The 72,089-nt window shown below is 39.9% G+C and overlaps 1 long non-coding RNA gene across 1 annotated transcript; it reads right to left on the bottom strand.

The window, feature by feature from the left end:
• Positions 1 to 14,134: 14,134 nt before the first annotated feature.
• Positions 14,135 to 51,496, bottom strand: LOC105485335 (uncharacterized). The gene is made up of 4 exons (XR_989497.3): positions 51,376 to 51,496; positions 37,282 to 37,406; positions 15,247 to 15,337; positions 14,135 to 14,814 (listed from the first exon to the last, which is right to left on the bottom strand). It is a non-coding gene; the product is annotated as an uncharacterized lncRNA (long non-coding RNA).
• Between the last annotated feature and the right edge of the window lie 20,593 nt (positions 51,497 to 72,089).

Below are 72,089 nucleotides of genomic sequence, written 5' to 3'. Positions count from 1 at the left end.
CCCTACTGCCCTTCATTTTTCTGTCTCATTCAGAAAAAAATAGTCTTTTGGGGGTCATGTACTACTTACCTTTTTCTCTTCCTTCTCCAATCACATGAGCTGAGAAAGCTTCCAATTTTTTTCTTTTTTTACTTGTTTTGTTTTCTTTTATTTAGCCTATCTTTCTCTCCGGGCAAAATCTGGTTTTCTCAGCTTCTCTTCCTTTACTGACATCAGTCAATCTCTGCAACTCTTTATCCAATTTCCACTTTGACTATGGCAAACAAATTCCCCTCAGATCCTTTGCCCTCACTGTTGTTTTTTTTTTTTTTTAACGTGGAACATTCCAGAAGCCAGAACTTGTGAGGCCACTCCCTTCTGGTCATGCAAACTTCAACCTCCATATCCCCTCCTCTACAAAACCACCCCAAGACCACACAGCAAACCTTAGCCTTATCCATTCATGCTTCACCATTTCACTCTGTTAATTTATTATCCCTCTGAAACATTCTCCTTTTCCTTACTTCTTTCTTTCTTTGAGCTCTCTGGGTACAGATGTGAACGTCATCAGAGCAAGGACCTTGTCAGTCTTGTTCCCATGGTATACTCAACACCAATGCCTGGCACCAAAGAGTAGACACTCTTCAAATATGTGTTCAATAAATGAATGAATACAGTGCCATTATTTCATGTTTTTCTATTAACTAGAATTATTTTGATTGAAAGTAACAAATTATTTCAACCTAGGTTAGTCAAACAGAATGTTTGTGAAAGGATACAAAAATATCTCTCAGAAATCCAGGAGACTTTGAGACTTCAGAACCATTGGGATAGAATGTGGGATGCAAGCGCTGGCTCTGCCCTTCTCCACCTTTGCCGTGTTTTTGCCTTTTCTCTCTTGTCAGGCTGCCCTACCTCACTTCCCCGGTCCACATGGCAGAAGACACGGTGCTGATACTGTTGAAGTTGTGCCGGTTCCCACTTGAGCCTGGCAGAGAAAGAATGGATTCTCATTCTCACTCCCAGCTCCACAATTTCCAGGGAAGCATTTCATTTCATCCAACTATGTCCGGTTCCCAATCATAGCGGAAGGGTGCAGGGGCAGAGGCTTTACCGTTGTACTATCATGAAAGTTTATTAGTACCCGTTCAGATTTCATAGGATAAAAAGGGCAGTTCTTCAAAAAAAAAAAAAAAAGGAAGACAATTTTCAAGAAAAGAAAGGTGCTGAGTAGACTAAACATTGGTTCTCACTCCAGTTGAGTAGTATTAATTATGGCTGACCATTGGGATACCCGTTGACAAACTAAAGGGCAACATAGTATTTGGTAAGTGCTGTCAACTTTACAGCCAGTCTTCTGGGGTTCAAATCCCAACCCTGCCACCTACAAACTGTGTGGCCTGAATCAAGAATCATTTCCTAGCTGTGCCTCAGTTGGTCCTCTGTGAAATGGGGACAAGACAAGTCCACTATGATGATTCATGCATGAAGAGAAGTTGCAACGGTGCCTGATATACAGTAAGTGTTCAACTTGTGTCAATTGTATTATTTTTACGGACTCTGTGTTTGAATGAGTTAACGTAGTGTTCAAAAGAGCCTAAGAAAAAGTTTTGACATTACAGAGTGCGACGAAACAGTGGTTACAGGCACAAACTAACAAACCATCTGCAAATGTATACTGTCAAAAGAAATGTTAGGCACACTTCAGTTTTTTCAGAAACATTTCCACACATTAGTAGAAATACTGTCATCTTGATATAAAAATGGCAGTCATTTGAATATGTGAGTGTGGGTTTGTAATACGAGAAAGAAAAATAATTTTTTTCTATAAATGGACATGTGATGGGATCAGCTGTCATCAACTTCACTGTTCATTCTCCTCTCCTTACCCCACAGACAATGCTCTAGGTGTATCTCTTCCTCACATCACCCCTTCTCATCGACAGGCTTGGTCATCCTCTGTGGAAACACTGAATCTGTGAGAGCTGCTCCAAGCAGAAGGATTCAGAGATGTATTTCAAGAGTCAGGCTGTGCATGGGAGCTCAGGCCTGTAATCCCAGCACTTTGGGAGGCTGAGGCTGGCAGATCACTTCAGGTCAGGAGTTCAAGACCAGCATGGTCAGCATGGCAAAAACCCATCTCTACTAAAAGTACAAGAATTAGTCGGGTGTGGTGACGCACACCTGTAATCCCAGCTACGGGGGAGGCTGAGGCACAAATTCACTTGAGGCCAAGAGGCAGAGGCTGCAGTGAGCCGAGATGGCACCACTGCACTCCAGCCTGAGCAACAGAGACTCTGTCTCAAAAAAACCACAACATTTTTTTTTTTAAAGCCTGTTTCTCCATGGCTAGGTCTAAATGACAGTGGCCTGGGGAAACAGGAAAAAAAAAAAAAAGAACAAGCATGTGGTCAGAGATGAGGCAGCAGGGTCACCTTGAAGCTGAGCTGAGGCAGTTCCTCCAGAAGGTCCACTGGAATCACGGAGCTACAGAGCCGGCTGTCCTCCTGTTTCCCTCCGGGGGCCCAACTGCCCCAGAGACACAGGGGCAGGGCCGTTTGTAGTAGCATGGTCAGCCCACGGGAACTCCACCTGCAACTCCTCTGTCCACACGCACTTCCTGGCTGAGTACTTGGGTTGACCATCTGTCCACTGGATACTTGCGTGCCTAAGAGCTTTGGCACCTCGGAGAGCAAGGACAGCCTTTCCCCTGAACAAAGTGTCCTTACAAAAGGCCAGGCATGGTGGCTCATGCCTGTAATCTCAGCACTTTGGGAGGCTGAGGCAGGTGGATTAACTGAGGTCAGGAGTTTGAGACCAGCCTGGCCAACATGATGAAACCCCATCTATATTAAAAATACAAAAATTAGCCAGGCACGGTGGCATGTGCCTGTAATCCCAGTTGTTCTGGAGGCTGAGGCAGAAGAATCGCTTGAACCCGGGAGGTGGAGGTTGCAGCGAGCAGAGATTTTACCACTGCACTCCAGCCTGGGGGACAGAGGGAGACTCCGTCTCAAAAAAAAAAAAAAAAAAAAAAGCAATTCATGAGTCTCAAGTGTGCACTAGCTATAGATGAAAGGACATCTACCGTAACCACATTAGCTTGCATTTTCAGAAACAAAGATTTCATGGAGATCACAGTCTGTGAATGAGGGGATGGCTGGAAACACTGTCTAATGCTCAGTGGTTGACAAACACTATCACGTAATTTGTAGCCCCACCAGCTATCTGTACAATCGAGTGCTATTGCAGCTTTACTATCACAAGGAGAAAATTATCCAAAGGTAGCTAAGCAGAAATAACAAAACACTGCTAGTTTTCAGTTGTCATTTCCCCCCTTCCATTCCCTAATTTATCAATCTTTACATTCCTTGTAACTTTCTATTAATGTTTCTTGACTGTTTTTCTACTGGCAAATCTTTCACCTGTTTCTTACAATCAAAACACAGCGGCAGTTCAACACATGTTGAATGGTTAAACACCACAATCTTCTCCACATTCACAAGAAGTTTCTATTTAAAATGTTAGTTTGAATTCCTTTATTCTCAGTTACTTGGACTGCCCTTTTCTCTTCTAGATCTCAAAATCTCTCAAAACCGTTTCTGATAGCAAATATTTTCTGGCCAAAGAGAAAACACATAATTTTTTAAACTTCAATCATTCTTAATTATTATTGTAAATGTAAACATGCCCATATAAATAAACCACATGTGTGGATGCAACATTATTTGGTAAGTTGCTACTTTCTGAAGGAATAGGACTTTCTCATTAGCCTGTAATAATTTAACAAAATAATGTGTGAAATCAGAACGAATACCATTACAAGATATTATTGTCATTTTATTATTTTTAATATATTTAAGATATATTATATTAAGATATATTATAAGATATAAATATATATTATATTTAAGATATATTATATTAATATATTTAAGATATATATTAATATATAAATTATTTAAGATATATTGTCATTTTATTATTTTTAATAATTATTTTTAATTGAAAGTAAGTTCTAGCATTTTACATCAGTTACAAGGCACTACTTTTTTAGTAGTCCGATTTGTGACCAGGAGGACATTCATCTCACTCTTTCAAAGCCATCCAAGACCAAAGATGCTGGAATTAAGGCAAATCAATCCTATTCCATCTTCTGGTCCCTCCTCCTGAAATCGAGGCTGCTGCTGTTGGCTCTTAACTTGAGTTCCCATTTGCCATCTCTGTTATTGGGTTGCTCAGTGCTCAACAACTTGTATTTTGATACATTTTACTTAATCTTGGTATTTTGCTAATAGTCACCCACTGCTTCTCTGAAGCATGTGGCTCCCTTCAGCCCTGCTACGCTTCAACCTCGCTAGGCTTCAACCTCAGCCGCTGCAAAATATTTATTAGAAACGTGCAAAGAACTGCTAAGGAGGGGATTGATCTAAAATTACCTTCAAAGACCCTTTGAAAGCTAAGATTTTTATGACCCTATGACTACACAAGTAGTCAAGATTAAACCCATCCAGTGATAGGCAACAAGAATTAGACTGTGCTCAGTTCCCATTCCACGTGAAGTTGCAGGCACCCAACAGGAATGCGCCCGGAAAAGCATGGTCGAAGTCATTCACCAAAGTACCAGTGGCGTGTGTAACCCATAGGGAAGATCCAGGCATGAAAGTCACATTTGTGGTAACTCTAGAGATTAACTCTGTCATCACTTCTTGTTCAAATATAAATAAAAACAGGAAACATGGTCAGTATTTGATCATCGTCAAATTTGCATTGGAGAGTCCTAGGGAAGACAACGTTTATTTTATGTCTTATTCCAAGTCAGTGTTTCCACATGGTTAGAGATACAGGATTACCTCAGTCTCGAAAACATACAACTGACCAGGAATGACTAAAACATTTTCCAATTTAAATGTTGAACAAACATGTATGAATAACCTCAAAAATAATACTTTAAAAATCAAGGGTGCCTGCTGGTTGGACACATGGAAAAAAATGTTGACATTAACAACACTGCCAAGGACCTGCTACCCAATAGAAAATTTGAATTTACAGTAGCAATGCAGTTAGGGGAGATGGAGCTGTGCCGTTAAAGATACTTTTTCCATGTAGTTGTATTTTAAGATTCTCTAGAGTGCTTGTGCCCACAACTCATGTTTTAAAACATAGCAAGGTTGGCCGGGCGCGGTGGTTCAAGCCTGTAATCCCAGCACTTTGGGAGGCCAAGACGGGCGGATCACGAGGTCAGGAGATCGAGACCATCCTGGCTAACACGGTGAAACCCCGTCTCTACTAAAAATACAAAAAACTAGCCAGGCGCGGTGGCGGCGCCTGTAGTCCCAGCTACTCGGGAGGCTGAGGCAGGAGAATGGCGGGAACCCGGGGGGCGGAGCTTGCAGTGAGCTGAGATCCAGCCACTGAACTCCAGCCCGGGTGACAGAGTGAGACTCTGTCTCAAAAAAAAAAAAAAAAAAAAAAAAGCAAGGTTGTCATGCTACATACCAAAATAGTGAGGCATCTTCCACCCAGGACCTTGGGATAGGTTTTTACTGCATGGTACCATATCTCTTCAACGAACAGAAATTCATTTAATTTTCTCATCAAGTTCCTGAATGTCTACAAAAGCCAGGGTAAGGGGGAGCCTTTATGTTTTCCTATCCTAGGGACGGAAACAGATATTTCTTGCAAATGGAAACCCCAAAAGCAAGCAGGAGTAGCTATTCTTCTATCAGACAAAACAGACTTTAAAGCAACAATGGTTAAAAAAGACAAAGAGGAACATCATATAATGATGAAAGGATTAGTCCAACAGGAAAATATCACAATCCTAAATATATACGCGCCTAACACTGGAGCTCCCAAATTTATAAAATGTTTTCCTATCCTACAAACCTAAGCATAAATTTTATCTAGAGCAAAATTCCACTCTCCTTCACCCCAAAGGTTTAAACAAATATGTGAGGTTTATTCACGAATCTCCAACTGAAAACATAAGGCATAATAACCACTTCCAGGCAGCCAACTGATGAAACTAGTCTATAGTTTATTTGGACTGCTCTTATCCTGCTTAAATAGGATTCAAGATGTCAGCCCCTTCTTGCCTCCTAACCCAGAATGCTGAATAGCAGTTTCAGCCACAGTCACATCAGTTTAGTGTAAAACAACCCAGAGCCTAAGAATTGTACACAATCCAACTACCTCAGCCATTAACTAAAATTGTCTCTCAGATATGCAGAACCATTGACCAAGATAACATATTTTACTCTTTACCAGAGTAACAGCTGCCATAATGAAGACACAGGCTAGTTTGAGACACATGCTTTCGGTAAGGACACAACCTCAGTCAGGGTGGAGCAGAGCTGGGTGGGTGCAATTACCCCACCCACGTAGCCCCGGCTTCCTTACCAAATCACACATGGTGGTTAAAGTGCAGATTCTACTTGTGAAACTAAATATATTTCACATTTGCTGTGATTAACCAGCATATCACATTATTTCAAGTGATTACAGCTACTGGCAAGCAAAGGATTTTATGTTTTGAACATTTTCATCCATTTTTAGGCCACAGAAACAGAATTTTCTAGAAATTATTGTCTTAGAATATATTCTTAAAGAAGCACCTATCTGAAGGAGCCATTTCTACCCAACCGATTTGATTACTGGATTAACTTTTTTACATGTAAGAACATGAAAACAATGTTCATCATGCCTTGAAAAATATAATAAAAAGTAATAAATTCAAAAACACAGAAATATTTTCTAATATCCTTTTTTAATTTAGCAGCCACTCTTGTGTTTTCTCCAAACCAGTTTTGCTTCAGATATTTCAAAGAAAAATAAAATGCCTTCAAATCTTCAGAAAATAACTCAGATGCTTTTATTTAAAATGAGCTTTGCCATCAGGGAACTGTTAGGCTATAGGAAGCTGTCGTCACATGGAAACTCTAATCACCTTGCTACCCACTTCACATGAGTTCATAATAGTCAGATACTTGTGACCTTCCAAAATTAGTTTATTTGGGATTACAGCTTGATTCCCCAAAGATTTGGATATTTATCGAGGAATTACTACTGACTTAAATAAGTTCACAGCAGATACTGAGAGTACTGTGTCTGCTGTGCACACAAATACAAAAAAGCCAACATCCCTATAAATGTGTGATTCATTTTAACCTGATTAGCAATGGTTTTCAAAATGGCTCCATTAATCCTCACACAACCACCCCCGACCTCAACCCAGAATCAACAAAATCTTCAGCTTATTTAAGCTTGAAAGTTGAGAAAATAATCTTACACTTTATTGGAACCCCAAATGCAGCTGTAGGTATCCCTCTGAGACCTTCACAGGGTTAGTAGACACCTCAGTAAAAGAGTTTTATTAGCATTTAATTTATTTAATTTTGGAGGGATTAAATGAAATGTTAGCATAACTGACTACAATCCACATTCCACAATCAACAACCCAATACCATTGCTTCTTCCAAGAAAATGACCGTGTATTTTGAGAATGGCTTTATATAGTCAGCATGTTTTACAGGTTTCTCTGGAAAGGGAAAAAAAAAGATGATGAATAATACAAGGTTTTTCAGCTGACTACTTAAGAAGGAAGCAGTTATACGCCAAACCCTAGTGAGTCATGTCAACCTGTTTGAAGACAAATCTATGCCTTCGATTCTCACTCCTATCTGAAAAATAAATTACTATTCTCTATTTATTACACACGCTTCTGTTCATTGATGGACATGATGGGGGCTAAATTGGAATGCACTGTAGAAAAACTTTCAGATCATAACTGAATATTTAAGCAGCTTTTCCTATTTCACTGACACAGTAAGAAAAGCACTAACCTTTGCCATTATGCCCTTTAGGCTCAATTTTTACCTGAACAAAATCACCCAAACCTACATAGATGGAATCTCACACTCACACAAATAATGTCACTGAAATGCATTTTTCACCGATTTTCTCCTTCTGTGCCTATTTTATGTACCGATGTATAATGGACACAGTATTTCCAGAGATTATTTTCCAGCCAGAAAATTAATTGTGAACCATAAAAGGGCAAAAAAAAAAAAAAAATCACTGCTCCAAACAAAGAAAATTACCTGCTGGTTTCATACAAATCAGGGCTGGCACTGGAAGCACAGGATGCTGGCTTTTCTGTGCAGCATCCATTTAAGCTGGCATCTGATGACAGTGAGCGCGCTGCCAATATCAGCTGCATGCCAACCCTATCACTAGTTGGACTGGCAGCACCGAAATAAAACAAAGACCAGATTACCAGCCTTGAAAATATCAAGAGGGAGGAACTGCTGCTTAAGAGGTATTTAAATAATCTTCCTACGTTGCTTAACAAGATTACCTCTAAAAGCCCCCTGGGAAACCAACTCCTTCCTCCCTGCTGTTTTGTACCCCCCTGGTTAGAAGGCTTTGCATGGAACTCTTCTTAGCGTACCTCTCCACCAAGTGTGGAAGTTAAGCCGCACCTGAGTGGCTTGCCACTGTGAATGAGGTGGTTGTCAGCCGAAACCCACACTGAGAGATTACAGTTCAGTACTCCTCCCTCCAGGCCCAACAGGAGAAACCGAGCTGTCTCTACACATTCAGGGCTGAGTTTGTGTCCTTTCTATTGACTTAACATTTTACTTTCATGAGTATGTACATCTACCCAGCAAACCTAGGAAGCAAGCTGAGGACTCTTTTTCCCACTCATATGTAGGAAAAAAAGGGGTGGGGACTGCAAGGAGCCAGGTTTTCTGGTGAGTTCTCTTCCCGCGTAGCACCCATCACCGCCTCAAAAGCTCACACTGGGCACTTTTGAAGGCTTCTTTCCTTAAAGCTGTGAATGTGATCAATTTATACAATGTCTCAATGGCTAGGATGTGAGATACTCATACATTCAAGTCCCATTCACCACTGGGATGGATGGCACTTACTACTTCAAGCTGCAAATATCAACTAGATGAGCTGCTGGTGGATCCCCCTCCAGGCTGGCAGAGAACTCTTCCCCCTTCACCACCTGCCTCCGGCGAGCAGCAGCGTGAAGTCTAGACCACCTCTCCACATCCTGCTAATTCGATTCAGCAGTTTTAGGCCCGTAATACATACCCTTTTCAATGCCTACCATTCTTCTCAATGACTTCCCAGAAAGAATTTTAGACAAGAGAGAATCTAGGCCATTATGGGAATAGCTGTATTACCTAAAAGTTTCCTCTCCTAAAGAATAACTTAAGTTTCTCAACATGTTCTACAGAACGCTGTAAAGGATTACTTTTAGGATGACGATGCATAGCTATTAAGAGCGAGAATGGAGAAGTTCAGGTCATTTTCTACATATGTAGCCTATAAAATTTAATTTATTAGATTGAACACCTCCCTAAAAAACATAGGACATAGATTTTTTAAGTGCAGAAATAAAGATCAATTCTACTGTAGATTCTACTGTAGAATATTGAATTTCTAAGTTTAATGTTAATCCTAAATAGCTTAGAAACATTGTTTGTCTTCAATTATTGTAATATTCTCATTCAATTAAAAAAATTAGGTGCTGTAATTCAGACTTTTAATTAACTGAATTAGCTTTTGACATTTTCTTGGAAAAAGATGTTCCCAATGTGCCTTTTCCCCTTTATTTGCAGTTAAACATTCCTTAGTACTTTTAAAATACTCTGGTAAGAAATACGCAGTTTATAGCTAGGTGCCAGCTTTGTTCAGACTCTGGGGGAGAGCGGCCGCTAACCTCAGGTTTCGCAGCAAGAGGTGGAAACTTGCACTGAATCTGAATGACTTTGTTATAGTGAAAGATGCAAATACTACAAAATACCTGTGGTGATTCTTGAGACAAACTCTACTGATATTCCTATACCTCTACTGAGGTTTACTGAGGCAGCACAGACCCTGGCCACATCTAAGTATGTCTTGACTCTGCTTTTGTGCCTCACCTGTAGATGTTCAGTTGCCACATTCCTATTGCTCCAAGTTGTCAGAGGAAAGGTTAACTGTGCCGCGGAACAAAGAACTCTTCACATTTGTCTCAAGTTAGATGAATAAGGCCTGTGAACTGAGGATTAACTACAGGAGAAGCACCAGCCTTGCCGCATGTGTTATATGTCTCATATCACACTATTTCTAATAATTGTTAGAGAACAATCAGCTGCCATCAATGGTGTGGAGATCATTGACAATCTCTTCCCACTGCCTCTGTTATTCAAGAGTTTGTTTTCATGGTGGAGATAATGAATCTCATCCTTGCAGCTAATCAAATGTAGGACTTGATATTTTAGCAAAAAAAAAAAAAAATCATAATGTAGCTTTTTTTCTTTTGTAATAAGTATCTAGTCTGGTATTCCTCTAATTAAGAAGTCAGACTTTTAAAATGTTCTCTATTTGTTGCCTAGGTACAAAAGCATCAACACAATTAAGATGGTTAGCGAGGTGAGGCCTTGAAATCAACATCTCCGCCTCCTTGCATAAACCCTTCAATGAGACTCCCCTTCCACTTGGGCAACTTGATGTGGTTCAAGAGCACGGAGAATTGATCTTTTAAGACTCATAAAATATTTGCTTCTTCAAAAAGAATAAAGGAACTAAAACAAGTGATTGTGGTATATGTGTATTTGTGCCTATTTGAAATCAAGTTCTTTGATATGCAATACTGATCCTATCATCAGGGAAAAGAAAAAAAAACATTTAAAAAAACTCTTTAAAAAAAGGTTCCACTTCATTTCATAAAACCTGAAAACTGTAGACATATATCTAGTTATTCATCTTTGAAGTCACCTGCTCCGTCAAACATTCTTAGCTGTATATCTGGGGTTTCAAATGTTTGCTTTTGTAATAAAACAATTCTAACCTTATGAGACTGTCAACTCTACAGAATAAGATCAGCTAACTAAAAGCTTTTGCTTTGGTTTTTCAACAAAGCAATAGAAAAAAATGAAAAGGAAGATGAAGACAAGAATAACATGGTATTCAAACAACTTGAATGAATATGGGAAAAGAAAATTGCACCACTGAAGCCACTGAATAATGGTCTGTGATCTTATCAATTTTCATAAATTAAGCAGGTTGAAACTGGCCAGTGTTTAGCTAGCAAATTTTAGTAACTAAAAAGAGACTGATGAAAAGCAAATACAGTCAACTTGATTTTATCTGTGGGCAGATTTACCAACTTGTGGGTTAGCAGTGCCATCTGATCTTTTACCCACCGTCAGCTTTTGTGTGGTTCTGAAATCCCAGGCCACCTGGGGCTACTAGAAAAGCCTACCTCTGTCCCCATACTGGGCAACACTGGCTATTCATACCAACTGAAAACCACAGGACCAGTCACCTCAGTGAAAAGAATGAAGTCATTTTCCCCAATTCATCGTCAAGGACATGATTCCCTGCGTCCTAACAGATGACGCTCCTCTTTTTAAAAATGCCATCGCTCACACACTTAGTGTCAGGCGCTTTGCCGAGGACGTAGGCATGCGGGGACCTTGTCCTACCGACCTTCACTTTATGGCACTTCACAGACATTGCATTTTTACAAATAGAAGATTTGTGACGTCCTGCGTCCATCACGTCTATTGGTGCCATTTTTCCAAAGGGATGTGCTCGCTTTGTTCTTCTGGGTCACATTTTGGTAATTCTCACAATACTTTGGACTTTTTCATTATTATGATATCTGGCACAGTGATCTGTGATCAGTGTTCTTGGATGTGCCTATTGTAATCATTTTGGAGTACCATGAACCACACCCATATAAGACAGTAAACTTCATTAATAAATGTGTGTGTTCTGACTGCTCCAACAACTGGCTGTTCTTATCTCCTTCTCCCATCTCCTCAGGCCTCCCTGTTCCCTGAGACAAAATAATATTGAAACTAGGAGAATTAATAGCCCTACAATGACCTCTAAGTGTTCAGGTGGAAGAAAGTGTTGTACATCTCTCACTTTAAATCGAAAGCTAGATACAGTTAAGCTTAGTGAGGAAAATATATCAAAAGCCAGGTGGAATGAAAGCCGACCCTCTTGCACCAAACAGTTAGCCAGGTTGCAAATGCAAAGAAAAAGTTCTTGAAGGACATTAAAAGTGTCATGCCAGGGAGCACATGAATGATAAGAAAGTGAAACAGCATGATTGCTGATACGGAGAAAGTTTGAGTGATCTAGAGAAAAGATCATATCATCCAACATTCCCTTAAGCCAAAGCCCAGTCCAGAACAAGGCTCTAACTTTCTTCAATTCTAAGCAGGCTTAGAGAGAAGAAGCAGCTGCAGGAAAAAAGTTTGAAGCAGGCAGAGGTAGGTTAATAGGACCTAAGAAAAGAAGTCAGCCGGGCATGGTGCCTCACACCTATAATCCCAGTGCTTTGGGAGGCCAAGGTGAGTGGCTCACCTGAGGTCAGGAGTTCAAGATCAGCCTGGTCAACACAGTAATACCCCATCTCTACTAAAAATACGAAAAAAAAACCCAAAAAACAACAACAACAAAAAAAACATTAGCTGGATGTGGTGGCAGACGCCTGTAATCCCAGCTACTTGGGAGTCTGAGGCAGGAGAATCACTTGAACCTAGGAGACAGAGGTTGCAGTGAGCCGAGACTGAGCCACTGCACTCCAGCCTGGGCAACAAGAGTGCAACTCCATCTCAAAAAAGAAAAGAGGCCATCTCCACAACATATAACTGCAAGGTAAAGCAGCCAAATGCTGAGGTAGAAGCTACAGCAAGTTATCCAAATCCAGCTAAGATCACTGATGAAGGTGGCCACCCTAAACAACAGATTTTCAATGTAGATGAAATAGCCTAATATTGGAAGAAAATGCCATCTAGCACTGTCATAGCTGGAGAGCAGAAATCAGTGCCTGGCTTCAAAGTTTCAAAGGACAGGCTGACCCTCTTGTTGGGAGCTAACACAGCAGGTGACTTGAAGTTAAAGCCAACACTCACTGAACATTTCAAAAATCTTAGGACCCTTTAGAATTATGCTAAATCTACTCCCCCTGTGCTCTAGAAGTGAAACAACAAAGCCTGGATGACAGCATATCTGTTTACAGTACATTTTACTGAATATTTTAAGCCTACTGTTGAGACATACTGCTACGAAACAGATTTCTTTTAAAATATCACTGCTCATTGACAATGCACCTAGTCACCCAAGAGCTCTGATGGACATGTACATGGAGATTAATGTTGTTTTCATACCTGCTAAGAAAACATCCTTTCTGCAGCCCATAGATTAAGGAATAATTTCACCTTTCAAGTCTTCCTATTTAAGACACATGTTTCATAAGACGTTAGCTGCCATAGATAGTGATTCCTTTGATGGAGCTGGGCAAAGTATATTGAAAGCCTTCTGGAAAGGATTCACCTCTCTAGATGTTCTTAGGAATATTCATGATTTATGGGAGAAGGTAAAAATATCAACATTAACAGGATTTTGAGAGTTTATTCCAACTCATGGATGCCTTTCAGGAGTTCAAGACTGCAGTGGAGCAAGTCACTGCCGATGTGGTACAAATAGCAAGAAAAGTAGAAGCAGAAGTGAAGCCTGAAGATGCAATTAAACTGCTGTAATCTCATGATCAAATATAAATGGATGAGATGTTGCTCCTTATGCATGTGCAAAGAAAGGGATTTCTTGAGATAGAATCTGCTCCTGGTCAAAATACTGTAGACATTGTTGAAATGACAACCAAGAATTTCTATTACACAAGTGTATAATAGTTGATAAAGCAACAGCAGGATTTGAGAGGACTGACTCCAATTTTGAAAGAAGTTCTATGTGCCTAAAATGCTATCAACCAGTATCACACACTAAGATAAATTTTTTTGTGAAATGAAGAGTCAATGTATGCAGCAAACTTTGTTATTTTCTTACTTTAAGAAACTGCCACAGCCACCCCAACCTTCAGCACACACCACATCAATCAGTCAGCAGTCATCACATTGAAGCAAGACCCTCCACCAGCCAAAAGATTATGACTTATTGAAGACTTAGATGATTATTAGCATTGTTTAGCAATATTGTTTAGTTAAGGTATGTACATTGGGTTTTTTAGACATAATGCTATTGCACACTTATTGGACTCCTGTATAGTATAAACAAACTTTTCCACACACTAGGAAACCAAAAAAAAGTTGTGTGACTCATTTTATTGCAATATTCCCTTTATTGCAGTGGTCTTGAACTGAACCCACAATACCTCCAAGATTTGCCTCTATTATCTCATTTAATTCTCACAACAACACTATAAGGAAGAAACTAATATAATTTTCATTTTAGAGTGGGAGAAAGTAATCTCAAGTAAATTAAAGTTACACAAATAATGGATAGAAAAGGTACAGTTTGAATCTGTATTTCCCATACTCCAATAAACATTTATAATTTTGATCTATCCAGGACTTATTTGCCTTTTCTTCTGGTATCCCCACTTTCCGTGGAAAATTATGTCTTCCGCCTTCCACATGATAGAGCCAATGGTCCCAGAGGTATCTTGTAACCCAAGCTGCAAGAGCCGTGTTCTCCTGGGAATTTGAATGCTGAGCAAAGACCATGGGGTAAGGAAGAAGCTGGAGCTTCATCATCCGGTGGTAGCATCAACAGAGCCAAAGAACCCCTGTGGCGAGATTTCCAAGCTGCTCTGGCTGGCTTCCCATGGCCTGGTTGGTCAGTCCTTCCTTTGACTCCAAGAGTCACACAACATCTTTCCACTGGATGCTCTTTCTGGTGTTATTCAGAGCAAAGGATAACTCCTGAAGGCTTTGCTGTAATGCTGCCTCATATTATGCATACGAGGTACCTGGTACCCAGCAATAAGGAAGAAGTGGTCCAGTTCCTCAAGGAATTCAAAATCTAGGAGACACACACATATATGTGTTTAGCCAAAGCTCCCTCAGAAGCATTAAAATATAGTATCATAACGTACATAAGTGAACAACTCAGGAAATTTCAGAGATATTGTAACATACATGAGTGAACAACCCAAGAAATTTCAGAAATAACTCAGCAAATTTCAGAACTATCATAACATACATGAGTGAATAACTCAGGAAATTTCAGAAAGTTGGTGACTCATAGATCCAATCATTTTGTTCTCTGTGATTCTTGAGAATCACAGAGATTCTGGCTATAAGACCTTATCTCTTTGGAGAAGCAACCAAATGTATTCACTGACTTATTTATATTTTCATTCTTCCGATAGTCATGTATTGAGCAACTATTGTATTTAAGTACCCTATAAACTGGCATTGAAAAATAAATTAATAAAGAAACAACTCAACAAACCTGTTAACTGGTCTCAAAGAAAGGCATGTGTGTATCAAATACTTCCAATGGTGTCTTCCATGTCTGGCTTCTTCATCTAAGAAAGCTTGCCCTACAGAGGAGAGAAGGCAGATTCCACAAGTCAGGCACACCTGAGTTTCAGTGCGGCACTGACATCAGCTCTGAGTATTTGGACAAGCAACTTAAAATCTCTGTCTCAGGTTCCACATTTGTAAAGTGGACATCATAATTCTTGCCATAATTCTTGCGGGAAGAATCACTGAGAAAACTATGTAGGTTAGCACAGCTCTTGCTGAGCTGGAAGCAAGGAGTTGGCAGGGCTGCATTGCTTTCTGGAGGGCCTGGGGAAGAATTTGTTTTCCCACCTGTCGTGTTTGCGGATCCTTGCTTCAAGGCCCCTTCCATCCTTAGGGCAGCATGGCCAGTCGCATCTTCCCATCTCCTTATTGTGATTCTTGGCTCCATTGGCGCTACCACCAGATGACTAAGCTCCAGCCTCCTTCTGCTTCTTTCTTCCTACTCCCTCGTTCACTGATAAGGACCTTGCAGTTACATTGGGCCCACTTGAATAATCTAAGATATGCTAGGATAAGATTATCCTCCTGATCAGCCCATTAACATGCTTAATTTCATCTACAGTCTACACGTCCCCTGGCCTTGTAACCTGACATATTTACACATTCCAGGAAGCACAGCCTGAGCATCTTTGGGGAGTATTCTAACTACCCCAGTTACAAAAAGTAGAAGCTATCAATAAGCCAGAGCATACTGCAAGAACAATATTCCCCACCGCAAGATCACCTGTTTATGAGTTATCGATACCTGAGAAGTCTTCTGAGGCATTTGATTGTACGCAGGCCTGTGTACACACACACACACACTCACACACGTGTGGACATTGCACTCTAAGTAAATTATAGACTCCAGAAAGCTACTAGAACCTATTTCCTACGACATTACTTAATTTGCATTTCCATTTCCATTTTGAAAGCCTATTCTTTCTCTGTGCACATATGAAATTAGAATCATACAACTTGTCTTCTCTTTTTTTATTCATCACTTTTGCCTAATCCACTTTCTTGCCTCTTAGATATCTACCAGAACTAGAGTTATCATACTCCACCATTCCCTAAGATACACTGGGAAATCAATGAAGTGACTAATACCTGAAACAAAAATATTTCTTTAAAATGAGCTTGACAGTTTGCCTGTGTACTGATAAGAGGCGCTTAGGAAATTAATTAACAGGACGTTTTCTTAACTCTCGAATTGCAGGTTGCAATAGAAAACAGTGAGTGATCTTCAGAATACTGTGCTTAATAGGAATGTGGTACATGAGAGAGATACATAAGGGAAAGAGAAGCCACCAAAACACCCCTCTTTCATCCTTTTAAGTTACACTTTAAAATCCTGATATTGCTAGGTATAATTCATGCCAGAGCTTTGCAAGGAAAATAAAGCTCCTCCCTGAAAATTATAGCAGGTCTATAATTAATTTGTCCTTGAAATGAAAATTACTTCTCCATATTTAAAGAAAATATAAAGTTCCAAACTTTTTGGTTAAAAATTGCAATCAAGTTCTTACTTCCACAATAAGACTGTATATGGTATGAATGCATCTGCAGGTTAACAAGAAAAGAAAGCCATTAGAATACATTCATCTCAATTTCTATTTCAATGTTTTTCTCAACCGCTTTGTCATTATCGCCACTCCCCCTCCCCAAGGAGCCATTTCAGGTATTTTTTTCCTAATCATTTTCCACCATGAAATGTTAATGCCACAGATATGCTGTGTATTTATTTACTGTATGTATATCTGTACTTTCTACATCAACAGACGATTTTCCCCTCCCAAGAACTGATACTATCTCGTTGAGAATGTGCGCTGATTTGATGCCTATCTATACTCATTAGCTAATTCCCCCCCAACACACACATACACGCGTGTTTATTGAGCCCTTACTATGTGCCAGGCACACAATAGTGAAAAAAGGCCTCATTCTCATTTTGGTAAGACACACACACAGCAAGCAAACCAATAAATACATAACACATCCCAGTACTGATTTTAAGAATAAAAAATATAAAGTGCATGAAAATGTTTCTGTGGGCATGCTCTTTTATATTTTAAAAAAACCACAGTATGTTGCCTGCAGCACTCTTTTGCTATAAAGCCTAAGGAAACTGTGGATTCTTGAAAGCGGCAGGAGAAACTGAAACGAACAGTGGAGTTCTTCAGAGCCGCCTCATTTCACCACAGCGCTGTGTTTGCAATGTTGCGATCTGCACAGTGCACTGCTGCGATGGATTTTGTCTCAGGGTCAGAGAGCCCCTCCTCCAGGCTCTCTCAAGGGAAGCCTAGAAACCTGGAGGAAAGATAGTTAACGCTCAGGACAGGGGAGATAAATAAGGTTCAATCTGGTGAAACTGGTCAGATTCCACTTTTTTCAGTTCCAAGTATTAGCAATGAAATCTATAATCTAGAATTCCTTCTGAAAATATTTGGGAACGGTCACGTACACAGCCTGATGCAAAGAATAAGCGTACTTATTGAACCGCCCCTGCCATGTTCCAATGGTTCTGAATTATAAAATAGAATATATGTTCCCCTAATAAAGTGCAGAATGTTGAGAGAAGTAGAAAAAATGAGTGACTCAGAGTCTCATTCCCCTAACAGAAGCCAATTTAACATTTCATGTGAAGCCTGGGAAAGTGGAAGACATCAGGAAACAGAAAGCAGGAGGTAGGGAGGGTGGGGAGGATCCAGGAGTCACGGAGGCCGAGCAGCCACAGATTTGCTGGCAGCGCCGGGGGGAAAGGAAGGCGGTCAGGGTCCCTTAGTGGGTCTGAGTCATGAGCCTGGCAGGACACTGATGGTCACTGGGTCACTACATCAGCTGAGATTTTTTCTGTCTTTGTGACATTAAACACCCATTAACAGAGATATCCTGGCTCTGTCTCTCTTTCTTAGACGTGAAAGTGATTGTTCAGCCTGATTTGTCAAATACTTCAACTTCCAAATGAACCCCATTTCATTCAATGATGTGACTCAAGATATTCAACGTAAGTTCTGGTGATTTTCCTTCATCACATGTCCCTCTGTCTTTCTTGAGAATAACTTACTTTCTTTGACATGGCCAAGTACTACCCACAGGACCGTTCTCCCTATCTTGGAGTGTGGCCAGCTGGTTGGGTTGACCAGTGAGCCAAGTAGGAGAGCCAGGACTAGGTCTAAATGGAAAGGCCTAGAAATGAGACGACTTGGCCTAAGGCTACTGGGCATGCCACAAAGGTCCATAGAGTCCAGCCCAGACAAAGCTAGAAGGGTGATCTGCTGCAGTTTAGCTGGAAGGAGGCATAGAGCTGAAGCCAAATGACAAAGAGGCAGCCTAGGGGGCTTCCTTAGAGCCTGGACTCTGGTTCCCAGCCATGGGATGAATGCAGCTTCTCCTGCTTACTGGCTGCAGGAATCTGGACCACTTACCTGACTTTTATGTGCCTCACTTTTCTCTTTTATATGTGAATAATTGTGGTGTTTATCTAGTGGTGTTGCTAAGTAATAAATAATATTGATTAATCTTTAGTAAAATACTTGGAACGATGCCTGGTACGTAATAAATACCATGCATAAGTGTGTATTAAATGAAGTAAGTGATTAAATCAGATGAGCAAAAGTCTGAAAGAATGATATCTACGGCAATGGAGCCCCAGAGAATGCGTCTCTTATGGCAAATACCCTGGTTAAATTCTTGGGTGGAAAATAGCTGTTAAGAGGACCTGGGCAGGTCAGATTTGAGCAGATATGGAAAATCAAACAAACAGAAAAGTGTGTATAAATTGGGAACTTATTTTAGAGACCACATGCTCATTGTAATTTCCATCATGGCGTGGAAGGCACACTATGTTCACAGGGACACTGTGAATATGTTTTGTTCAATATAGTGTCCCTATTAACGTACGTCCCTTCCACGTCATGATGGAAATTACAATTACGATGGCACCATGTGAATTTAACATCATGTCAGTGTATTTAATCCAGTTCGCCAGGTGATCAGCTTCTTGGAATATGGCCATTGTCAGTGGAGCCCGTCACTAACGCTTCTGAGAGTAGTTGACCTGCCAACGAATGTTCCTACCGTGGTGTTAGAGCAATCATTTTTACTAATAACAATAACTGCAGCAATAAAACACTCCATCACATCCAGGCATGGTGGCTCAGGCCAGTAATCCCAGTACTTTGGAAGGCTGAGGCAGGAGGATTGCTTGAGGCCAGGAGTTTATGATTGATTGAGGCCTGGGCAACATAGCAAGACCCATTTGTATTTTTTTTAAAAAAACCTCCACCTCACTGTGCACATTAGTGCATGCAGTGAGCAAAACCCACGTCTTATAGGTGTGTTTCTCTCATTCATGCTATTGTGAGAGATAGAAAGATTTTCATTCATGGTTCCTCACTGTCATGGGCCCAACGCTCAGGCTGTATCCTGAGAAATGGTGTTGGTGGAGCACCTCTCTCACCAGGGATCTGCAGTCTATTCAGGGACCCCAGTTTGCCTCCACAGAGACCTGTCTTTAGTGGCTCTGAGATTACATATAAATCCATTTTTTTTCTCATTTTATCCATTTTCCTTTTTTACCATATGTTTTCTGTTACTATGTCCCTATAGAAAATGGATTTACTATATTCTAGGCACCATGGTAGTTTTGCATGCATTAGTAATGTGCAAGACAGACATGCCCCTGCTTGCATGAAATATATACTCTACATGCGTAGAGGGGGACTACTGAAGGTTTTCCAGAGAATAGGAAGCAACAGGATGGAGAGAGTGAGTGAGAGAAATAGATACTTAGAAATTGACTTATACGATTCTGGAGACTGGTAAGTCTACAGTCTGCAGGGTAAGTTGGCAGGCTGAAGACCCAGGGAAGAGTTGATGTTGTTGATGTTGCCGTTGGAGTTTCAAAACAATCTGGAGACAGAATTCCCTCTTCCTCAGGGGAGGCCAACCTATTTTCTTTGAAGACATTCAGCAGATTGGATGAGGCATACACACATACACATTGGGGAGGGTAAGCTGCTTTACTCAAAGTTTACTGATTTAGTGTAAATCTCATCTGAAAAATACCTTCACAGCAACACCTAGACTGGTGTTTAACCAAGTATCTGTGTTTAACCAAGTGCTTTTAACCAAGTTGACACATTTAGATAAACCATCACAAGTGGCAAGCAGGCATTTTCCATTCAGAGCGAAGGGCCTACTGAAGGAACCACACAGAGCTGTCCAAGCACAGAAGAGAAGCCCCGATCTCAGATGTTGGTGTTCATGGGAGGTTTCTAGAGGCATGATATCTGATCTAGGGGCTCTGTTGGAGCAAAGAAATATGTGGCTGTAGTCCAGAGGTAAGCGGCCTGATGCAGTTGGAACAGTGAGGTGCGCAAGAAGCAGGGCAAGGACTAGCTCCTACAAGGGTCTGTGGACCATGCTGAGAAGTCTGGATATTTATCCCAAAGGAAAGGGGGAGTCATTGAAGGGCTAATGAGTGACATGGTGAAAATTAGATATAATGACTCTCTTTGTGTTGTGGAGAACTGAATTTGGGAAGGTAAGCAGGGAGTCTCTCTAGGAGGGCGTTGAAATCACTAAGGTGAGTCCCTGTGGTGACCCTGTGTGTGAGCATTCTCCATATCAGAATGCAGCAAGCCTGATTTTCTTTAAAAGGCAAGAGAGTAAGTATTTTAGGCTCTGTGAGCCACATGTTCTCTATCACCAAAATTCAGCTCAGTGGTTGTAGCAATAAAACAGCAATAGAGCCAGGCGCAGTGGCTCATGCCTGTAAACCCAGCACTTTGAAAGACCGAAGTGGGTGGATCACTTGAGGCTAGGAGTTTAAGACCATCCTGGCCAACATGGCAAAACCCCATTTCTACTAAAAATACAAATTATCCTGGCAAGGTGGCAGGCACCTGTAATCTCAACCACTAGGGAGGCTGAGGCAGGACAATCACTGGAACCTGGGAGGCAGAGGTTGCAATAAGCCCAGGCTAGCCTGGGCAACAGAGTGAAAAGAAAGAAAGAAAAGAAAGAAAAGAAAGAAAAGAAAGAAAAGAAAGAAAAGAAAGAAAGAAAGAAAGAAAGAAAGAAAGAAAGAAAGAAAGAAAGAAAGAAAGAAAGAAAGAAAGAAAGAAAAGAAAGAAAGAAAGAAAGAAAGAGAAAGAAAGAGAGAAAGAGAGAAAGAGAGAAAGAGAGAAAGAGAGAAAGAAGGAAAGAGAGAAAGAGAGAAAGAGAGGAAGGGAGGAAGGGAGGAAGGGAGGAAGGGAGGAAGGGAGGAAGGGAAGGAAGGAAGGAAGGAAGGAAGGGGAAAGGAAGGAAGGAAGGGGAAAGGAAGGAAGGAAGGGGAAAGGAAGGAAGGAAGGAAGGAAGGAAAGAGAGAGAAAGAAAGAAAGAAAGAAGAAGAAGAAGGAAGGAAGGAAGGAGAAGGGGAAGGGGAAGGAGAAGGGGAAGGGAAGGGAGGGAGGGAAGGGAGGGAAGAGAGGGGGGAAAGGAAGGAAAGGAAGGAAAAGAAGGAAAGAAAGGAAAGAAAAGAAGAAAAGAAAGAAAGAATGAAAGAAAGAAAGAGAGAGAAAGAGAGAAAGAAAGAAAAAAGAAAGAAAGGAAGAAGAAGAAAAGGAAGGAAGGAAGGAAAGAAAGGAAAGAAGGAAGGAAGGAAGGAGAAGGGGAAAGGGAAGGGGAAGGGGAAGGGAAGGGAAGGGAGGGAGGGAAGGGAGGGAAGAGAGGGGGGAAAGGAAGGAAAAGAAAGAAAGAAAGGAAAGAAAGGAAGGAAGGGAAAGAAAGAAAGAAAGAAAGAAAGAAAGAAAGAAAGAAAGAAAGAAAGAAAGAAAGAAAGAAAGAAAGAAAGAAAGAAAGAGAGAAAGAAAGAAAGAAAGAAAACAGCAATAGGCAATACATAAGCAAATGGATGCGGCCATATTACAGTGAGACTTTATTCACAAAAACAGGTGCCAAGCAGGTCAGATCTGATCTTCAGGTCAGGGTTTACTGACAGCTCATCTAGGGGAATAAAAACTCAGGAACGGATTCAAGAATTGTTTAGGAGAGAAAACCAACAGGAAGTGGTGAGCATCACTATATGAGAGAAGGGGAGGTGAGAAGGATGAAGAATGACACATTCAGGGACACAGCCAAGTGAAGATGTTCAGCTCACCCTCAAGCACAAGAGCCTAGAACTGAGACAAAAAGTCTGGACTGAAGGTTTAGAGCTGGGGGTTGTTTGCCTACAGATATTCATGGAGCAAATGAATTGTCCATGGAGAAAGTATAGCTGGGTAATGGAAGAACTCTCAGAAAAATAGTTAATAACTCCCAGCATTCCAGAGATGAACAATGGAAGTGGAACTAATGAAAGGGACTGAAAAAGAGTGCCCAGAGAGGGAAGAAGTAAAACAAAACCTTGGTATCCAGAAGACAGAAAAAGAGAGGGGTATTTTAGGTGATGAGGGAGAGGAAAAGAAAGAATCAGTACAATGGTGTTTGCTGGTCTGCCAGGGGAGCCACGATGAGAGGATGTCACCTCTGATCCCTTTGAAGGGGCTTTCTCTGCCACCTTCGTCAGCACCAATGCCCACTTTCTTTGCCGTTGATCATTATACTACACGTCATGGCATTCCTTCTTTTGCTTCTAGTCCATGCAGATTCTTAGCTGTACTGCCAATGTGAAAAGATAGTGTGGAAAAACCCTAACCAGATGTTAATTTTACTCCAAGTATTATTTTTAGAATCTCCCATTAAGGTTTTACTCATACAATTGCCGAATTACCAAATGAAAACATATGCATATAACACACACACGTTATATACATATAACACTGTATATGTTGATTATATATAAGCGCTTAGGAAACGGAAGTTTTGTTGAAAAATAATATATTTTCATTATTATTATTACGTATTTTAGATGTGGAATGTGTGTGTGGAATGTGTGTGTGTGCATGCGTGTTCATATTGTGATTTGTTAGCATTAAATAAACACAAAGAATAATTATTCTACCTTAATTAATAGGGGGAGGATAAAAATCTGATGAGGAAATTTTAGTTTTAAATATCTACATTAAGGGAAAACTGTCACAATTTTTTAAGCTGCTATTTTCAGCTTCCCTTCTTGCTCTGAAGTATCCGGTATAAACAATATACTTTTTCTTCACACCTTCCTTGAAGCTTGAGGGGGTGGAGGTAGAAACAAATCTATGAGGAGAGAGCAAATATGTTCAAATCTCTTTTCTTTCACAGTCTTGACTTAAAGTAGCCTTCACTTCACATCGGCTCCAAGAAGACAACAGTCCATGCTGCAAATACAGCCAACACTGTTGACATTAATTGGCTCTTCCCTGAGCCAGAGAAGAAAAGGAAGAACAACTTGAGAGTAACTTTAACTTCTCGTAAATTCAAAACAACTTTTGAGGTTTCCAAACTTTCAAGTGATTTTAAAAGCATTCACTTTATTTTTTCATCAGTTACTTTCAGGAAGAAATACATATTTCCTACTAAACTAAAAGCAGCTCATTGATTATAATTTAAAATGGCAGATTAAAAATTAATATTTAGTAAACAGAAAAGTCCAGAAAATATCTTCCCATTGATTCAATAGTATTTAGAATTAGACATATATAAATCAACTTTAAAACCTTTCATCTAATCTCTTTAGAAAATAAATTAAACTCAGCACTACATTGTATATAATATCTTTGAAGAGTATGTAATTTTATAACTGTAGCTTGCCTATAAATTCATCTTAAAATAAATTATTATAATGAAATTTTTTCAATGTTATATGTAAGTTAGAAGCTTTTTCCACTGCTCTCAAAATAAGAGTTTACAATTATTGTAATAATAAAAATTAGATAAGAAATGAAATGAAGAGCTTGAATTTTATTATGTATAAATCAATTTCTTTCTTTATTAGAATTCTTTCACAAAAGGTATTAGGTAATTGCCCTGTTGTATTATAATACATGCACATAAAATATCTCAGCAATGAAAGTTAATTGAAGCTCCCTCCTCATCACTGTAAATGTCTCTAAACTGCTTTGACCGGGCCAAATTAAAACAAAAGATATTCTTTAATAAATGCTCAGAGAAAATTGGTAACAGAGCATGACTAACCTCATAAATGATGTTCGCAGATATATTTAAAGTTTCATGTTAAATATTCCTCATTTATTTTGTAGACTTGTTTTATATAAAGCATAATGCATACAAAGAGAACAAATAAATTTATGAGCCACATTATATTTTCTTAATATAAAAATCCAAGAGAGAAATAAAAATTACTAAGTACATTTTGAACAGTTTGATTTTGCCGTGTATCATTTTTTCTTTTTCTTTACGATTTTATTCTAAAATGATGCAACTAATCAGTTATATAAAAATGACTTTTTCTAATACATCAACAGTTTACCATATTTTCCTTCTTGTTATTTAATAATGGAAACTTCTATTTAATTTTTTAGTTATTTGCCTGCATTTAATTAGCCTTTCAAAAGGAACTCAGTTTAATGATATGGCTTTTATTTAAGAAACAATAAAATATTAATTGCCTCCACACTGTATGTTAATGTATCATATGGGGATGTATATACTTCATGGAAAAAATCTGATGTTGTATGCCTCTTGGGAGCAGGAAGGGGAATTCAACTAATAATATATCTTTGGAAATTTTTGTTTTTTTAGAGATGAGGTCACAATGTGTTGCCCAGACTGGGGTGTGGCAGCTATTTACAGATACAATCATATCTCACTGCGCCCTCCAACTTCTTGGCTTGAGGGATCCTCCTACCTTAGCCTCCCTAGTAGCTGGGACTACAGGCACATGCCACCTCACTCAGCCTTGGAATTTTTCTTTTTTTTTTTAACGCATATCTTCTTTGCTTGTTGTAAAGTCATTAGATATGATTCCAGGAAAGCAATTATGAAAAGAAAATCACAAAGAAATAGTCATAAGTTTTCACATATAGCATAAGAATCTGAGAAAATAGACTATGTCTTTAAAGGTTCTAATCCAAACCTCAAAGAATTGACAGAAATAAACAATACAATTAAGTACCTGGGGGAGGTGGAGGAAGAACCTTGACTAGATTGTCATATGAATGGTTAAAATAAAAAGTTACTGAAAATATTTTTAGAATCATATTATTAATAAAGCCACTCGCCCCACTCCCCCACCTTTCTTTGATTTGAAACCCAGTCTTATTTTAAATCCTGGTAAGGCAAGAAATATTATATTTAACAAGAAAATAAAACAGAATAAGTTCTTATCAACAAAAAGAAGACAGCATTCAGACAGGACACTGCAGTCCACAGAGAGATATTTCTCTGGTGATTTACATTGTTAAATTTGAAGAGCATATATTTTGAAGCACCTTTGTTGTCAAGGTTTATTTATGAAGATGTGACTTGCTTCTCAATGGAACTTCAAGCACTTTTTTAAAAGCTTAATCCACCAGGGCCAGGAAGTGGAATCTTGATTGGAAGGCTCTGTCAAAGCTGGCTTGAGTGATGGTTGCACTTTTCATCAGCATAATCCATAATCCTCCCTCCCATTGGCTGCTATAATTCATTGTCACAACCACACACACATCTTCTCAAAGAAAAGATGTTCCTGCATCCAATACCGAGGCCATTTGCAAGCTCCCACCGTTGATATATAGACTGATATTCACAAATTATCTAGTCAGAGCCTTCCTAAGGAGCACCTGTATACTGTAACTCACTGCCGAATTTACAGCTTTTCAGGAAAGCGCATGCCCTCACTGCACTGTGTCAATCATGGCCCGAAATCTTTTACTCAAAACCTTCTAGCTATTTCTCACACCACTCGAGGAAGTTTGACATCTCATAAAATGCAAAAATGAATTTGTGTCATAAAGGAAAACGAGACTGAAAGGATTCCTGATTAAATGAAGATAAGATCCATCATGTTTCTATGTAAGTTCATTTGCTTATTTAGAATGCCAGTATTAATCAACTCTTTTTGATCAGAGATCTTTTGTTTTCCTTATTTAATCTGTTTTATTTTTTTATCCATAAGATATAAGGAACTACGTTGAATCACAGGTTAAAATTCTATTGGATGTGATGAGTTATAATTACCAATAATGATAGAACGAGTGATATGCGTGTGAGTGTGTGCACACGTGTGTATATGTGTGTACCTAAAGTGAGAGCAGACACATCCTGCTATATGCTTATCTCAGAAGAACTGGAAAGGGTAAAAGTGTTTTCTGTCCCTACCAAAATCAGTATCACTGACATTAGAATCACTAGCATTATACCCTCAGGCTTTCTAACAGAAAATGCTGCCATATTTTATTTTGCTAAGTGTCACACTGGTGGATGATTAGCAGCAAGAGGGGATCGTCAAATAAAAGAATGAGACAGGAGAAAAGCTATGTACACATCAGCACCATAATCCGTATTGACAGAGCGGGTGATGCAGCCAGGAGTCAAGGAGATGATGGCTGCTCCAGGCACCATCAAGGTGAAGACCCAGCAGCCAGAGTCAGGGCCATGCATTGAGAGCAGGAGTCATTGGGTTGCAGGGCACAGCAGCGGTGAAGAGAGTGTACAGAAGAGAGCCAGGCAGAAAACGGGGCCACACCACCCATCTGCTTCCATGCTGCCTGCCCAAGGATAGTATTTCAGCTGAATCTCCTCCGTAGATGGGGGCAGAGGAGCTCCAGGGCATGTCCTCATTGTAAGTTGAGAAACTCATCGCGCCAGGCAGCAGGATTTAGTAACTGACTTAAAGGGATAACCTGAGTCCTTAAAATGAAGGTGTCTCTCAGCACAGGACTCCTGCATGGCGGTGAAGATGCAATGAGATTTTTAAAGGATGTCTGAAAGCTGAGTTCACTGGAGGAGGATTTGCAGCTATTATTCCCCAGAGTCCAGGCAGCCTAGAGCCCCATTGCCCAATCCTCCTAAGCTGGCATGGCAGGCACAATAGCACCTTGGTGACGCATTAGGCTGCAGGGCTGGAGGATTAGTGGGCACCCTTGTTGATGCTCCTTAGAGGAAGGAAGCAACGAAAACCTCCCTCAGCCCAGTGTTCCTTCCCCGGTTGAAGGAGGAAGAACCTCTAATACTCCTGATCTTGGGTTGAGCACTTTGATTTCAGGAACTGTCCACTGCCAAAGGGAAAAAATAAAATAAAATCTTTAAGCCTTTGAAAAACAGAAATGTGTAATTAAAAGACCGCGCCAAGATAGTCACCTTTTCTGCTGAGACGTGCATTTAACTCTCTGCTGAGGGAGTGCTGCAACCCAGGCCTCCCACCAGGATCCTTGTTCCCTTTATTTTTATCTCACATCCAAGTGAAATGCTTTCATTCCAGGTGGAATGAGGAATTCCAAACCTTCTCTTCATGGGTTTGTGTGATCTGTTTACAAATACATTTAAATGTAGTTTGCCATAAAGCAAATGGTTCAACACATGTTCTCTCTAAATATATTAATACAAAGAGCATGGTTAACTAGGTATTAAAAAGATCAAAACTTAGTAATTGTGGTTAGAAAACCTGGACACAATTTTTAAAAGCTACGTTGTGAATACAGCATTCTCATTTCTTTGAAAAGAGGTGTCATTTTAAAATAATGTTTGAGAGAGAGAATGTATCATCATAATTGAACATAAGCTGTTATTAGTTAATGGGAGATAAGCAAAAGGCAGATAAGGACAGTGTAGATGCAAACCACATGCTCTGAAACCAGAGGGCTGACTCCAATCCCAGGTGCACATGTTACGCTTACCAGCCGTGCACCCTTGCCTGAGCCCTGCAATCTAATGCCTGAGATTCTCTCTATGCCTGAGATTCCTCATCTGCAAAGTCATAAGAGCAGAAGACTGGGTTTGTCTTGAAGGTTCGATAATGTGATCTATGCACAACACTTACCTTGCACATATCGAGTCTGATGTAAACCAGTATTACAGAAATCAGTGTGATCCCTGGACATCGCTCAGGGAATGCTTGTAGGGGAGTCAGGAGATAAAACTGTCTTCATAATAATACTAATGTATCATTTATCTTTTCCACTGTGCTATGGTTTGGATCTGTGTCCCCACCCAAATCTCACGTTGAATTGTAATCCCCATTGTCGGAGGTGGGGTCTGGTGGGAGGTGATTGACAGTTTCTAATGGTTTAGCACCATCCTCCTAGTGCTGTTCTCCTGACAGAGTTCTCACAAGGTGTGGTTGTTTATAAGTGTGTAGCACTTCCCTTCTCTCTCTCTTCCTCCCGCTGCAGCTATGTAAGGAGTACCAGCTTGCCCTTTGCCTTCTGCCATGATTAAAGTCAAGCAGATGCTGCCCATGCTTCCTGTACAGCCTGCAGAACTGGGAGCCAGTTAAACCTCTTTACTTTATAAATTTCTTTATAGCAATGCAAGCACAGACTAATATACATTGTGTTGGTATTTGCTCTGATGAACCAAAAACAATGATGGATAAAACTGCTAACATCTTGGCCTGAATTAAGCCAGTGGGACCTACCTAGAGCTAGAGTGCTAGCAGACACGGCGTTCCTCACCAGCATGCTTTGGCAATAAAAGAAAAACACCAGTTTCATTTTAAGATAGCCTTAATCGAGTAACACAACTATTAATTTTCTAAATCTCGACCCTTGGTTCTGCCTTTTTAAATATTCCATATGGCAAAATGGGAAGTGTGCACACAGTACTTTTGTTGCATATCCAAACACAATGGTTGTCTCAAGAAAAAGCAGTGTACTAACTTAGTATTCTTTGTGGAAAATAACTTTTACTTTTAAATTGGGTCAAAGATTCATTCACAGTACAAGATAGACCAGTGGATTTTGATGTAACCCCCCCAAAAGTCCTTTCGTATAGTTTCAGATTCCACATTGTAACTAATCTTTATAACAACCACTTGTTGAGTTTTGGTGTAGTATCAAAGTGGACAATCCCTAACTACCAGGAAAGGCATTGTAATCCTCCTTCCCAACACACATTTGTAAGGCTGGATTTTCTTCATTCACTTTAACCAAAGCAACACATTGCAACAAATTGAAGAAGCACATGTGGGAATTCAGCAGCCTTTTAATGAAGCCCAATATCACAAAGTTGTGCAGAAATGTAAAAAATGCCCTTCTTCTTATGAATTTTTTGTTTTAGGAAGTAGTTTTTTCATTAAGATAGATTATTATACCCTTAAAAATATCATATTACTTGAATCGTGGGGAAAGTATAAACAGTGACAATGTATGTGCGGCTAATGTTGAAGGAGGAATCACAGATATAATGCCAAACTGTCAAAACAAAACACATTTTTCACCAATTATGAATTTTCGTTATTGGCATCAATACAAGGTCATCCCTTAGTTTCATTTGTTACTGAATTTTTTTTGTGCTTTCTGATCTCTAAACACAAAAGAGGTCCCTCAAAAATGGACTGAAGTGCCCTGATTTGCTGGTTTCAGAATTGGTGTCAGAAGGCGTCAGAGGGCAGGGGACACGTCCTGACAATCCTAAAGTCATGCGCTCCTCTTTGGAGCTGTGGGCTTTCATTTCCGAGGGCTCTTTTTCACTGAAGCTGAAAGGTTTCACGCCTATCTCCTATATTATGGGCCGAATTATGTCCCCTCAAAATGTACATGTTGAAGTCCTAACCTCACAGAACCTGTGAATGTGACTGTATTTGAACACAAGATATTTATGGAGATAATTAAGTTAAAATGAGGGCATATGCATGGACCCTAATCCAATGTGACTGCTGCTCTTATAAGAAGAGAAGGTAAGGACAGAGACACACACAGAAGAGACCCTGTGAAAACTCTAGAAGAGGCCACTCACAAACCAAGGAGACAGACCTCAGGAGAAACAACCCCACTGACACGCAAGGATGATGAAGAAGTCAATTTCTATCATCGAAGCCACCAAGTCTGTAGTAGTCATTATGCTAGCCCTTAGAAAACGAATCCACCCCCTTTTTCTCGCTCCCCATACCTGAGTCCCTTTGCCCGTCCAGCACCACATCCTGAGGAGCCCGGGGAATGTGGTGTTTCCACAGTTAGAAATTTATCTCAATGTATAGTTTGGTCCCTGATTTGAAAATAGAATTTAATCATACCAAAATAATGATAATAAGCATGCAAAAACTCCAAATAGTCTGTTATTCATAATATATGTTGGATACACTGTCAACTTTTCTTATTCAACTTAACCCGACTTTTCCAAAGGATTGGAAATGGCTGAAATTCAAATGTGCATATATAATCTTCTGAATGGTAAAGATGGAAATTAGAGGCCATGGAGCAGATAATGAAAGATGATAGCAGATGGTGAGTATAAGGAGAGTTACAGGAACTGGGCACAAAATTAGGGCTCTGAGGTATTCCTGAAACAGAAATAAATGCAGATATTACAAAATCTATCAGAACTCAACAGATTGCCGTGACCTCATAGAGATTATAAAGTGTTGAAATACTGAAATTTAACATTTCAGTTCGTGAATTATTACCACTGAATGGATAACCTTCAATTTAATATGTTTTTGTGTTTTCTTGGGATAAATAAATCCGACAAGCGCAAACATTTCATAACTGACCACAAAGACCTTAGCGTCACTCTGAGGTTTTAGGCAGAGAATACCACAGATCAAGATGCATCAAAAGATAGCTCACTATATCCCAAACACAGATGTGTTTGCTTGTCCAAACAGGGCCACATTTTCCTTAATTTTAGTTCTTTTGAGATTGTTTCCAAATCACTTCTTACACGGATATTAAAAACAAAATTAATGTGACATCGATTTTGACTTCCAGTCCTGCTTCCCCGAACGTTCCCTCTCAATTTACAGTAACTCCATCTCCTCAGCTTCCTTGGAATCACCACTGACTACACAATTCCTTTCCTATTTTACAGCCAAAACCAAACGAAATTCTGTTGAATTCACTTTGAAAATATATCCAAATGCGATCACTTGTCTTCTCTCTCATTGCCGCAATCCTTGGGTGCCATAGTCTCTGACCAGGATTAGTGCAATGGCCTTCAACTAATGTCTCCCTGCCTCCAGTCATTGTCTCCTCACACTCTGTTCTCCATGAGGCAGCCAGAGAGAGCCTCATAAAACACGTCAGATCTTGTAATTCAGGGGTCCCTGAGCCCTGGGTCACAGTCCATGTCCAGTTAGGAACCTGGCTGCACAGCAGGAGGTAAGCAGCCAGGGAGCCAACTAAGCTTTATCTGTATTTACAGCCCCTCCCCATGGCTTGAATTTACCACCTGAGCTCCGTCTGCTGTCAGATCAGCATGGCATTAGATTCTCATAGGAGCTTAAACCCTAGTGGGAACTGTGGATCTAGGTTGGAATCTAGGATCTGGGTTGCATGCTCCTTATGAGAATCTCATGCCTGATGATCTCTCACTGTCTCCCATCACCCCCAAATGGGACCATCTAGCTGCAGGAAAACAAGTTCAGGGCTCCCACTGATTTTACATTATGGTAAGTTATATAGTTATTTCATTATATATTGCAGTGTAACATTAATAGAAATAAAGTGCACAATAAACACAATGCACTTGAATCCTCCAGAAACCATCCGCCCCCACAGCTGAGTCAGTGGAAAAACTGTCTTCCACGAAACTGGCACCTGGTGCCATAAAGGGGTTGGTGACCACTGCTGTAATTCCTCTGCTTAAAACCATCCAGGGGTTTCTCATTTAATTCAGAGAATACTCCAAATTCTTTTCAATGACCCACAAAGCCCTACCCAGTCTATCCCCATTATCTTGCTACCACCTCTTCTTAACTATCTCCCTCCTTACCCAACTCCACAGCATCAGCCAACTTGCTTGTCCTACTGTGTGGTTGGGCATACTTCAACCTTTGCTCTTTCTTGCATGTTCCTTTTGCCTGGAATGCTCTTTACACTCACACCAAATCTATACCACTTGTTCCCCCACCTCCATCAGGTCTTAGCTTCAATGACACTCCTTCAGTGAGCCCCTTCATGACTCCTGCTTAATAACAGAATCTCACCTTCACCACATATTCCCGTTACCCTTACGCTGTTGTTAGCACTTAACAACACCTACCAGAGTACATAGTTTTTAACATACTAAATAGAAATGACAATTTCTAACATGCTGTGTATTCTAGTTATTTATTGTTTATAATCTATTTCACCCACTAGAATAGGAGTTGCAAAGGTAGGAATGTTTATCTATTTGTCAATTCAGCTCCAGAGGATAAAATAGTGACTACACATAAAAGGAGCTAGATCAAAACTTGTTGAATGTGGCCTGGCACAGTGGCTGACACCTGTAGTGCCAGCACTTTGAGAGGCTGAGGTAGGAGGATCTCTCAAGCCCAGGAGTTTGAGATCAGCCTGAGCAACATGGCAAAGCCCCGTGTCTAAAAAATCATACAAAAAATTAGCTGGGCATGGTGGTGCATATATCTGTGGTCCCAGCTACTTGGGAGGCTGAAGTGGGAGGATCACCTGACCCAGGAAGGTTGAGGCTGCAGTGAGCCATAATGGTGTCACTACACTCCAGTCTGGGCTGCAGAGTGAGATGCTGTCTCAAAAACAAACAAACAACAACAACAACAACAACAAAAAACCAGTTGAATTTGTTAAACCTTTCTACAAACTTCCCAGATTCCATTTTTTAGCATAGGCAAAGTTCCTGAAGAGTAGGAATCAAATATTTCATTTGTTTTCTTTCCATAGTGCTTTTTCCATAGTGCTTTCTGAACAATAGGAAACTCCAAACAGCCAGACATATCAATGGAAACTCCAGTACTCATTCAATTATTCAGATGCTTGGTGTGTCTCAAATAATAGTGACACAAAATATGATTTTCAGATACAGTGGGATCCTGGGCAAAAGTATTTCCTGAATCATTTCTTTGCTTCTTCTCCAAATACTCAGAACCATCATATTTGCATCTGGATACACAAAGCCCAGTACATTGTCGCTCACACACCTGCCTTCTTCCAAGAACCTGCAAGTGACTCAGTTCTTGGCAACACCTTTTCCTCAACTTTTCTGCTCAGGGCAATTGTGCTCAGTAAGGTTCTTTGGAGGAAAGCTGTCTTTTTAGAGTAGATGTCTTAAGATGTAAATTACTAGTGAGATTAACCCTCCTAGGACCGTTGCATTTCAAAAAGAGAATTTACAAACCCAGTTAAATGTCCACTACTGTGGCATACTGAAAACAAATTATGGACCTTCCCCCCCCCCCCTATTTCTGACCTATTCAGTATGCAGAACAGACTTTCTAACAGAACACCTATTCCTGTAAGAGTGCAGTCCCCTGGAATACACACGGTCAAGCTTCCAGATAATTAGAAATTTACTCACTCATTGATACCATCACTGAACACAATTACAATGAGAAAAGGGTCTCGTGTTAATATTTGAGCCTGTTTTGGTGACGTGTATGTCCGTTGTCAAAACATCTCGAAAGAAAAAATATATTCTGTCAGTTTGATGTTTGGTCGACACATAAATATGAAAGAGGAGAAAGGGAAGGAGAGAGAAATCTGAAACGCAGTGATGTTTGGTGTTATGTAAGTGAAACAGATTGGGGGTGAAGTATTAAATTATTCATTCTTCATTCCTTTATCATGACATTGCATAAACAAAAGTACATTTGTGTGGCTCTTTTAAAAGTTTTATAAGCATTTCTTATTGGCATGAGTTTTTTGCATTCTTAATAGTGACAAAGGGGAACAACAGAAAGACTCCCGTCTAAATATGCCTACGTGTGTGTTTTGAGCTAAACTGTATCCGCTGTCTTCTAAAATTTATATACTGAAGTCCTACTTTTCAGTACTCCAGAATGTGACTGTATTTGGAGACAGAGCATCTTAAGAGGTAAAGTATAATGAGATCTGCAGGGTAGCCCTAATCTACTATGACTGGTGTCCTTAAAACAAGAAGCAATTTTGACACGAAAAAGACACCAGACATGTGCACACACAGAGGGAAGACGATGTAAGAACACAACCACAAGATGGCCATCTGTAAGCCACGGAGAGTGGTCTTGGAGCAAACTCACCCTAATGATACAGAGGGTGAAGGCTTGGAAGACTGAGTGGGTGGAGGGGGCGGATGATGAGAACTTACTTAATGGGTACATTGTAGGTAATTTGGGTAATGGATACTCTAAAAGCACTGACTTGGCCACCATGCAATCTATGCATATAGCAAAATTGCACTTGTACCCCATATACTTATACAAATTTCAAAAAAGAAGAAACCCACCGTGCTGACAGCTTGAGTTTGACTTCTAGCCTCCAAAACTGTGAGAAAACTTCTATTGTTTAAGACACCTAGTCTCTGGTATTTTGTTACAGCAGCCACAGCAAACTAACAGTGTAGTTATTTTGAAAGCACTCAGAGAAAAACAATGCCTAACTAACGGAAGAATAATAATACAAATGGCAACTGACTTTCATCCAAAAAAAAAAAAAAAAAAGAAAGAAAGCCAGAAGATAATGAAATGGCATCTTTAAGGTATTGGGGAAAACTTATCAATTCGGAATTCTATATCCAGAAAAAAAAAAATCCTTAAAAATGAGGATAAAATAAACACATTTTCAGATAAACATAATCTGGCAAAATGTATCACCAAGAAACCTGAATTGCTAAAGGAAGTCTTTCAGGCTTAGGCGAAACTTGAATCTGCACTAAAAGATGAAGACACTAAAATATGTAAATACCATGGGTAAATATAAAAGACTACTTTTTTCTCTTAGTTGTTTCCACAGACAATTGGTTTTTTAAGCCCCCACTCCTTGTAGAACAACTGATTGTTAAAAGCAAAAATATTAACATTGCACTGTGCACTTTTAATGTATTTCAGTGTAAGACATATGACAACAGACTAAACAACAAAGGGAACTATGGTATAAACAAATAATACTCTATAGTTGTAAAAAAATTACATTTTTTTTGTGAAATGTTACAATATTAACTCTAGTTAGACTGTATTAAATATAAATATTATAATCCCAAGAGCAAGCACTAAAAAATAACATTAAAAGACATAGCTTAAAAATTATTAGAGAAATTAACAATTAGTGCTAAAAAATATTCAGTTAACCCAAAAGAAGACAGGGAGAAGAAACAGGAAAATCAAGAACGGTTACAAAAATTAGAAAGCACATCACAACATAGACATAAATCCAACTATATGAATAGTTACATTAAATGTAAAGGAACTAAACACTCAACTGAAAGGCAAAGATTTGCAGACTGTGGAGGAGGGAGGTGGAATGCACAAAAACCAATCATTTTCTATCTGTAAGAGACACGCTTTAACATGAAGACACAGGTTAAAAGTAGAATCATGGGACTAACACACCATGCAGACACTAATCCTAGAAAGTTTCTGTGAAGTAGGAGTTGAGGCACTGTTTATCTATAAATGTATGGAGTTTTTCCTGTCTCATTTTTTTGGAAAGATTTGTTTTTTCCATTTTCTGCAGTAGTTGCCTGTGAAGGCAAGAGACAGATATGAATAAGGGAACTTTCTCGGTTGAAGAAAGGGTTCTATATCTTGATCAGGTGTAGGTTAGGAGGGTGAATATATTTGTAAAACTAACCAAATCACCCATTCAAGATTTGTTCATTTCACTGTATGTAATTATTTCTCAGTTTAAAAAAGAGGAAGGCTCTTAAAGACATATTGACTAATAGCAATGGATAGAGTTTATTTAGATCCTGAGTTAATTTTTTTAAAACCTTATATATTGGTATATATAAAAATGGAAATAGTCTTAAATATTTGATGACATTAAGAAATTGTTATTTGCTCTAGCTGAGTAATAATGCTTTGTTTTTTATTTTATTATCTTTTAGAGAAACATTTTAAAGATTGAAGGATGAAATGAGCTAATGTTTGGGACTGGCTTCTAAATAGCATGAGGAGAGTTAGTAGTGGATGGGATATATATGAAACCAGACTGAGCAAGGGTTGATGACTGTTGAAGTTGAGAGCTGGATACACTGGAGCTGGATACATTGTTTTCTTTTTAGAATTCTTTCTAATAAAAACATTTTTAAAAGGTAAAAAATCTTTCTGCCTTTGTACATAACTTTTTTCTAACTAAAAGACCTTTTCAGCCATTCTCTCATTTAAAGTTTGACACACCATTTCTCTCACCTTATGCTCTGTCTCAAACGGCACTTCTTCCTGTCTCCTTTATTCTGTCATGTACTCATTCTTCCCCTAGCATAATTAGCATCTGCTTCCAATGGTTCTTATCATTCTAAATTAATGGGACCATGTTTCCCTTCGAATCCGTGCTCTTTTCCAAGTGACAGAGCAACAACCCCAAAGGGATTTTTGAGTCCAGAAAAAAAACTGAGTGAATTTTAATATTAATATTAATGTATTTCCATATGTATCACCAAGAAAAACCTTCTTCTAATTAATATCAAGTATTATTTATATGTTTGATGTCAACAATGTTTAAGAACTAATCCATGAGATTCAAACTCATAGTTAGCTGGTAGTTCAAAAATTTTGACAATTTAACCACCCACTTTATGGGAAATACACACACACAGTGGTTAATAAACACTAACAGTGTGAATGGTGGAATTACATGGAACTTCCAATGGCTTCTTCACATCCTTTCTGTCTCTGAATGTTTGCAACTATTATTACTTTTACAATCAAAATAACTTATTTTTTAAAGTCAACTGGATAAGTATCTTTTAATCAGATGATGCCAAGGATAATATTCTATTCATTAGTCTTAGATAAGGAAGAGACTGAAATACAGTTAAAACAAATCCATCAGATGGAATGACTAATCTTTGCACCATTAATGCTGAGCCACTATCACTATATGCCTCCTACACGATGTAGTATGGGATACACACCATCATCTATGAAACACTCTTGCCAAAATGATCAGCGTGAATGCAATCAAACTCGTAGACCTACTTCCAATCGATTGAATATATGGGGGACAGAAAAGCAAGTGTTTAACAAGTTAAACATTACCATGAAGAATTGATCATCCAAATCCAGAAGGAGGACACAGGTAATCTTTTAGATCTCTTCATCATATCAATGTCAAAGGGGAAACAGGAGGCACAGAGGAATCCACTTCCAATGTGATATAAAACCTGTAAAAGACATTTCAAGAGCAAATTAGGGAAAGGTGGTTATGGATTGAATATTAGATACTCTAAGAAATTAGTGTTAATTCCACATTGTGGATTATGACTATGAGGTACATATTCTTGTTTCTCTGCAATACACCTGAAATATTCAGGGGTAAATGCCAAGCTGTCGATAACTTAACTTACAAAGCAAAACAATTGGTCAAAAATTATGTTACCTGTGGAGGGTCTTGACTACAAGTTGTTCAACTTCTTGGCATTTTGAACAAAGAATTGGACCAAACGCACAAACAAAGCAATGAAAGAATGAAGTAATAAAAGCAGAGCTTTATTGAAACAAAAGTACACTCCACAGAACGGGAGCGAGCTCAATCAGGTGGGTCAAGAGTGCTGGTTAAGCAATTTTCTAGGGTTTAAATACCCCCTAGAGGTTTCCCATTGGTTACCTGGCTATACCCTATGTAAATGAACGAGTGGCCTGAGACCACTCTGACTGGTTGCAGGAGGAGACCAATGAGAAATACTTTCCATTTTTCCTCTGCCACACAGTGGAAAGTAGGGGGATGACTGCAAAGGGAGTAGCCTCTGATCCTCTGATCCATACTTAGGCATGGAGGAGGGCGGTTTCTTTGGATTCAGTTCTAGAAAGTCAGTGTGAATCAGCCTTATAGACCCTACCTCCAGACCCTATTCTCCTGCCTCAATTAGATCTAGGTAGTAGTATTATAGTAGGCTCAAAAATGGTTGGTGCCCCAAAATATATCCACATGCCATTCCTGGGACCTGTGAATGTTACCTTATGTACCCAAAAAAAGAGGTCTTTGAAGATGTGATTAGTTTAAGGATCTTGACATGGGAGATTATCCTGGATTATCTGGTCAGCCCTAAATGCAATCACATGTATCCTGATAGGACAGGCAGAGGGATATTAAACACACACAGTGGAGAAAGTGATGGGAAAATAGAGAAGAGAGAGTTGAAGATGCTGGTCTTGAAAACTGGAGTGGTACACCTATTCAACACAGTGTTGGAAGTTCTGGCCAGGGCAATCAGGGAAGAGACAGAAATAAAGGGTATTCAATTAGGAAAAGAGGAAGTCAAATTGTGCCTGTTCACAGATGACATGATTGCACATTTAGAAAACCCCACTGTCTTAGCCCAAAATCTCCTTAAGCTGATAAGCAAATTCAGCAAAGTCTCAGGTACAAAATCAGTGTGCAAAAATCACAAGCATTCCTATATACCAATAACAGACAGCCAAATCATGAGTGAACTCACATTCACAATTGCTTCAAAGAAAACAAAATACTAGGAATCTGACTTATAAGGAATGTGAAGGACCTTTCCAAAGAGAACTATAAACCACTGCTCAGTGAAATAAAAGAGGACACAAACAAATGGAAGAACATTCCATGCTCATGGATAGGTAGAATCAATATCATGAAAATGACCCAAGGTAATTTATAGATTCAATGCCATCCCCATCAAGCTACCAATGACTTTCTTCACATAATTGGAAAAAAATACTTTAAAGTTCATATGGAACCAAAAGAGAGCCCCCATTGCCAAGACAATCATAAGCAAAAAGAACAAAACTGGAGGCATCATGCTACGTGACTTCAAACTACACTACAAGGCTACAGTAACCAAACCAAAACAGCATAGTACTGGTACCAAAACAGATATGTACACCAATGGAACAGAACAGAGGCCCTCAGAAATAACACCACACATCTACAACCATCTGATCTTTGACAAATCTGACAAAACCAAGAAATGGGGAAAGGATTCCCTATTTAATAAATGGTGCTGGGAAAACTGGCTAGCTATAAGTAGAAAGCTGAAACTGGATTCATTCCTTATACCTTATGCAAAAATTAATTCAAGATGGATTAGAGACTTAAATGTTAGACCTAAAACCATAAAAACCCTAGAAGAAAACTGAGGCAATACCATTCAGGACATAGGCTTGGGCAAGGACTTCATGACTAAAACACCAAAAGCAACAGCAAGAAAAGCCAAAATAGACAAATGGGATCTAATCAAACTAAAGAGCTTCTGCACAGCAAAAGAAACTACCGTCAGAGTGAACAGGCAACCTACAGAATGGAAGAAAATTTTTGCCATCTACCCATCTGACAAAGGGCTAATATCCAGAATCTACAAAGAACTCAAACAAATTTATAAGAAAAAAAACACAAACAACCCCATCAAAAAACGGCAAATGATATGAACAGACACTTCTCAAAGAAGACATCTATGCAGCCAACAGACAAATGAAAAAATGCTCATCATTGCTGGTAATCAGAGAAATGCAAATCAAAACCACAATGAGATACCATCTCACACAAGTTAGAATGGCAATCATGAAAAAGTCAGGAAACAACAGATGCTGGAGAAGATGTGGAGAAATAGGAATGTTTTTACACTGCTGGTGAGAGTGTAAACTAGTTCAACCATTGTGGGAGACAGTGTAGTGATACCTCAAGGATCTAGAACTACAAATACCATTTGACCCAGCAATCCCTGGATGTATAATCCAGCAAACTCAAAGGATTATAAATCATGCACACATATGTTTATTGTGGCACTATTCACAATAGCAAAGACTTGGAACCAAATGTCCATCAATGATAGACTTGATTAAGAAAATGTGGCACATATACACCATGGAATATTATGCAGCCATAAAAAATGATGAGTTCATGTCCTTTGCAGGGACATGAATGAAGCTGGAAACCATCATTTCCAGCAAACTATCACAAGGACAGAAAAACAAACACCGCATGTTCTCACTCATAGGTGGGAATTGAACAATGAAATCACTTGGACACAGGTCTGGGAACATCACACACCAGGGCCTGTCATGGGGTAGGGGGCTGGGAGAGGGCTAGCATTAGAAATACCTAATGTAAATGATGAGTTGATGGGTGCAGCAAACCAACATGCCTCATGTATACCTATGTATCAAGCCTGCACGTTGTGCACATGTACCCTGGAACTTAAAGTATAATAAAATGAAATAAAATAAAGAAAGAAAATCAGAGTGGTGTGGTCACAAGCCGAGTAGTACCACCAACCACCTGAAAATGGAAGAAGCTAGAAACAAATTATCTCCGAGGGTCTTAGCAGCAAGTGCAGTCCTGGTAACACACTGACTTCAGCCAGGTCCAGAACAGTAAAAGAATAAACCTCTGCTGTTTTAGGCTACCATGTTTTTGGTGATTTGTTACAACATCTAGAGGAAACTAACACATGTTTTTCTGGGGATTTACTGTAATTTTCTCTCCTTCTGAATGCAACAAAATTCTTATAATAAAAGAGTTTAGTCTGTCAATTTTTTAAAGATCCGGATCCAAATGCATGTTTTAAGGAAAAACAGTATTTTTAAAAATTATTTCAAAGAAAAGATGATACATACAAATACAAAAAAACAGGCATTAATATCAGATCATTGCCTATGTTATTCTGTATTAATGACACACCAAAATTTTAAAATCATTATTTTCTTTTTTTTTTTTTTCTACTTTTAAAACATCCTTCTTATTTGACAATTATTGAATTACTTTATAGGCAATGTGTAAGCTAGTAAACCACAAACTATATTATGGAGATAAAATTGTAGGAACTAATCTCTCAAGAACCAATGGCAAGTGATATAAAATATAGCACTTGTAGGCTTTCTGATATTTTTCATATTGTGGTTTCCAAGTCATTCTTAATTTTGTAAACTATTTTTTTGTGAATTTTCTCTCCTCCAAAAAATACAACGTAAGTTATCCAAATTTACTGCCATAATCAGAGTCTATTTTGGCAAAGAAAGTTATTGGCAACAAAAAAGGGTAGTGGTTCAGAGGAGTGTGGAAACCCTTTCAAGTGATCTCTCATATTTTGTATGATCTTGTTTTTCCTTCTCATCACAAGATATTTTGGCTTGGAATTAACAACCTAGCAAGAGCAGATGAACTGCTACATCATCACACACTAAAAGAAGACAGCACAAAATATGTCTAATTTATAATGAATTTTCAAAGTAATTTCCTTTTTAATGGTACTGGATTTTGCAGTGTAGATAGACTGGTAAATGGTTGGCACAGATACACAAGGGTAATCCAATAGAAATTTAGGAGCAGCTTGAAAAGAAAAATTATTCACTCACCCTTTTTAAGCCAACTTTTTTTCTGAGAAAGAGCACATATTTTAATGTTTGTGTATGAAAGAGAATTATAGGTAGGGAAATGGGAATGAAGGAGCTGGAAGTGGAGTGAAGTTGTGGAAATATTTAAAGACAGTGGATAATCCAAAATATAACTGAATTTGGAATGGAAATTCACTCTTACATTTTAATGTGCATGTGTCTGAGGTTCTTGTGATTCGTAACATTTGAACAGAATTACAGATCTCTGTTTCAAGGACCACTAAGTCTTGAGTAGCTGGAAAAGTGACCTCCTGTCTCCATTTTCCTATGTATTCTCTCTGCTTTCCATTCTACATTAGGAATAGTTAGCACATCTCTCAGCTTGCCACCGAGTAAACCCCTTCTCCCTAGAGGATCGCTATCCTTACCCTTCCCTTCATGCCTGGGCATGATGGATGGGAGAAAGTTGTGTTGCTGGATATGGCTAACACATTGATGAGTCCATGGCAACCGTTCTGCTTGATCTGGTGAGGAGTGCACCTAGGAACCACTCCTACGCAAGATAAACTCTATGTCAAACCATACAGTGGACCCACCTATGAAAATCATCGTTTCTAAATCATCTTGGAACCACCTTATACAAAGAAAATATTGCAAACTGCTAGAAGTGAAATCTTCAAGTCCGTTTCAATGCTGCTGCCATGTCCGAATACTTTCTATAAATCGCCCCAGTCTCGGGTTATGAGGAAGTTAAAGAAACTATGAGAAACACATGATACAATGTTACTGCATGACATACAGGGTTATGACTTGTTTACAGTGGGAGCACTCAGTGTTATAAAAGATTAAAATTCTCCATTAATTAATACCTGGGTTAAGTGTGAATAGAATCACATTTCTAAAATAACATTTTTACAATTTAGTAAAATTGTTCCAGAGTTTATTTAGAAGGGTATATTTTCAAATGCTCAGAAAGTTTTTAAGGAACAAAGAGAACAGCAACATTTAAAATAATAATTAAAGTGGCAGGGTGATGATGCAGAGAAACAGTGCTGGAAGAAAATAGAGCTCACATCAGAAACAACCACATAGGTAGATATAGCACATAATAAAGACAGGACTGCGAATGAATGGGAGGAAAGACATTTATTATTAACAGTGTTGGCAGAACTCACCGGCCATTTGAAAAATAAATAAATAAATCTGTATTTTTACCACGCTTCTAACACTAACATCAAGTCCAAATGGAACAAGCACTTAAAGGTAAAACATTAAGATAATGGGGAAAAAATCACTTACATATTTGTATAATTTTAGCCACAGTGCATGTTTCCTGGCTGGGCATGGTGGCTCACGCCTATAATTCCAGCATTTTGGGAGGCTGAAGTGGGAAGCTTGCTTGAAGCCCAAGAGTTCGAGACCAGCAACGCATTAAAACAAAAAGTTATTAGCTGAGTGGTGGTATACACCTGTAGTCCCAGCTACTCGGGAGGCTGAGGAGGGAAGATCACTTGAGCTCCACAGGTTGAGGCTGCAGTGATCATGCCACTGCACTTTAACCTGGGTAACAGAGCAAGACACTGTTTCAAAAGAAAAAATACAACAACAGCTTTTCTCAGCTCAAAGCAAAAATTATAAAGTAAAAGGTAAATGTACACATAGAAAGAGAAAAACATAACTATTGTACACAAAGATATGTAATACATAGACATATAATATTATAAATAGAAAATTAATACCTACATCAGAAAATAAGTAAACTTTAAGAAGTAAAAGAAAAAACTAAATAAATATTTATAGCCTATATGACAATAGGTAAATCTCCTTGATACGATGACATTTTCTTCTCAGTCAACAAGGAAAGGTATCAGATTCATTTTTAATTGGGCAAGGAGTGTTAGGATTCATTTCGCGGAGGACACAAGACGAGTGGCCATTAATCATTGGAAACGCTGACCAAACTCACAAATAATTAAATTCAGATAACAATAAAACATCATTTTTCAACTATCAAATTGGTAGTGGTCAAAAGGTTAATAATACCCGATATTGGCAAGAACATGGGAAAACAAGTTCTGTCATGTGCTGTGAGTGGGAGTGTAAAATTGGGCTAATTTTTTGGAAGGAAAAATGGAAACATCTATTAAAATGTTTAATATTCATATTCTTTAACAATTTCACATCTAAGAACTTTTCCACACACAAATATGCAAAGAAATGTGAATGATAACATTTTTTTGCCTCATGGTTTATAATGATGAAAAAATTAGGAACTGATAGCTGCGCCCAGTGGCTCACACCTGTAATCCTAGCATTTTGGGAGGCCTAGGCGGGGCCGATCCCCTGAGGTCAGGAGTTCAAGACTAGCCTGGACAACACGGTCAAATCCTGTCTCTACTAAAAACACAAAAATTAACTGGGTGTGGTGACCCACGCCTGTAATCCCAGCTACTCGGGAGGCTGAGACAGGAGAATCGCTTGAACTCTGGAGGTGCCGTGAGCCGAGATCACACCACTGCACTCCAGCTTGGGCAACAAAGTGAGACTCCATCTCAAAAAAAAAAAAAAAAAAAAGCACCAATTAAAGTTTTATCAACGAAGAAAAATTAAAATTAAATATGTTGACATGGAAAGACATTCAAGACATTATTATTATTAAGTCTACAAAAGATAGTTGCCAAACTAGATATATGATACTATTTTTCTTAAGAAACTATTTATATGCCTAGGTATATATGTCCATGCAGCATACATGCACACATATCTGAAGGAAAATTCATCACTCTTTACAGTGATGACTTCTGAATATGAAAAGTATGAGGAAATTTCAGGAGGAGCTGAGGCATAGAAATAGGCAGTGTGAACTGGAAGAACCAATCCAGGATGGTAAAAACAGTTAGAGGCACCAACCTAGTATAAGTAAATAAAAACAAAAAATAAGAGACCTAAGTAACAGCGTGCCGTCTCCTCTCCCTGTACCACCCCAGCCCTCACCACATGCCACCCCTTCTCCGTGCAGCCCTATCCTGGCCTTCCCTGAAAGGCTTCCCTGTAGATCTCTGTTGGCTTCAGTCAATGGGGCACTGGCAGGGAACTGAACAGCAAGAAGAGAGGGGTCAGGGTCTTTCTTCCCTTCTTCCTTACTGTCTTAGCGCTGTGTCTTGTAAAAATCAGGTTCAGTAAGGAAAGATTTTATTCTAAAGAAGTATTGCGGGGTGGGGAGACTATCGCACTGGGAGAAATCTCTGATGATAACGTCAGAAAGCTCTGATGATAACATCCGCCAAGTATCACCGGAGTTGGGCAAAAGGAGATTTTCTTGTATAGGGAGGAGGAAACAAGGCTAGGAAAAAACAAGCACGGGAGAGTGGGATGAAGGGGTGACGTGACGGGCAGTGACTCACAGATGCTCTCCTCCAAGGCCAGCCTTGTCCCTGGAGGGGCTGAAGACTGGCTCAGACAGAGGGTGGGCCAATGTTCAGGTACCTGGGGGAAGGGAAAAGCTTAACCAAAGTTTGATTAACAAACGTTTTATTCTCATTGATCAGTGAGGACAAGTAGTTCGGCTAATCATTTATGAGGCCAACAATGGGAATTTGGGGGGTCTGTGTCTGGCCTTGTCACAGGCAAACAAGGTGGTGGCTGGGGCAGGAGGGACTCCCTTGATTCTTATCTAGGTCATGCGGGGAAGGGTAGTTCCTTGCAGTAAGCAGTTTCCCAGAATGCGAAGGGTAGAAGATTTCTTAACGTTTCCTGTTTTCCAGAATCCCAGGGCTTGGGTAAAGTTCAAGTTTGTCAGCCTCCAGCAATGTGGGCCTTTCTCTGCAACTACAGAAGGCTTAGGGCTGTCCTCAGGCTTCCTGCTGTGACCATTTCCTCACCCGCCTCCTCAGCCCTAGAGCTCAGGACGCCACCCGCTATTGATGGTCTCTGGGGATCTCAACATCCTCTGTTGGTTCCTTAACTCACACTCCTACCACCTGCTCTCAGTTTAAATGATTAAAGCCTCATCATCAGTTCTGAGCTCAACTCTATGTCCTGCTGTGGCCCTGGTGGCTTGTAACAATCAGTTAAAAAATTAATGTTACTCTTCATTTTGTGACATCAAGTTTCTTTTTAAGGCAGCCACAGGTTACCAGCTAAATAAGGTAGATGTCGAGGTGCCAATACAGCAAAGAGACTGAACCTGAAGTTAGCTTGTTTCATTTATTCTGGAAAATCACCAAAACGTATATCACGGTTAATACATTGTCAAAGGGTCCTAATCTTGTTCTGCTTGAAGACAATACCTAAGTTTGATTTTATCATTGTCAAAAAGCTTTTATGAGGCACCGATAGGAGACACTAACTTGGAAACATCGGGCCAGGAAGGCCTTGAGTCTCTTAGTCCAGGGATCCCAGGGTTTTGTTGCGGTGGTGGTGGTTCAACATGGCACCTGCTGCCCCACTGCAGGCCCAAGCTGAGCTGAGAGAAGGAAGAAACTTGGGCCACACTGCACTGCTTACTATGCTTCCCTCTGCCCGCTTTCTCTCCTGGCAAACAGGAAGAGATCTTTCTTTTATTTCTCTTACATCCTGCCTTCTTCTTGTCTCCAGATAAGCTTTCATGGCTTTTCTAAACAGCAAAGGGAGTGTTCTATCAAGCAGGGTCTCCAAGCCCAGTTGTTAACATGGCAAAAGTGGAAATAAATGAATATGGAAAATCCATTCTTAAGACAATAGCTGACTTTACCAGGCTATTGTTTTGCCAAACAGTTCAATTTTAGACTCAAGAGCTGAGTATCTTCTTAGCCTTTCCCTCTGCAGCCGTTTGGTGGCTAATGTCAGTTGCCACCTGAGCAGAAGATATTTTGGGTGAGATGAACTCAGGTCCTATATTCACTAGGGCAATAGTGAGAGGAGAGCTGTTAAATGATTTGTTATATATCCCACATCACAGCACAGCCTCTTAATTAAAACACCCAGGCAGCGATTGCAGTGCGAGCCTTCGGGAGCACAGGGGCACTTCACTCACCACATGGAGACTTGTGAGATGCAAAAAGCCAGAAGCCCATCCCCACGTGGAAGGAGGTGCACCTTTTGCTGTAACCCGTCAAGCTGTGGAGGTGAAGGACTCATGCACAATGGAACTACAATCCTATTTACATAGCCATCAATTACACTTACAGAACTATTCCAGATAAGGTTTGTGTGGCATTTTTGTATTGACACAGCAGTCATAAACCAACAAGAATTATCAATACTTAGTAGATATGAAAACAGTTAAACAACAAAGCCCCCAGAAACCTAGCATTATATTGCAAGATCCTTCAGGAAGCTTGACTGTGAGACACATTTGTGGGCTCTGACTACAGCCTCAGAGGCGCAGTGCAGACTGTATTCAAAATCCCTCTTGGAAAGCTTTTGCACTCAAAGGGAGCCCAAGAGTAACACTTCTCCGCTGATCTATGTGTAGTTTAGGCAGCAGAGACTAGGAACATAAATAATAGCAATGGAAATTCAGCTTATTAAGTTTTACAGTTGTGGCAAAGAGTTTCTGAGTCTTAGACTGGAGTTTCACAAATGAAAACAAGGCAGAAAATATTGTCTCCATTGACACAAAGAAGAAAGCAGTCTGCCAGAAAACAGAGAAGCATGTGCCAGGGGTACTGTTTGTCCAAGCACTTGCTTGAAACTCATTTGATGCTAAACAGTGGTCAAATGACAACATCCAATTCCAAAACTTACTGCTGCCCAAAGTACCCCCAATACGTGACCTTCCCAAGCCTCTCTTGTTAGAAACCAAGAGCTATTTTATCAAGTTGAATTCATCAAAAAAATTTTATCGGGTTCATTTTGAGTGACACCCTTTCAGTTCTGCAAATATAATGAAGCAGAACCAAAAAACGGTATTGTGTGAATTGTTAGGGTCAGGAACTGTGGATCTGTAGGCAACCTTACCATCAGAACAGCAGCTTCCCAGTGGTTCTCCTTGGCAGAGGTTGGATGTGGAAACATAACACACAGGACCCATCATCTTACTTAAGCTGCAAGGCATTCTGGTTGTCTAATGCAGTAAACAAACCACTGAAAAATAGTTGGTCAGGGTTCAAGACCAGCCTTGGCAACATAGCAAGACCCTGTCTCTAGAAAAAAAAAAATTATCTGGGCATGATGGTGTGCACCTGAAATCTCAACTACTCGGGAGGCTGAAGCAGGTGGATTGCTTGAGACCAAGGGTTCAAGGTAACAGTGAACTATGATCATACCACTGCACTCCCAGGCAACAGAGTAAGACCCTGTCTCAAAAAACAAAAAGAAGTAAAATAGTTACTAAAACAATAATTTTAGTTTGCTTTTCAATCTAAGGGTTGACTGGGCTCAGCCAGGTAGTTCCTGAATTCTTGCTCCAGGTCTTCTAACTACAGTCAAAACAGTCAGAAGATGCCTGGGGCTTCTTCACTCACACCACTGACAGAAAACTCAAACAGCCAGGGACTGGCTCTCCCTCTCAGGCATGTGCTCTGCTCGCCTGAAGCCCTCAGGGGTGTAAGCCTTCCTCCTACGTGAGTGTCCCCAGACAATCTGGCAGATGCTTCAGGTTCTTTTCTAACCTGCCTTCTGGGAGTCAAGGGCATCACTTCCACCAAACTCTATCATGGGAGGCGTTAAAAAGCCCACTCAGTTTCAAGGAAGGATTCTTAGCTGCCACCCCATGGTGGCAGGCATTTCAGAAAATGTACAGACCTGTTTTTAAACCATCTCATAGGGGGTTGACACCACTACTATTGTCTTTGTGAAAACCCATGAGAAACAGAACAACACTGCATAGTCTAGAAGGAAAGATATTTTTCAAACACCAAGATGGGGGTTCTTGAAAGCCAGGCACCAATAGAAGTGCCTCAAAACCAAAAAGAGAGCAGGAATCCACATCAGGACACAATCCCAGCCCATCCTATCTGACAGCTGCTTCAGAACCCAAGTGATGAGAAGTTTCTAGTTTAATACAAGATTCATAGGGCAATTATGCCATAAATTATGGATAATTTTCTTCAAGTATTTGCACATGATTTCGCTCTTAAAAACCTCTATGTATTTCTGTATAATTCAACTCAGAGCATGAATTAAATTCTTCTCAACTCATCCTTTTTTCTTATAAACCTCAACTTTAAAAAACCTCATTTGATATTACAGTAAAAAGTTAGTTCAACTTCCATCACCGTTCTAGGATCCATATTAAAAATACAAAGTAGAACCATAGAGAATGGGTTTAATTTGGGACTGTCTCCATTAGTAAATGTCACCTCCTTTACCGGCACATAGAATTTCAAGGAGGAAGAAACTCAATCAAACCTATGTATACATATTTTTAAAAGGTTATAATGAGTATCCAAGGCATCAACACTACCATGAAGTCATTAATTTCTTTCAGCTATCTAATGTCAGCTATTACCTTCAAAAGATTCAGATCTATAAATAACTCCAAAATGGAGAAAACTGAATTATAATTTACAGCTGTACTATTATTACTGTATAATTAGAAATTGGGTAAAACAATTGCCCTTAACCAACTTTTGAATAAATCAATCAGAGGGATTTGATAACTGTAGACACTTATTTCATGTAAAACTAGGATTAATAATTAAAGATTGACAAAAACTTATGTAAAAGGTTGAGGCTAGGTGAATGTTTTTCATTACAAGATAATTTTTTGCTATATTAAACAATTAACTTGTCCAATGCATCCATTAACCATTACTGTCTAATTTTATAAGTGGAAGAAGAAAAGTATTTATATGTCTTAACATCTACCTGGCCAGAGAATGTCATTCTTTCAGCAAAGATTAAAATGTATTTGATTTCTGGTCTCATATTAGACCATATCTTAATACAAATGCATGAAGAGCATATCATTTGAAAATTGTTCTGATGTGTTGAACTTAATGATCTAATCACACTTTTGTCATTATGATGAAGAACTAACACTTGTCAGGTAATAGAATTAAATTTAAATAGAAATGCTCATATATTTAATAGCTAATTTGGAAGAATAAGCTTTTTAAATTCAAAATTCACTTAACAAAAAACTATTGAGTAATTAAGTTCATGATTGCACTTTAATCTGAGAAACACGTGAGAGTTTGAAACATTGAAAGTGTTAGGAGTACATACTCAAAAATGCCATCTGTTCTAATACAACTGCCCACTCTTTGGTTGGTTTCAATCCTAATTTTTCTCCTATTTCATAGTATTTTGTAATCCCCTCTTTTCTTAGGGACACATGTGTGCAGCTCCTGGTTTCACTGTAGGAGCTTTGTCTCATTCGCCTCATGCAATTTGTCACATATTAAGTCAGCCCACAGTCACCTCCTTCCTCATCCAATATGAGAGGCAGAGATTATTAATATGCTGGGTCTATCTGCTTCATAGTATGGGATAGAAGTCCATGGAAAGTAATGCTCTGTTATGCCTCCGTATCACAAAGGCTCACAGCTAAGGTAAGATGGGGGCTAGCGGAAGCGGTTGTGTAATGGAGCTGACTCACACCAGTGGCTCACAAGAGCTGGCTGCTAGACTCTCAGGAATCCTGTAAGCTGGCTGTTAAGGTACTGCTAGCTTAAAATAGGTCACGATGGGAACATTTACACCACGAAAATCAGCAAACCCTACAAACCAGAGCTTTTATGGCGGGGAGGACAGGGAAATTCATTGCTGAACATTGACCAGCACACCACTCTGTTGAAGAAAAGAGTGTTTACTATATGATATGCTACTTTCATAAAAAGATAATTGTACTTAATTCTCACAGCAAAGCTACAAAATAGGCATTATCATTACCTGCTTTTTCAGAGAAGAAAACTGAGGCTCAGAAAAGTAACTTGCTGGAATTTGAACCACATCCAAAGGGTTTTAAAATCTAAAGCGGTCGTCTTTTTTACCTCACTAACCTCTCCCGTCTGCTTGTTTCTTTCCCGTAGGATTTTAGGATTGGGTGATATCTTAAATGTTCTCTAGTCCTGTCAGCTTGTCGCTGAGATCTGCAGTATAATAAACCCCTAAAATGATTGTCCTGCCAATGTCTGAACACTTCCAGTGTCAGGAAGCTCACGACCTCAGACCATTCCGTTTGAAGGCTCTTACTCTTAGGAAACGCTTTCTTATTTTGAATGGAAAACGCCATTTTTGCCTTCAACTGTCGGTTCTTGTTCTCCCCACAGAAAATTTGAGAATGGTAAAAGCTTTTTAGGTTTCTATGAACTTAGCATGCCAGGAGACCTAGAAAATGGAGGGGAAATCAATGCATTTGTCTCCGTTTTGCCTTTTTTTTAATTTACATGCATCCATCCACCCATCCTGCAAGCATTTGTTGATCAGCTTATCAGTGATCTCTGCTGGACTACATGTTGGATGCTTAAAGATGAGTGCAATAGTTGCTGACCTTAAGAAGCTCAGCTGCTAGACCCTCGCCACTCAAAGTGCGGTCCTCAGACGAGCAGCACGTCACCATTTCCTTGGAAATGCAGAAGCCTAGATTCCTCTCAGAACCCAGAACTACCAAATCAAAGTCTGTACTTTAACAGGGTCCCACACAGGATTCCTTTGCCCCCTACGTGTTGAGAAGTCGTAGTCTCAACTGAAATGAATATTTTACTTCTCTACAGCAATGCACTTCCATTATTCACCATAGTTTATGTTTTAATGAAATATTTTCCTTAGTATCTATGAAGCACCCACAGAGCTCTTTGGAGATGCTGGTCTTTATCTATATAGTTCTTTCTGTTTTAAAGGGTTTTTATCAAAGGTAACAAAGTTGTGTCAAAAATGTTTCATCTAGCTGGGCACGGCGGCTCATACCTGTAGTCCCAGCACTTTGGGAGGCTGAGGCAGGCAGATCACTTGAGGTCAGGAGCTCAAGACCAGTTTGGCCAACATGGTGAAACCCCGTCTCTACTAAAAATACAAAAATTAACGGGGCATGGTGGCGGGCACTGGTAATCCCAGCTATTCAGGAGACTGATGCAGGATAATTGCTTGAACCTCGGAGGTGGAGTTTGCAGTGAGCCAAGATCACCCCACTGCACTCCAGCCTGGGAGACAAAGCAAGACTCTGTCAAAAAAAAAAAAAAAAGAAAGAAAGAGACAGAGAGAGAGAGAGAGAGAGAGAGAGAAAGAAAATTTCATCTTAAGCTGATTTTCAGAGTTCACACACACTTTTTAATGACTATAATAAAAGCCCCCAAATTGCCATGATTTCAATATATTATGCATGAGTCATGTCATAGTTTTATAGCTGTATTTGGTTGCATGTTTCTGTTTCTCTGCCGTCTGTATTCAGAGTTCACACATTCAGTTTTTCTTTGAGAAAGTCCTGCAGGGAAGGACACTGCAGACAGAGAAGGTCCATTCTTCATCATAGATAATATCAGCATTTGCTTAAGGGTACCACAGCAAGATCCGTCCAGATTCAAGAGAGATCTATTTTCTTTTCCTCTTCTTCTGAGTTACTGGACATATTTATCTCCTCTTTGAAGAAATGGCCTTTGACCTAGGAGCTCATCCCTTAACAGGTCGGAAGTCTTTTCAGTCTACACTTAATCCCAAAACAAGAAAAGAGAAATGAAAAAGCAACCACAATACATACACATTGCAAAGCAAGACAGGGTTTGAGGTGGTATTTTAATCATGGAGCCTATGGGGATATTTTAAATGTATAGGTTGGATTGAAAACTTAAAACATCAAAGTTCTCATCCCTTGGTGTATACACACTGCTGTTATAACAAAGTACATCTGCTTCCAAACCTCTACAACATACATATGTGATATGTACCAATAATACTAACAATATACCACTGCACTTTCTTCCAAGATATTTTTGTTGCCAGAGTACACTATTTTTTCTCTGATACACAGTAATTTAATTACTCCCAAAAAGTGAGAACAATATTACAACACAACATTTATCACAAAGAATCCTCAGAAAACAAGTAATTCTAAATGGCTAGAGTTTTAGCCCTATTTATATCCCAAACAACTTTTTTGTTTTTATTCTCTTCATGATATAGTTTGGATCTGTGTCCCCTCCCAAATCTCATGCATAATTATAATCCCGTGTTGGTGGTGGGGCCTCATGGGAAGTGACTGGATCATAGAGGTGGTTTCTCCTGAATGGCCTAGCATCATCCCCCCGGTACTGACCTCGCCATAATGAGTGGGTTCTCATGAGATCTCATTCCTCTCTGCCTCCTGCTCTCACTGTGTGATGTACCTGATCCCCCTTCACCTTCCACCATGATTGTAAACTTCCTGAGGCCTCCCTAGAAACCAAGTGGAGACCAGTACTATGCTTTCTATAAAGCTGAAGGACCATGAGCCAAGTAAAGCTATTTTCTGGGTATTTCTTGATAGCAGTGCAAGAACAGACTAACATAGAAAATTGGTACTGAGGAGTGAGGCATTGCTGTAAAGATACCTGAAAGTGTGGAAGCAACTTTGGAACTGGGCAATGGACAGAGGTTGGAAGAATTTGGAGGGCTCAGAAGAAGACAGAAAGATGAGGAAAAGTTTGGAACTTCCTGGAGACTGATTAAATGGTCTTGACCAAAATAATGATAGTGATATGAACAATGAAGTCCAGGCTGATAAGATTTTAGATGGAAATGAGAAACTGGTTGGGAACCAGAGCAAAACCACACATATTATACCTTAGCAAAGAGCTTGGTTGGATTGTGTCCCTTCCTTAGGAATATGTGAAAGATTAAACTTGAGAGTGATGACCTAGTGTATCTAGCAGGAGAAATTTCTAAGCAGCAAAGTGTTCAAGATGTGACATGGCTGCTTCTAACAACCTATGCTCAGATGTGGGAGCAAAGAAATAAGTCAGAACTTGTATTTAAAAGGGAAGTAGTGTGTAAAAGTTTGGAAAATTTGCAGCCTGGCATGTGGTAGAAAAGAAAAGCCCATTTTCAGGAGAAGAATTCAACTACTTGCTAGAGAAATTTGCATAAGCAAACAGAAGGCAAGTGTTGTTAGCCAAGACAATGGGTAAAAGGCCTCAAAACCATTTCAGAGATTTCCCAGACAGCCCCTCCCATCACAGGCCTGGAGGCCTAGGAGGACAGAGTGGTTTCATGGGCCAGGCCCAGGGCCCCACTGCCCTGTGCAGTTTTGGGACCCTGCTCCCTGCATCTCTGGTTGCTCTGGATCTAACTGTAGCTCAAAGGGGCCCAGATATAGTCTTGGCTGCTGCTTCAGAGGGTGCAAGCTGTAAATTAGGTGGTTTCTGTGTGATGTTAAGCCTGCAGGTGCACAGAGTGCAAGAGTGAATAAGACTTGGGAGGCTCTGCTTGTTTTTCAGAGTATGTATGGAAAAGCCTGGGTGACTAAGCAGAAGGCTGCTGCACTAGTGGAGCCCTCATGGAGAACCTCTACTAGAGTAGTGCAGAGGGGAAATGTGGCCCCACACAGAATCCCCACTCGGGCACTGTCTAGTGGAGCTGTGAGAATCGGGCCATCATCCTCCAGACCCCAGAATGGTAGATCCACTACCAGCTTTCACCTGCACATGGAAAAGCTTGAGGTATTCAACTACAACCTGTGAGAGTGGCTGCAGGGGCTGAACATCGCAAAGCCACAGGGGCAGAGCTGCCCAAGGCCTTGGGAATCCACCAACACTATCATGACCCAGGGCAGCAGTTTACCCTGTATGTGGGACATGAGTCAAAGGAGATTTTTTTGGAGCTTTGCAATTTAATAACTGCCCTGCTGGGTTTTGGACTGACATTGGGCCTGTAGCCCCTTTCTTTTGGCCAATTTCTCCTTTTGGGAATAGTAATGTTTACCCAATTCTTGTACCTCCATTGTCTCTTGAAAGTAACTAAGATTTTTTTTTTTTTTAAATTTTACAGGCTCATAGGTGGAAGGGACTTACCTTGTCTCAGATGAGATTTTAGACTTTGAACTTTCAAGTTAATTCTAGAATGAGCTAAAACTTTGGGGGATTATTGGGAAGGCATCACTATTTTCAAATGTGAGAAGGACATGACATTTGGGAGGGGCCCGAGGTGGAATTATATAGTTTGGATATGTGTCTCCACCCAAATTTCATATTGAAATTTAATCCCCAATATTAGAGGTGGGACCTGCTGGGAGGTGATTGGATCTTGGGGGCCATTTCTTATTAATGGTTCAGCACCATCCCCCTTGGTACTGTCCTAACAATAGTGAATGAGTTCTCTTCAGATCTGGTTATTTAAAAGCACCTCCCCACTTGTTCTCTTGCTCCCCCATCTACCATGATTTTAAGCTTCCTGAGCCCTCCCCAGAAGCCAAGCAGATGAAGAGCACCATGTTTCCTGTACAGCCTGCAGAACTCTGAGCCAATTAAACCTCTTTTCTTTATAAAATACCCAGTCTTAAACATTTCTTTATAGCAATGCAAGAATGGCCTGATACACCTGGTGTCTCTTCCTCTCCTCATAAGGACACCAGTCATGGGGGGTCCACCCTAATGGCTTCATTTTAATGTAATCGCATTTGTGAAGACCTTATCTCCAAATAGGGTTTCACTCTGGGATGCTGGGGTTAGGACTTCAACATATGGATTTGGGGGAACACAGTTTAGCTCATAACCTTACGTGTCAGGCACTCCCAGATGCTTCACCAGTAGTAACTAGTTTACCCTCCCAATGACCTTTTGAGTCAGATGCAGTGTGCCTCAGATCTTAGAGAAAAAGGAGCTGAGAGGCCCAGAGAGGCTCAGAAACCAGCACCAAGTCACAAAACTAAATAGCAATTGGCAGGGCCGGATGTCAGCCCTGGTACTGCAGCTCTCAATCTCAGTGCTATGCTGACCTTGCCTTTTATTCGGAGCCTCAGCACATTGATAAATGATCATGCTGGGTTAGTGCTGAGAACGACTTGCTCCTATATTAGATGACTCCAGAATGCTACGCTTTTTGTGGCCTCCTGCCAGTTTTTATTGTTTTCCTATCTCCTCCCTCAATATAGCTCACTCTCGTATTGTCCATACGGGAGCCGGTCCACGGCTGTGCTGGAGCCAACCTCTTGGGCTCCTGAATGCCCATTGCGTGCCTCTTCCAATGCCCCACATTCACCACTTGCCTGAAATGCATCATGGTAGATGGTGGGAGGAGTTACACAATGGAAACTGGCAAAGACTATGAATCAGAACTTCTTTTGTTACTTTTTGAGGAGTCAGTTTTTCAGCACATCATTTTCTATGCCCGGCACCTTTTCACCTTCCTCTTGAAATTTACCCACAAAAAATATGATCTCTAAGAGATTCATATGATGAATTCTTATCTTAAAAGTGCATTTACTTTAATGAGCAAACTTTGCAACAACTTCTTTTTTCTCTTTAGAGATTTTTTTCTTACATCATCTGTTATCAAAATATACAAATATTCATGATGCTGATGATCAAATTTTACACTATTTGTTTATTCAATCCTGTGCCTAATAGCATTATAGCCAAGAAAACCAAAATGCCACTAACATTAGTTTTTCATATAAAAATTTACATGTTACACAGATGCATTTCCATTAGTGCAAAAACATGGGAAATGTAAAATTCAATAAATAATTTTCACTTACTGTTAAATTACATGGCAGAATACCTACATCTATAGTACTAAGTCAATGATCGTAGGAAGAATTTTATTTTATTTATTTATTTATTTATTTTACAGACGAGGTCTTGCTCTGTTGTCCAGGCTGAAGCACAGTGGCTTGATCTCGGCTCACTACAACCTCCATCTCCCAGGCTTAAGTTATTCTCCTCCTCAACCTCCCAAGTAGCCGGGATTACAGGTGCCTGCCACCACACCCGGCTCATTTTTTGTATTTTTAGTAAAGACAGGGCTTCACCATGTTGGCCAGGCTGGTCGCAAACTCCTGACCTCAAGTGACCTGCCTACCTTGGCCTCCCAAGGATTATAGATGTGAGCCACCACACCCAGCCCATAGTAAAAATTGATACAAATTTTATATCACAAATTATAAGCATAGTGACCATCTTCCTTCAGTCTTTTATTATATATATTGGCTCCTCTATTAATAAGCTGTGGTTGGCATTCTTTTGAGTAAATATGCATTACTAGAGAAATAAATAATACCTGCCATATAGGAACCTCAACGGTCCCTTTTAGTATTCATGGGCTATGGTTTTTATCTCTTTTTTTAGATCTAGAGTCCCTCTTTATCTTCCTATCACAGGAAGTCCTTGCTCCTCTCCCACCTCACGTTTCCTTGGGGCCTTTCAGCTGGCACGCTCCTCCGGGGGGATGAAGCAGCAGAGAATGGTCTAGCCTAGAATGGTACCTCACTCCAGCCACTGATTCCGTGCAAACTGTGGTCAAACTTGCCACTTCCACCAACTCTGCACTGTCCGTCCACATACTTTGTCAACACGTGCTGGCTTCAAAGTTATAGTGTTTAATTCAGGCATCCCTGCACTAACAACGCCTAGGAAAGAAAACTGATCTCAAACATCTGATTTGCTAACAAAAATGGACAGAATTTCCAACACTTAACTTGAACTGGAGCACATTCATTTGGAACCCTACCATGTGGTTAGGTCATTCCATTTTGGTGAAGGAGGGTAGGCAAGAAACAAAAAACTGCTTTTTATCTCTGCCAAAAATACTAACTCACACAGTTTATGGAAGACCTACTGTGTGCTAGATCCCGTGACAAGTGCTTTGCCACACCATCTCAAGTGGTGCTTCCATACAGCCTCATGAGGCCGATATGACATGTCCATCCCATGGATGAAGAAGAAACTGAAGCTCAAACGAATTACTTATTTGTTCAAATTCACCTCCCTAGTGAGCGGCAAGGCCAGGATTCAAACCCAAGATTATCCCATTCCAGAGTCTGACCTCTCTCCCTCCACCATGCAAGCTGCTGTTGTGAATTCAGCAGTGGAATTTTAGAACTCGAGGGGGCTTTAAAGGTCATGAAGCACAAGATATTGGGTGTCCAAGGAAATCACAAGTATAGAGGTTAAAAATCCCTGTGGACATTAGGAAACTAATCTCTTTCCTTGCACCTTTGAACAGACAGGGAGTTCCTGCTCTGTCATTTCCCACCCCCTGTGAATCTCTGCTCTGTATGACTTTTACTCATTTGTAAACAAAATTCATTCTTACCCCCAACCTGCTTCATGGGTGGTGCTGATGAAGTACAGAATGTCTGTAAAACTCTTTGAGCACATCAAAGACGGCACTGTATAAATACTATATTATTATATGCATTCCCATAGGAAGCATCTCCAGGATCCTTTGATCCATAAATATTTCATTGACTCAGCCCAGCCAAAGCCTTTTCAGACTCTGCGGCATCATAAGGTAATTGACCACAGAAAGAGTTCAGAAAGTGGTGCATTCGGCCTCTGCGCCAGAGCTCCCATCTCAACACTTTAATTTTGACTTGATCGTTTTAAAAACAACTTTATGTCTTTTTTTACATTTTAAAGTTTAGAGAAAGCATGTACCTGCACGTAATTTCTGGTTCCACGTTATAATAAGAGAATACATTGAGCATAAATACTGACACATTAAAAAAAAAAAAGAAAAAAAAACCACTGCTCACTTTTTAAAGAGTAAGAAACCTTACAACATTCAGGTCTCTTTCCTCAAAGATAATTCATAACACTCTTAGATCTATGTTTTCTTCTTTTATGACAAAATTTCAATTTAACTTCATTGCATTTCTAAGAGAGGCAACATGCGTATTTTTCACATCATTTGCAGAAGGAATAAATTTAAATATACAATTTATCAATGAGTCAAATGTATTGTTGCCATCTCTATATCATAATTGGGATGTCTGAATTTATTAGAAGACATATAAAACATGTTATATTCAAGCCAAATTAACTTTATTTATTATAATTCCAGAAAAACGCCCTATTTTCAAACAAAGAATCTTTGGAAAAACTGTTGATGATTTTTTTTAAAGATGAATATTCTTAAGCAACAACTAAAGTTTGATGAACATATTTGAATGTAAACTATTTGTGAAAATTGCTAAATATTAAAGAAAAGTTTTACAATTTTCAAGTAATAATATAATTATGGGTCAGAAATATTTTAATAAATAAAATCTTCTGCAATCCTAGGAAAAAAGAAAAGGATTATAACTAAAAGCTATAATTAGTTGGTTTAATTGTCTAATCGCTACCATTTTTCTGGCTTCTTCTCTACTGACTCAAAAGAACAAAAAAGCAAAACAAAGCAAAAAAGAAATGAGGAGGATGAGTTCTCATTCATTACCCTTTACCTAAAGGTTACATCAGTGGGAGTAAGAATTCCCACTCAGCTTTGTAGCAGATGTGGACTGACGCTTATAAAGAAATATTAATCATCACGATCATTAAAAAAGGAAAAGAAAAAAGCCTCATATAACAAGCAGATATTTGCTTATGGCATTCTATTAGACCAACATGACCACTGAAAATGCAAAATTACTTTTATCTTCCTATCTTATTCTTGGCACACTTGCTCCCAGCCCTAGTGTCTTCCACTGTATTCCAGCAATACCTACTCTCTTTGTTCCCCAGCCAGGATCCCCTATTCACAAGAACTTCGTTGTACTTCTGCTCATGCATGTACCTGCAAATTTGTGACTACCAAAATGATCATAATCAAATCCACGATAACATTTGAGGACACAGATAGAATTTTACATTTAATTCACAGGACACTCAGAAGTGAATGTATGTGTTTAATGGTATCCTGTGGTCACGTGAAATATTGTTTCATGTGAGATTCAGAGACACTGTTTTGTGTTCTCACAGCTCCCTCCTTGAACCATGGCCAGCATAAAGAATAGTCATATGATCACCAAGACTTGTTCAGGATACACCAGACGCATCAAATTTGTCATTTTATTCACCCCTAAAATACATCCACTTACTCATTGGTAAATAATTATTGAGCATCTGCTGAGTGCTGACAATGTTCATGATGATGAATATGGAATACAGAACATGAAGCTACCTTCCTGGAGGAGGACAGAAGGTTAGCAAGTAAACAAATCATCAGTAATATAAATTCAGAGAGTTGTATCATGTATGAAAAAATTAAAACATGGTTAAAGATGTACAGTATCAGGCAGGAGGGCTGAGGAAGTTATCAAGAAAGGGGTCTCTGAGGACGTGACATCTAAGCAGTGACTTGAATGAGGAGAAGGAGCAGACCATTCGAAAATCTGTAGAAGGAGCATTTCATGGTCAGAAATAGTGAGAGTCAGGCCGGGCGCGGTGGTTCACGCCTGTAATCCCAGCACTTTGGGATGCCGAGGCAGATGGATCATGAAGTCAAGAGATCGAGACCATCCTGGCCAACATGGTGAAACCCCATCTCTACTAAAAATACAAAAAAGAAAAAAATAGCAGGTGCGGTGGCACATGCCTGTAATCCCAGCTACTCAGGAAGCTGAGGCAGGAGCATCACTCGAACCCGGGAGGTGGAGGTTGCAATGAGCTGAGATCATGCCACTGCACTCCAGCCTGGCGACAGAGCAAGACTCTGTCTCAAAAAAAAAAAAAAAAAAAAAAAAGGAAAAAAAGAAATAGTGAGAGCCCCATTAAGACTCTAAGAGCATGAGGATAAAAGGAAGGATGAGGGAGGAGAGGAAGACCAGGATTAGATTGTATAAGGGCATCAAGGTGTGGGTTTTAACTTAAAGGAAAGGGAAATCTTTTAGTTGTATGCAGGAGGTGATGTGACGTATTTTACATTTTTGGAAGATAATTATCTGTCGATAATATTAATAGATCACCCAAGAACAGGGATTGGTGCAAGAAGACTAGGAGACCCGGAGAGAGATGATGGAAGCTGGAGTACAGAGGTTGCAGTGGAAATTGGAAGCAACATTAATCTGAGTTCTCTGAAAAACAGATTGCAAAATGGGATTAACTAGGCAAGAATTTTATTATGGGAGATGACTGCATGGAAGGCAACAGGGAGGAAGTTGGAAAATGCTGGGACATGCAAGTCTGACTCAACAAAGGTCTGGGCAGAAGCATCCTAGACTGCCCTGGTAAAACTGCCTTTTGACCATCTAAGGTGGCTCAAAAAAGCCTGCAAGGAGTCCTTGAGCCGAATATGCCAACAAGGAATCTCATGTGTCCCCGGAATGGGCAGCTCCCGTGCTCTGCAGCACTCAACCGTTAGCATGGAGCCGACCTTGAGGGGCAAGTCCTTGGTCTTGGTGCAAATACAGCAATGGCTTGAGAAGCCTAGCTTGCTTGGGCCCTTGCTCAGTGAGATCCCCTGAAGTGGGAGGTCTCCGAGACACAGGTTTAAGGCCACCGGGGGAGCGCTGATCAGAGTCAGCATACACAGAGAGAGGGAGAAGGCAAAGCTTCAGATCATGGTGTGTGGTGGAGAAGGGGAAGTATGCATGACAGCCATGACTCTTGAAACTGACTAAAGCGTGATACATTCGTGTGTAGATGATGTCACAGCGGTGAAAAGGAGAAAGCTTTCCATAGACTGGCAAGGAAAGATATATTAAATGAGAAAAACAAGGTTTAACCTCTAAACAGAATACTATTCAGAAATGAAAAGAACAAAGTGCTGATTCATGCAATGACCTGGACGAATAGCTAACAACTTAGGCTAAGTGAAAGAAGCCAGAACCAGAAGGCTGTACACTGCATGACTGCATCTGTGTCACCTCCTGTGCAAGGCAAAGCCATCAAGACGGAAACCAGACGAGGGCTTGCCAGGAGCTGGGGTGGAGGGAACAGTACTGACTTCTAAGAAGCACGAAGAAATGTTCTGAAAGAGTGGTGGGTCCGTTCTATATCTTCATGTTGGTGGTGTTTACATGATTGTATGCATTTGTTGAAACTCATAGTACCAGACACATTTTCAGGATCAGGGTTAGGGTTCAATAAAATGACTGAATATAAATTTCCCCTCAAGAAACCCAACTTCAAAAAAAGTACAAAAGAGCATTTTTAGTTTGTTACCCTTGAAGTAAAAAAGGAGAATAAAAAATTATATTTGCATGTTTTTATAATTGTAAAAAAAAAAAGACTGTAGAAGCATAGGTAAATAAATCACAGTGGTTATCTCTTAGGAGGTGGAACTTCGGGCGAGCAATAAAGATGTGGGGAAAAAAATTCTACTATTTATGAAATAAATTTTAAATAAATAAAAATATTTTGAAATAAAAGAGAGAGAAGACTCAAGAGAATGCAAACATTTTGACTAAGAATTGAGTGAATAATAGCCATACGATGAGTGAAGATGGGGGAGCCCGGGAAGTGGTAAATTGTGGGCATAGGGTGGGAGGGAGTAAGAACCGAGGGTCCCGTGTTGCATGCCAGCAGTTAGAGATGCCTATGGGCCTCCACATGGAGCTGATGAACAGGCTGGGTTTTGTACCAGTCTCAGGGTCAGGGACAGTTCTCAGGCTGGAAATCAATGTCATTAGTGTGCTGTTGGTGTTCTTAGCCATGGTTCAGGATGAATGAACACTTACAGGCAGAGTGGAGAGAAGGAAGAAGAGCCCCAAGGCCACACCCCATCAAGAACTGATGGAGAGAAAGAGGAGTCCCCAAAGGGGATGGAGAAATGGCCAGAGATGTAGGGGACAATGTGGGCACAGGAGTGTCCCAGAAGTCAAGTGCAGACCATGTTTGAAGGAGGAAAATCTCGGCCAGGTGTAGTAGCTCCTGCCTGTAATCCCAGGACTTTAGGAGGTCAAGGCAGGCAGATCACCTGAGGTTAGGAGTTTGGGACCAGCTTGGCCAACATGGTGAGACCCTGTCTCTACTAAAAATACAAAAATTAGCCAGGCGTGGTGTCACACGCCTGTAATCCCAGCTATTCAGGAGGCTAAGGCAGAAGAATCCCTTGAACCGAGGAGGCGGAGGTTGTGGTGCGTACAGATCGTGTCAGAGGGAGACTCTACCTCCAAACAAACAAACAAACATTTAAAAAAAAGAAAGGAAGGAGGAAAATCTAGTCTATGATTTCAGAGGCTTCCAAAATATCAAATCAGAGGAAAACTGAGAATTGGTGGCTAGATTTGCATGATGTTTACGGGTGATTTTGACAAGAGCTGTCTTAGAGAAGGGGGCAGGGAAAAGTCTTGGTTAGAATGAATTTATTAAAGGAAAAAAAGGAGCTGGGGATGGGTGACAGTGAGCAGACTCCACGTGACAATCTCTGTGGCAGAATATTTTAGGTGAAGAAAGAGCCGTTTGACTGACATCACCATGTTTGTTTACCGATAGGAGTAAGACAGTAGAGGGGGATGAGAATTTGCAAACAATCTGAAATTACCAATTTGAGTGGAGTTGTTTTCAAGATATTGCTTTATAAAATTGCATCTGAAATGCATGTGCACCCTACATATTGCAATAAAAGAAATACTCTTCTATGGGTTTAATTATAGATCTGTTATGTCCTAAAACAGGATCACCTCAAGCTCTTTCAAAATTAATGATTTTGTACAGAAACAGGTATTAATTTTCAAATTCTCTATGTAACTAAGGTCATCATTGCAATTTCAATAACATAATTTTAATTTGCTTTTAATACACTTCAACATTTTTCATTCTTTGAAATGAGATAACCTTTTAAAGTATACCCTCCAATGTACTCCATGGCCACATCAGAGCTACAATGGCTGTGAAAATCCTTTACCTAAAACTAACGGTATTCTTTTTAGTGTGGCTTTTATACCAGTCATAAAAAATTATTCTTTCAAGGAAGGAACACAGGAAATGTAAAAATAAGTAAAACACAATATCCTCCCATAGGAAATTGATAATCTAAAATGGGAGTTACCATATACACATAAATCTCTACAATATGTTATGTGTTAAAAGACGTACAAACCGCTATAGGGACTTGGGGGAAGAGGGGATTGGTTTCCACCCGGTGTGATGGAGGAAGACTTGGCTGTGAAGGTCCCAGAGGAAGCAGAGGGCACTGTCAAGCCAGGGAACCTGAGGAAGGGTTATTTACGGAGGCACGTCTGTAAACAGAGTTTTGGGTGTGAGGAAGCCAACTGCAACTCAGCAACCTGGAGTCATCACAGCCAAAGCTCAAAGTGACAAGTGTCACCAAGAGCAGTTCCCAGTCACAGGGAGGCAAACAGAGATAGGCGAAAGAAGCCTCATAGGGAAGCAGCAAGCTTTAGTCAAGGGAGGCAGCCAATAGGAAGTGACCTCACAGGAGGCGCTGAGGACTAAATTCCCTAACTTCTCCCTGTTCCCTTCCTCTGAGCCCCTGCCAGGGCTCCCCACTGACATCCCCAACTGAAAGCCACAGGCCTGGGAGCCTGTCCATGATGCTCAGCATCCTGAGGCACACGCCTGAGATTTGAAAAATGAATCCTTAGCGGTTAGGTGTGCTCCTCCAGGTAGAAGGCATAGCAAGGCCAAATGTCAAAAACCATGAACAAGAATCATGGTGTGCCTTCCACCTTGAATACACACACAGTCAAAGTTAAGAATAAGATGTGAGATCAAGCTTAGAGGACCTGGGCAGGGCAATGAATACTGTGCTCGGGGTTTGCGTTTGACTTCGTAGAAAGCGAGGACTCATTGTAAGTAACCAGTATTCCAGAGCAGCACAGAGAAAAGCAGGGAGGCAGGAAATTCGAGGCAGGGAAAATAGGGAGAATCTGCAGGATTAAAGACCCAGCCAGCCGTGTTTCTATGTCTAGTGTTCTCCATAGGATAATCAAATTAAAATCCTTTTTAGCTAGGCAAGAATCTAAATGAATTTCCCAGAAAATGAGAGATTCAGCTACTATCAGAACGCTTCCGATACTGTGAACATGAGGCACAAGGAGTATTTTCAGGAAAGTAAATGATGGCACTCTTGGAAATGGAAAAACTCAGTTCAGAACTTGACCAGACTTTGAAGCTACATTTTCACTGTGAAAATGGTGTGACCACTGTGGAAGATAGTTTGACAGTTATCCAAAAAGGTGAGCATCAAATTTTCATATGACCCAGCAATTGCACTCAGTATAGCCAAAAGAGTGGAAAGCAGGGACTCCAACAGATATTTGCACACCGGTGTTCACTGCCACATTACTCACAGTAGTCGAAAGGCAGAAGCAGCCCAAGTATCCATCAACAGATCAGTGGATATACAGTGTATCCTCTATACACGATGGAATATTATTCAGCCAGACAAAGAAATGAAAATTTTGAAATAGGAGAGTGCCTTGTGCGGTGGCTCACTCCTGTAATCCCAGCACTTTGGGAGGCCGAGGCAGGCGGATCACGAGGTCAGGAGATCGAGACCATCCTGGCTAACACAGTGAAACCCTGCCACTACTAAAAACACGAAAAATTAGCTGGGCGTGGTGGTGGGCGCCTATAGTCCCAGCTACTCAGGAGGCTGAGGCAGAAGAATGCCATGAACCCAGGAGGCAGAGTTTGCAGTGAGCCAAGATTGTGCCACTGCACTCCAGCCTGGGCAACAAAGCGAGACTCTGTCTCAAAAAAATAATAATAAAATAAATAAATAAATAAGAAACAGGAGAGTGCCCTGATCCCTCTTGCAGGACATGTGACAGGGGTGTGGCTTGCCTGTTGTGTCACTGCTGCTGCTCATACCCTGACAGGACGGGGAGCACACAGACGGGCAGGTGCAGGAGCCGGGGCAAGTGCAGGAGCCGGGGCAGGTGCTTTGGGCTCTGGCCCTGCAGTCGTATCTAAGGGTGGATGCCTGCAACCCCTGTGTTACAATGCTTTCAGCCTGCCATCCGCAGACAGCTTACGTTTACCAGATCAGTGGACCCTCTGCCTTTTCACAAGGGCAGAGGACCAGTGTGACATCTTTCTGTATCCTGAGCTCTTGCCCAGTATCCTAGAAGAATTGGGTCACACATGGGCTTGAAGGATGAAGTGGTGGAGGTGGCTCTCAGCAGGATGGATGGGGAACCGGAAGGGAGGACGGAGCGGGAAGATGATCTTCCCCCAGAATTTGGCTGTCAAGCAGCCGATCTCTCCAACTGCCCCCAGACGAAGTCCTCTCGGTGTTCAAACGTTCCTCTTCTCTCTTTCTCTGCCACATCGTTCTGCCATTCGTCTGCTTGTCTCATCTCCTTCTCATCTGCTTCTGGAGCCTGGGGTTCAGGGTTTATATGGGTACCGGATAGGGAGGCGTGGCGGGCCAAAAAGCAACTTTTTGGGCACAAAAACCGAAATGCTGCTCCCACTTAGGTCCATGGGTCTCCAGGCTTGAGGGTGAGGCCTTTGCCAGGGAACCTCCCTCTTCTACACAGTATTTCCCTGTCTCCTGTCTGTATCATTTTGACATATGCTACAACGTGGATAGATCTTAAAAACATTATGCTAAGTGAAAGAAGCCAAACACAGAAGAAAAAATGTTGTGTGGTTCCACTTACACAAGATACCTTGACTGGATAAATTCCTAAAGACAGAAAGTAGACAAGAAGTTAGCAGCAGCCGGGGTGTGGGGGAAGTTACTGATTAATGGGCACAGAGTTTGTGTTTGAAATGATGACAAGTTTTAGATATAGATAGTGGTGAGGGTTCTGAAACATTGTGAATGTATTTAATGCCAATGAATTGCACAGATCCAAATAATTAAAATCATAACTATTATGTCATTTATAGTTTACTACAATGGTTTTAAAACATCAACTACTGATACACACAACAGAAAGTATGTGACGTGCATCAAAAAGAAAGATTTCCTATGTTAAATAATGTGTATCCAATTTTACAGCATTTTTCAAATTACCATTCTCTACAGGTGAAGTCTGTAGGAGGTCCAGGCATACAGTATGCACACTGTACATTCTAGAAATCTATTAATAATCCTACTGTATAGCAAGCCTGCATGCACACACACCACATACCATACACACACCACCACCCCCCACCACCACACACACACACACACCCGGTGGGGGAAAACTGCTTTCTTTGCCTATTCTAAAGCTATTCTAAGAGACCAATTCACACAGCAGTAAAGACCTAATTGTACAAACTGTGGTAATTTTACAAACCATACACTGTCTGGGCTTCCGCTAAGGAAATGCTGTGATTTTCATGTTATACAAGAAAACCAAAGAGGGATCATTCTAATGCAAATTGGCCATTTCAAGCCATTCACCAATAGAAGGCTTCTTGAATAGTGCAAAAGTTGAGTTGTTAATATGGCTTGTTTAGTTGCTTTTAGTTGTTTCTTTTTTCCTTTTTGGTTTGTTTTACTTTAATCAGAGTAAAGAATAACAGAGAAAAAAGAAGGAAAGAACTAATGGTGTAGTTCAGAAGTTTTAAAAGTATCTGTTTTACATTACAAGGCACTGGAAGGCACATTTCCAAGATGAGGAGTGGAACTAAGAGAAAGAATTTAATATTGGGAGAAATCACTGTTCCTTGACTCAGAAGACTGAGAATTTACCCCCCAATAAACACAGACATAACTTAATTGAATAGTCACTGTCAGCCCTCTGGGCCCAAGCTAAGCCATCATATCCCCTGTGACCTGCTTGTATACATCCAGATGGCCTGAAGTAACTGAAGAATCACAAAAGAAGTGAAATTTAAATGGCCTGTTCCTGCCTTAGCTGATGACATTCCACCACCAAAGAAGTGAAAATGGCCGGTCCCTGCCTTAACTGATGACATTACCTTGGGAAATTCCTTCTCCTGGCTCATTTTGGCTCAAAAGCTCCCCCACTGAGCACCTTGTGACCCCCACCCCTGGCAGCAGCCAGAGAACAACCCCCCCTTTGACCGTAATTTTCCTTTACCTACCCAAATCCTATAAAACGGCCCCACCCTATCTCCCTTCGCTGACTCTCTTTTCCGACTCAGCCCGCCTGCACCCAGGTGATTAAAAAGCTTTATTGCTCACACAAAACCTGTTTGGTGGTCTCTTCACATGGACGCGCGTAAAATAGTCATGGCTTAGCCCGCATATTTTAAATATTTTCTTAGTCTTACACAAGATTTATTTTCAAATACATAAAGAAGAAATTTAGAACTTGCACATTGAAGACAAAAAATAAAATATTGATGACATCTTTATATCCAAGGAAGACCATGTCTTCTATTAATAAATCGTTTTTCTTAAAAAGTGATTTCAAAGCATTTATTTTATTATCTGTTGAAAAGCAAAAATAACTTTCATGTTTTACAGCTGCCTGAACAATGGCAAAGTTTGTTTACACCAAATAAGTCACTAGTCTTCATGAGAAATGAGTGACACTTTCAAAAAGGGATAGACTAATACATTTCCAATTTTCTTTTTAAATAATGGTGTTTTAAAAGGTAAAGTTTCCCAATATTTATAAACATAAAATATTTTTCTAAACATATTATATTTCGCTTCTATTCACCTTAAAACAAATCTAAAAATATTAATATTTTTTAATGATTTCTTAATATAATTGGAAATGTTACCTCTCAACCAACCTACTAGTGGTGCAGTCAAAATTATCTATTAGGTTGCTGCAAAAGTAATTGCGGTTTTTGCCATTTAAAGTAATGGCAATTACTTTTGCAGCAGCCTAATAAAATTATTTTATAATTCAAAATATCTATAATACTTATACATTTAATATATATAGGAAATATAATGTAATTAGTCATGTTCATATCTTACTGAAAGCTAGGATATTTTGAATATCCTTCTAAAATACCATCTAAGGCCCATTTAAGTCTTTTCTATTTATGGGTAATACCGATAAACATCACCATAAAAAGTTATCAAAGGATTTATACCCATTTTATTTTATTATCTGACTTATTTTATATAGCTAATTTTAGTAAAAATGTCAAAGTCAAAATGAATACAAAGACACAATAAGAAAAATTCATTTCATTTTTCTGTGTTATGAAGAATCACTCCGTTTCTTATACATCTCTGCAATTCAGCTGAAATAACGTCCTCTATTTACCTTCAGCTTAAGTTGACTACTCCCTAAAGGGCATTTTCGGATTCTGAAACATAAACTCACCTAACTTAATCCATGCTGATAAAAGCTCACATCCACAACCACAGTGTCTGTCAATAAACTAATTGTCTTCAAAATAATTCAAAAGAAGAAACTGTCAAAAGAAAACTGATTTTTTTTCATATTTAGTTACTATAATCTCTCACCCACTCCTCCTTTTTTCTCACTGAAACATCCAGTCACCGTTATTTTAAAGCATATTCTTCAGCCTTAATCTGTATCCCAGCACTTTTCAAAGAGGAATTCTGTAGCTCTGTCCCAGGGCTCGGCACGCATAGTGGATTTAGTCCCGTCTCGGTGGGATAGTCTTTAACTGAGCTGGTGGCATTCTGAGCTTTTGCATAAGACTTTAAATTCAAGTTGGCAAGAAATGTTCACTCTAAACTGATGTTTGAATCAGACTTTCCAAAATTATTATTCTCTTAAAAAATAACTTTACAAAATAAGAAATGCACACAAAATGTAGAATCTTCACCCTTTATTGTCAATATTTAGAACAACCTTTTGCCAAAAACTATGTCAAGTACAGGAAAACTTATTAGCGAGAGGGCTATTTACCCTTAGACGACATTTGAAACTTGAATACCTACAATGTTGACCGAAGGGTTATTTAAAATGCAGAGGGTGAGAAAGATAAATAGAACATGGCAGAACTGAGGAAATTCAGCAGTGTGTGCTTGTCTTCATTTATTAAAATTTTGGTGCTGTGACGTTATACCTTTTAAATTCATTAAATGTTGTCTATGGCCTCTCTGTATGGCCTGACATCCAAAATAAAACCATGAGGGATGCATAGAGTTCATACGTTCAGTGAACCAGCGGGGCAAGACTTTATCACTTTTTTCATTCAATAAGTTTGGTATCAAGAAAAAAGTAGGAGATTAACAATAAAGAAGAAACACACAAGCAATTGACCATGGTACCCACGCACAGATTCAAGATTTCTGCTCTTAAACTGATGTATACAGGAGGCCAATATCTGAAGATGACTAAGTTCTTCTAGTTCTATTCCATTGCTATTTGCATTTTGAAATCTGAGATGCCTAGAGAGGAGAGGCTCTGCTTCATGTTTCTACGAACTATAAATCATATCTGTGTGTTCAATCCTCCGTGGATTTTCTTCTCTCTCACATATATGGTTCATTCTCTCCTCCAACTATAGCTTCTACTCTCTAATTATATTTAAGCTCATGTCATTTCATTCATTGAAAACAAAAACAAGAAAAAGCCAAAACGTTTTTTTAAATTCCTATGGACTATAACAGAGACCAATAAAATTGAAGGCTTGGAATAGGGAGATGGAGCAGCCGAGGAACACGTGTAGGAAGGTGGTTTTCCACCCTATGTCCTTTAGTACCTTCTGAACCGTGTGAATGTACTGCCTACTCAAGAACTTAGTATTTTTATGTGCAGATTCTTGGACCCCACCCTAGATCTATTAAAACAGAATCTCCAAGGTGGGGCCCTGGAGTCTGCATTTTAACAAGCTCTCAGCATGAATCTGACGCATACATAGGGAAGCAAAAAGATGCTGCAGAATATAAACACAGATGGCCCAGGACTGACAGGGCCCCATGTGTCAGCGAATACAAAGAATGCTGAAAAACCACCTGCTGCACAAGGGGCCTCCCTCACCAGCCTGCTCTGATGCCTGAGATTCTGTAGTTAGACATTCTGTCTTCAGTATGTTCTTGTACAAGTGTGATGCTGAAGGATCGAAGAGAGAAATCTTGCCTTCATCAAACTCACCCTTCAATCTGCTTTTCCAGAGCTGTCTAATCAGTGCAAAACCTTCTAAAACACAGGCTATTCACACTTCGATGACTTCACCATCCGCACGTGATGGCACGAGTTGGATCTGTGTCCCTGCCGCAATCTCAGGTCAAATTGTGATACCCAGTGTTGGAGGAGGGGCCTGGTTGGAGGTGATTGGATCATGGGGGCAGTTTCTCGTGAATGATTTAGCACCATTCCACTTGTGCATTCTCATGATAGAGTTCTCATGAGATCTACTTGTTTAAAAAGTGTGTGGCCCCTCCCTGCTCTCTTTCTTGCTCCCGTACCAGCCATGTGAAGTGCCTGCTTCTCCTTTGCCTTCCACCATGATTGGAAGCTTCCTGAGGCCTCCCCAGAAGCAGATGTCGCTATGCTTCTGGTACAGCCTGTGAAACCATGAGCCAATTAAACCTCTTTTCTTTATAAAGTACTCAGTCTCAGGTATTTCTTTATAGTAGTGTGAGAACAGACTAATACACAGGCCCACTGCAATCTGTTCTGATACTGATACCTATCTGAAGTGATTTTTGTGAAAGTCACTGTGATTCTTCAGCAGTCACATGCAATAGCCTTTTGTCATTCCTGGGTCTACTAGCTTCATCCTTCTTCAAACTCTGTTTTCCCAGGAAGTGTGTCATATTCTGCTGTCCTGATTCTCCTCTTTCTTTAATGTGTCCTTCTTTATGCTCTCAGAACTCTCTGCCTCACTCCCTACAAGTTGTTCTTGGGACCTCCTCTCTCTACCCCATGCAATCATCTCCAAGATAAGTGTTTCTCACTCTGTGGTCTCTCTGCTGAGATACAGACCTGCTTCCCCTGCTGCCCTGAGCATTTCCCCTGGAAGTCCTTTGTATCTACAGCTATAAAACTGAATGAACTCTGACCTACAATTTCAGTTCCTACATTGTCCCAGGCAGTAGATTCCATCTTTTCATTTGTTGTTTGGTCCATCCCCTTTCCCTCTCATCCTGACTCCAGATCTTTATAATTCTGTGTGTTTATCCTCAGCAAAGTCTTTCCAATAATGATCTCCTTTCTATTCCTGCTTTCTATGGCAAGTTCAGCCATGTTACCACTAGACTGGATTGCTATAATAATTGCCTTTTAATTCGTCTGTCTCCACTGTTTCCTAATACTAATTTTGCTGAAAACAGCAAAACATGAAACATTATATTTATTTGGGTGCTCTTTGCCTTGTGTTTGCTGTTGTTAGTGAACATTTTAGAGCACCAGATTCCAGGCACTTGTCTAAATATTTTACAAAATGAAATCATGTTATATTCATGACTACCTTATTTTAGGGATGAAGAAACTGAAACACCTAAAAGTTAAATGACTTTATTCAGGTCACATTACTATTCTGAGGTGGATCAAAGATTCAAAGCTAGGCAGGCTGAGTCCAGAGCCGTGTTCTCCATAACCCTGTTATGTTAACTCTCAGCATTAGTTTAATATTCATCAGCACAGATTCATCCAATCACGTTATGATCAGAAACATTTTAATGTATCTTCACTGAATATTGACATTTTTACAAATTTGTAATGTGAAACTTAAAGCTGGAATTTGATTTTCTCTCTATTTAATTCTATAGCCATTATTCTCCCATTATTCTCTTCCACACAAACTAAACAGTCTTAACAATAAACAATATAGATTATTTTCTGATTCCAGGATGATAATTTAGTCACTTTCTTCACTGGTTTGAGCTTTCCTCAATACCTGTCAAAATTTTAGCAGAAGTTGGTCTAATGGCCTAAAATTAAGAAGTGTTGGAAGAAGCAAAATTCAAATCAAATG

The sequence above is a fragment of the Macaca nemestrina genome, chromosome 16, assembly GCF_043159975.1.
Source record: "Macaca nemestrina isolate mMacNem1 chromosome 16, mMacNem.hap1, whole genome shotgun sequence".
Taxonomy (NCBI): domain Eukaryota; kingdom Metazoa; phylum Chordata; class Mammalia; order Primates; family Cercopithecidae; genus Macaca; species Macaca nemestrina.
Note: the sequence above shows the minus strand (reverse complement) of the source record. Positions and strands in the feature narration are given on the sequence as shown.